Here is a 71,725-nt window from a genome sequence, read left to right as displayed (position 1 = left end):
TTACTCAAAATAGCAATTCCCGGCTAAAATCAGTGATAGCTACCTTGCCAAGCAATTGGGAAGTAGTAGAGCTTTTAGAACACACGAGTAAGATTCCATAGGGAACTCAGGCTATGTTGGTTGAAGCAGTTTGACATCAACCTTAAAAGAAGGGCAGTCTCAGAGTCAAGCCTTTGCTGCTGCACTGGCACCACTAAAACTGCCTGAATCCCAGAGTGCTGGAAAGCCTCGTTCACCCAACAATTGCTTTTGATGTGGTCAATCTGGCCATATACACTGGGAGTGTCGAATTACGAATGTGTGGTGCCGTAACTGTCATCTCAACTCTCATTCCACTGAAGCCTGCAGACAGAAGACAAAAAACAGATAGACAAGCACAAGGGGACATGGCGCCAGGACACCAACTGTGGCCCAAGCCTCCCAAGCATTCCAGGTGGCCCCTCCCTACTCCCAGCCGGCGAACTCCAGCCAGCTACAAGACACAGCCTCGGCTTGGACTTGGCAGCCACAATAGACATTGTATTAAATGATACTAAGCTGGTAAATATCCCTACTGGAGTATGTGGACCCTTAATGTTAAATGGACAATCTTATGGAGCTTTGTTGTTAGGTAGATCCTCAACCACCTTACAGGGTTTGACTGTGGAACCTGGAGTTATCGATGCGGACTATACAGAGGAAATTATGGTCATGGCTCATACACGTTTTCCTCCTATCAATATTCCTGCAGGAAGCCGTATAGCTCAACTGGTCCCACAGCAGCAACTGGTCAAGGAGGCACAAGGATCTGTGCGAGGAGCTGGTGAATTTGGATCTACAGGAGGCTTGGTACTACTGACCCTCACAATGGAACAATGTCCGGTAGTGGAAATTATTTCACGGCATGGCTCTCAAGAAAAACAGCTTTGAGCCTTATTGGACACTGGTGCAGACATTACTATTATTGCCTGGCGTCAGTGACCATCTAACTGGCCTCTACAAAACCGCTTGGAGGCAGTTGAGGGGGTCGGTGGAGCAGGACGGGTCCAGAAGAGTTGTGAACAAGTATCCATTGCTATTGAACCAAATGCAGTATCAACTCCGTACTGGAGTACAGGCATTAATCGGGCGAGATGTGCTTGCTCAAATGGGACTGGTGCTACGCATGGACAATGGCCCTTTTTAACGGCAGCCACTACTTTGACTTCCCAACTGAGCAGTGGCCGCTAAAAAGGGAAAGTCTTGAGCAAGCCAACCTTTTAGTACAAAAACAACTACAGCAGCGATTGATGGCAACACCACACAAACCCCGGCTGAAGATAGCTCCACTACTGACACATCAAGAGAGAGAACACCTGAGGGACTATCTAGCAGTACAGCTGCTGGTTCTCCAACTCCAGAGCCTTCTAAGGAAAAGGATTGAGTGGACAATTCTTCTTGATTTAGAGACACTTGCTCATCAGGAACCCTGAAAGGATTGTGACCATAGTGGACTTGGGAGAAGATGGTCTTTAAGTTGTGTTAAGGGGTGTGGAAGTGGTGCTTGGGTGTTAATCTGTTGTGGGGGGTGTAAACAAAAACTTTGGGTACATCAATCACAGTTGTGGCAACCTGTATGCAGGCCATGTTTGTGGGTCCTCAATAGTAGTAGCTGGCAGTGAGACTCTCAAAACGAAACTGAGAATTGCTCACAAGGAGCTGCTGAACTTGTTTTTGATAATCGTGAAAACAGATATATCGACTGTTAGTACGTTGGTGTCTTCTGCACACTATCAAAGAGATTAAGTGCTACCTTGCTACAGTAGCACTCAGGGTCATCTGTTCTCGAGATATAGGCATTTTATGACACCGTACTGTAAGAGAGGAGGAGTGGGATGTTGCTGTTAAGAGGCTCCGACAACCTAATCTTGGGAGTAATAATTCTTAGCATCCTCCCAATACAGGCATGGGTACCAGTACAGGCCCCAACACAACCTAAAACTAATATCTGGGTTACTTTGGCAAACAAAACTGGGCAAGATGCCATCTGCCTGTCCTTAGCATCACCAGGCAATCCTTTTTCCTGTTTAGTTGGTATGCCTCTTGACACTTGGCCATGCCCCAGGGACATTCCAACCTGCAACACTACAGGTCCAAAAAATAATGTTGATTGTTGGAATCAATGGGTGCCTTACTTGGGGCATGCAGCATTAGAACCCCAAGAGTTGGAATTACTTGGGTCCGTTCGAGCTGATGCCTGTGTGATCTTTAATTACTCTGGTAACTCCTTACGACGACCAGGATTTAATTACACAGTGTTGGTAAATGCAACCTTCCCAGTATATCGGAATGCCTCACAATGGTGTAATTACACTTCTGCCAACATTTCAGCATCTGCAAATACACCTATTGACCTACCTCCAGGAATATTTTAAATTGTGGAGATAGAGCTTGACCAGGTATACCATCCAGATTGAGAGGGGGTCCATGTACATTAGGAAGGTTTACTTTGCTTGCACCCAACACATCAATGATCTTACAGGTCCATTGGAAACACCTTTGTACCAAAAGATTAGCTCATGCCTTTAAGCCTGATGTCAGTATGATGTACAATTCTGGTCCGCAGGACCAATTTTTGCAGCATCTCTTTTTACTCCAGGCATAGTTAGTGCAGGAGCTTTAGGCCAGCCTAATAAGATTGGCTGCTGGCTGGCAGAACAGACCAATGCAACCTCTATAGCTCTTTCCCAGCTATTAACTGATGTTGATTCTGTTCGACATGCTACCTTACAAAACCGAGCAGCAATAGATTTTTTTACTTTTAGCACAGGGCCATGGATGTGAGGACTTTGAAAGGATGTGCTGTATGAACCTTTCTGACCATTCTGTCTCTATTCATGCACAGCTGAGCAGGCTGCAAGAGCTTACCAATCATTTGCAGAAAAACACTGGGTTAGGATTGACTGATTGGTTGAAGTCTTTACATTTGGGGCCATGGTTAACTTAATTGCTTCAGCAATTTATTATAGTGGCAATAATTTTGGTGGTAGCCTTTTTATTTATTCTTTGCATTTTACAATGTTTGCAGCGTAGTATGGAACGCGTAGCAGAATCAGTGATGAACCGAGCTTTTATCGCACAAAATGAAAGTGTAGGAATTGTTGATGCTTGGTAAGCAAGTAACGGACATGGCTCAGCTGAGGCCTTGTTAGCAGGCCATGAAAATGGCTCGTCTGAGGATTCATGGCAAAAATCTAGCTGCTAATCTGCACATATTAGCAAGGTCAGGCTATAGCAGCCTATTAATAAAATTGATACTACTGCAGCTAGAGGATGTGAGAGAAGGAAGAAATGGTTAGTTTGTTGCTATATAGAGGATAGATGCAGAAGGTTTGCTGCTAAAAACCACGTATACAGATGTAGCTGAAAAAGTAAAAGGGGTAGTCATCTCCTGCTTGCAAGAGCCAATAGTAGGAGAGGCGTATGTTCCTGAAACAAATGAAATTATGCTAAATATGCTTAAGTCATTGTATTTTGGATTATAAATGTAGATGGTGCCTTCAATAAATCAAACTATGCTTTATCAATCACACTGATTGGTTGCATATTTCCCTCGCTGCAGTTCCTCCACATTATAACAGTTCAAACAAAAGCTATCTTCATCTTTGTAAACAGAGGTCTTTCTTCTTCTCTTTGCTGGGGGGCAGCAGGAATCTTCATCTCTCCTCTTTATTCAAACTTATGGGATCACAACTCTTTACACATTTGCTCATTTCAGAACAAATGCCTCTGCTCATACCTACAATTAAACCTGTAATCTCTATGTGCTATAGGGAAATGAGTCTCTTCTCCATACCTTAAAAAAAAGAAATTTCAGTCCATGACTCTCCTCTTTCCCTCATCTGGGGCCTGACTATTCCTTTTGTCGGACATTGGTGTTTTCATACTATTTCTGTGCATATCTTCATCTTAGTCCTTTTCTTTCACTCAGGACAGAGAACAAAGTGTCTGCAAGTCTCATTCTGGGCAATGAAAGAGTTAATATCTCACTCAGGCAGTGGCTGGAGAAATTGGGATGGAGCATTTCAGACCAGCTGGGACTGGGATGGGATCGTAAGGGTCCAGCCAGAGAGCGGTGGTGGTTGTTCTGGCTGCATGGCTGTTTTCTGGTGTTTGCTGCATTCAATTCTAGCCGCAGGCAGATGGGTTTCCCTTCCCCTGCCCAGCAGTGAAGGGTGAGTCCCTTGCCAGGACGGGCCCAGCTGTGTCTGCCCCAGGCTGCGCTGCCCAGGAGGGCCCGGCCGCCCGGAGCCGCTCTCCCGGTGGGAAAAAGGCCCCACGGACCAGGGCAGGGCAGGGTTTGAATGTCTGCTGGATGTTCTGCTGAGCCATGGGCTCCCTGGCTGTGCCAGGGGGGAATCCAAGATCTTGACAGCTGCGTGGGCCTCCCCTCCCCGTTTCTATTGGGGACCCTGCTGAAAACGGGGCCCAGGCCTGTGGGCTGCATGGAGGGACCTGGGCTGGTGTTACCTGTACTGAGGCCAGAAGCAAAAGAGAACTTTCTCAGCGTTTTTTTACCTTTACATGTGTGTTTCACAAATAACCGTTCTCATTGTGGGAATCCTTACAATCAGAAGGTTGTGGGAAAGCTGCAAAAAAACAGGCCTCAGAGACAACAGAACTGCAATTAGAGCTAAGCAGAAAGCATAGGGCATGTCAGCAGAAAAGTTATATAACATGTATAAAGCAAGGACAAATAGAGCAATGGTCTGTGTATTAATGCTTGGCTAGAATAATTCTCTAAGCTGCAGAAAAGTATATCTAGCAAGATATTAGGAAGGTCTTAGCTTAATAATGGAGCTCTGTGCATTGTATTTTAAGGCTTACAAGTAGGTATTCTATTCAAAATAAGCAAGCATTGTTTTAACCAAAGGTACATGCACTTATAGTGGTTGGATGAAACTATTGTCATCATGCTTTTGCTTTTTGTGATTGGTCAAAAAACTTTCAAAGTGCATTGTAATATCACTATTCTTTGGCTGTTGCTGAGAGCATGAGCTGCTGGCATCTTCCTGCTGTTCCAACCTTGTAATGACACTGATGCTTGGGAGGAAAGAAAAAATAATAAAGCAGCTTGAGAGACATTCCACAGCAATCTTGTCCTGTTCGTGATTCTGTGCATAAACCCTTGGCCTGCGTTAGTGTAACAGTGTTTCAACATTAAAAATCAGAGACCAATTGGTCCTTGTCAGGTCCATGGGAGGCTGCCCAGGTCCTGGTGGAGAAAATTTTCAGGGAATCTTCACAAACCATCACAGCAGCCTAGAAGTAACAGGTTCCCTGGGTGAGAGATGGTCTGATGAATTTGAATACATAGAAAGGATCCCAGCCAATGCATTGAACCCTAAGGGCAGATGCATCATTGGCCAGGGAAATGGGTGTGTTAAGACCCCAACCAATCACATGTGTTTATCTGGGACATTCAAACCCTCGATTAAGAAGGGTCCCAAACAATAAAGAAAGTTTTTGTCATATGGATCACTGAGGGTTCGTGTGATCTCTGTCTCCTACCACAACCTGAATTGATGTAATAGGTGTGGTCAGTTGGAGTGTTCAGTTAGGTGGTCAGTGGGATGTGGTCAGTGGGGGTGGTCAGTGGGGATGTGGTCATTGGTTTGGTCACTGGGGTGTAGTCCGTGGGTTTGGTCAGTGAGTGGGGTCAGTGGGCCATGGTCATTGCAGTGGTCAGTGAGGTGTGGTTGGTGGGTGCTGCCAGTAAGTGTGGTCATTAAGGAAGAGAGTGAAGTGTGGTCAGTGGTTGTGCTCATTGGAGTGGGAAGTGAGTATGGCCAATAGGTGTGGTCAGTTGAGTTGCCGTTGGGGTGTGATCAGAGGATGGGCTGAGTGGATGTGTTCATTGGGTGTGCTAAGTGGAGGTATGGTCAGTTGGGTGGTAAGTGGGATGTAATCAGTGGGTGTGGTTAGTGGGATGTGAACATTTTGGCAATGGGTGCAGCCAGTCTGTGTGGTCAGTGGCTGTGGTCAGTGATGGTGAGGTCAGTTGGGTTCTCAGTGGGTGTGGTCAGTGGGTGTGACCAGGGGTGTTGTCATTGTGTGTGGGCAGTGGGATGTGATCAGTAGCTATGGTCAGTGGATGTGGTCAGTTGGGAGGTCAGTGGGGCTTGGTAACTGGGTGTGGTCAGTTGGATAGTCAGTTGGTGTGGCCATGAGTAGTGGTCAATGGGTGCAGTCAGTGGCAGTGATCAGTGGGGTGTGGTCAAAGGGTGTGGTCATTAAGGGGTAGCCTGCAGGGTAGTCAGTGGTTGTGGTCAGTGGTAGAGTGGTCAGAGGATGTGGTCAGTGGGGGTGGTCAGTGGGAGGTGGACAGTGGTGTGTGGGACAAGGGTATGGTCAGTGGGAGGTGGTCAGTGGGTGTGGTCATTTCTCAGGACCATATGGTTGGGTCAGTTGGGTGGTCATTGTGTTTGGTCAGTGGGTACCATCAGCGGGAGTGGGCAGTGGGGTGTGAGCATTGGTAGCCTGGAAGTAGGTGTAGTCAATGAGGGTGGTCAGTGGACATGGTCAGTGTGTGTGGGCATTGAGGTGGTCAGTGGATATGGTCAGTTGGTGTGGTCAGTGGATGTGACCAGTTTTTGCAGTTACTGGGGGTGGTCAGTGTTGTGTGGTCAGTGAATACAGTCAGTGGGAATGGTCATTGGGGTGGTCAGTGGATGTGATCAATGGGTGTGGTCAGTCATGGTGTGGTTAGTTGGGTGGCCAATGGATTGTGGTCAGTAGGAGTGGACTGTGGATGTGGTCAGTGGGAGAATTCATTGGGGTGTGGCCAGTGGGTGTGGTCAGTGGGCTGTGGGCATTGATGTCTTGCAATGGGTGTGTTCACTGGGTGTGGTCAGTAGTTGTGATCAGTGGGGGTGGTCAGTGGTGTGGTCAGTGGCATGGTCAGTGGGCTTGATCAGTAGGAGGTGGTCAGTATTTGTTGTCAGTGGCAGAATGGTCAGTGGCAGTGTGGTCAGTTGCTATTCGGTGAATGTGGTCAGTGGGGTGTAGGCATTGGTGTCTTCATAGTGGGTGTGGTCAGAGGGTTGTGGTCACTGGTTATGGCTAGTTAGGGTGAAGGGTGGGTGCATTCAGTGGGTGTGGTCACTGGGGTGTGGTCTCTGGTTTTTGGGAAAGGGTGTGGACAGTGGTGTGTAGGCAGTGGGTGTGCTCAGTGGGTTGCAGTTATTGGGGTGTGGTTAGAGGAGATGGTTTGTGAGTGTGGTCAGTGGGTGTGGTCACTAGCTGTGGTCAGTGGGTGTGGTCAGTGAATGGGTCAATTGGGTAATGAGTGAGGATTGTCAGTTGGGTGATCAGGGGATTTGGTCATTGGTGTGGTCAGTGGGTGTGAGCAGTGGGTGTGGTTGGTGGGTTTGGTCAGTGAGGGATGGTCACTTGGTGTGGTCTTTGTGGGCAGTGGGGGTGATCAGTGGGGTGTGGTCAGTGGGTGAGGTCAGTGGGGGTGTGGTCACTTGGGTGGTCATTGCATTGTGGTCAGTGGGGTGACCATTGGGTCTGGTCAGTGGGGTGGTCAGTAGGTGTGATCAGTGGTTAGGGCCAGTGGGCAGTGGTCCTTGTGGTGGTCAGCGGGGTGTGATTAGTAGGTGTGGTCAGTGGGGTGTGGGCCTTGGTGTCTGGGCAGTGGGTGTGGTCAGTGGATATGTTCAGTGATGGGGGTGGCAAGTTGGTATGGCCAGCAGCATGTGGTCAGTCAGGGTATGGTCAGTTGGGTGGTCAGCTTGGTCAGTTGGGTGGTCAGTGGCTTGTGGTCAGTGGGTATGGACAGTGAGAGTGGTCAGTGGGGGTGGTCAGTGGGTCCTGGTCAGTGGGTGTAGCCATTTGGGGTGGTCAGTGCTGGAAGTGTGGGAAGTGTGATGTGGTCAGTGGCTGTGGTAGTCCGTAGTAGTGTGGTCAGTTGGGTTGTCACTGGGGGTGGCGAGTGCAGGTGGTCAAAGGGAGTGTGGTAAGCATTTCTAGCCAGAGGATTTGATCAGATAGGTTGCCATTGGAGAGTGGCCAGTGGGTATGGTCAGTGGCTGTGGTCAGTGAATGTGGTCAATTCGGTAGTTGGGTGGGGGTGGTCAGTTGGGTGGTCAGGGATGTGGTTGTTGGTGCGGTCAGTGAAGGTATGGTCAGTTTGTCAGTGGAGTGTGGTCAGTGGGTGTGGTCAGTGGGGTGTGGGCATTGGTTTATTGGATATGGGTGTGCTCAGTGGTTATGTTCAGTTGGGGTATGGTCAGTTTGGGGGTCATTGTGGTGTGGTCCATTGGTGTGTTCAGTGAGATGTGCTCAGTGGAGGTATGGTCATTAGGGCAGTGAGTAGCGTGTGGCCAGTGAGTGTGGTCAGTGGGTGCAGTCAGTTGTTGTGGTCAATAGGTGTGGTCACTGGCTGTGGTCAATAGGTGTAGTCACTGGTTGTGGTCAGTGGGTATGGTCAGTGGGCTACGGTCATTGAGGCATGGTATGCAGAGGTGGTCTGTGAGTGTGTTTACTGGGCGTGGTCAGTGGTTGTGGTCAGTATGGAAGCTCAGTGAGGTCTGATCAGTGGGTGTTGCCATATGGGATAGTCAGTGGCATGGTCAGTGGGAGTGGTAAGTAGGAGTTGGTCAGTGGTTTTGGTCAGTGGCAGTGTGGTCAGTTGGGTGGTCAGTGGATGTGGTCTGTGGGGTGTGGGCATTGGTGTCTTTGCAGTGGGTGTAGTTAGAGGGTTGTGGTCAGTAGGATGTGGTCATTTGGTTGTGGTCACTGGGTACACTGAGTGTGGTCAGTGGGTGTGTCCCTTTGGGTGATGAATGAGAATGTGCTTGGCCAAGGCAAAAGGAGGCTCCCTGTGTGCCCTGCTCCCCTCCCCCTGAGCTCCTGAGAGCTCTGCAGCCCCTGCTGCCATCCCATCTGCCCAGGCCAGCACAACAGCCCCGGCCTTGGGGCCCTGCAGAGCTGCTCCTGCTCCAGAGCTGGGGCAGCCACAAAGCTGTGCCCATTTCTGTTCATTCCTGATCTGATGAGGATGGATCCTCAGCCACTTGGAGGCTGTTGATGAATTTTACTTTTCCAGAGGCCTCTTCTTTCTTGAGCTCCTCAGTTCAGGAATTCAGTGACAAGGTTCATAAACATCTCTTGAAAACACCAGAACAAAAAAGCCCTTGGGAATTATTTCATTTCTCCATTCTTCTGTGGTTAATTAGAAAGATTTCAGAAGTGTATTCCAAGTAAATATACTATATTGAAAAAAATACAGAGAGAACAGTTTTGTCCTGTTGTCTTTTCCTGTTTATAGATTGATATCAGCCATGTCCAATTGATATTGACCCCCAGCACCTTCTAATGCAGGCTGAACGGATATGAAAATCAAGACCCTTCATGACTGACATGACAATTGGTCAGATTTTGTCCCCACACCCTCCCCACCATTTCCCTCGTCCCAGCCCTAGAACTTTTATGGATCAGGGACAGAGTTGCCACCAGAAGCAGGGCAGTGATTCTTCCCCTGTGCTCAGCACTGGTTGGGCAGCACCTCAAGTGCTGTGTGCAGTTTTTGCCTACCAATTTAGGAGGGACCTGGAGGGGCTGGAGCGTGTCCAGAGAAGGGTAACAAGGCTGGTGAGGGGTCTGGCACACAATTCCTGTGAGGAGTGGCTGAGAGAGCTGCGGTTGTTTATCCTGCAGGAGAGGAGGCTCAGGGGAGACCTCATCACTCTCTACAACTCACTGACTGGAGAGTGCAGCCAGATGGGACTCAGGCTCTTTTCACAAGGAATAGAAACAAGACAGGAGGACACAGCCTTAGGCTGCACCAGGAGAGGTTTAGGCTGGACATTAGGAAATATTCTTTACTAAGAGGGTGATTGGGCACTGCATTGGACTGCCCAGAGAGGTGAGTGTGTCCCTGTACCTGGAGGTGTTTCAGGATAGGTCCAGCTCTTGGTCTTGTTAAACCTCATCTTGTTGGATTTGGACCCTGGATCCAGCATAAGTCTCAAGGGAGGTTTGATTCCCAGCTAACTTGGTGTCACCTGGGTAGCATGAGGCCCTAGAGTGTCACAATGGTCTCCATTATTCCATAAGGCCTTCCAGTGTCACAATATCCCTTTGGTTCCTTGGGAGACTTAGCATCACAAAGTCCCTCAGATCCTTGGGTTCCACAGTGTCAGCACAGTGATTCCTTGGTTCCATGAGGTCCCACAGTCCAGCAATGCTCTCCTTGGTTCCACAGGGCCACAATGGCCTCTTAGTCACCATGGTGTCAGACATGTTTCCTTCATTCCCTGAGTCCCTGAGGAGCAACACTGGCCCCTTGGTTCCACAGGTCCCTGCAGTGTCACAATGGTCCCATCCTTACAAAGGGTCCTGCTCTGTCACAATGCTCTGCATGGTCCCACAAGGCCCTGCAGTGTCACACTGGCCTCTTGGTTCCATGAGGCCCCAAGTGCTGCCATGAATTCCTTGGTGCTACAGTGTCACAATGGAGACCTGGTTACACAAGATCCTGCAGTGTCACAGGGACACTTGGTTCCATGGGGTACCACAGTGTCACAATTGTTCCCTTAGTTCCAAGAGTCCTTGCAGTGGAGCAATGGCCCCTTGATTCCATTGGCCCCTTGATTCCATTGGCCCCAGGCTCTCACAAGGCTCTCCTTGGTTCGGCAGTGGCACAATAGCCCCTTGGTTCCACAAGGCCCTGCAGTGTCACAGTGGCCTCTGTGGTTCCACGAGGACCCAGGGTGCCACAATGGGCTCCTTGCTTCCATGCAGCCCCACAGTGTCACGGTGGTCCCTTGGCTCTGTGGTGCCATGTCTACACAGTGTCACTATTGTCCTCTCAGTTCCATGAGGCCCTGCAGTGTCACAATGGCCCCTTGCTTCCCCAGGGCCCTGCAGTGTCACAATCATCCAAGAATCACCCAGGCTGGAAAAGACCTTGGAGAGCATCAAGTCAAACCTGTAACCCAACACCACCTTGTCACCCAGACCATTGCACTCAGTGCCATGTCCAGTCTTTCCTTAAAGACTTCCAGGGATGGTGACTCACCAACTTCCCTGGGCAGCCCATTCCAATGCCCAATCACCCTTTCAGTGAAGAATATTACCAAATGTCCAGCCTAATTTTCCCCTGGTGTAGCTTAAGTCTGTGTCCTCTTTCCCTGTGACTTTTCCCTGAAAAAACAGCCCGACCTCCACCTGCCTGCACCCTCCTGTCAGGGAGTTGTAGAGAGTGATGAGGTCTCACCTGAGCTTCCTCTTCTCCAAGATAAACATCCCCAGCTCCCTCAGCTGATTCTCACAGGACTGGTATTCCAGACCCCTCACCAGCCTTGGTTCCCTTCTCTGGACACACTCCAGCCTCTCCATGTCTTCCCTAATTTGTGGTCCAGAACTTGACACAGCACTTGAGGTGCTGCCCAGCCAGCGCTGAACACAAGGGAAGAATCACTGTCCTGTTCCTGCTGGCCACACCATTCCTGATCCTTTGTAGTTCCAGTTGTCAGATGAGGGAATTAGAGGGAGGGGGTGGGGACAAAGTGTTATTTATTGTCATCCATGAAGGGTCTTGATTTTCATACCTATTCAGACTTCATTAGAAGATTCAGGGGTTCAATATCAATTGGACAGTGCTGGTATCAACCAATAAATACAAAAAAAAATCAGGACAAAATACTTCTCCCTGCATTGTTTTCAATATAGTATATAGCATATTCACTTTGAATACACTACTGAAATCTGTCTAATTAATCACAGAAGAATTGAAAACTTAAATTATTCCCGGGGGCTTTCCTTGTTTGGGTGTTTTGAACAAATACTTTTGAGTTTTTCTCACTGAATCCTTGAACTGAAAAGGTCAAGAAAGAAGAGTTCAATATTAAGTTTGCTGTGCATTTAACATTGGCCAGATTGCCAGTGCACCCACTGGAATTATTTACTCATTTTCTGCTGTGAGATGGGATAAGGAGAAAGGCAAAACTAGCTCAAACTTTAAAAGGTACAAAGATAAAACTTTATTACTAGAAACAGCAAGGAAAAAAAAATCTCAATAAATATTTCAGAACATTTCTCTTCCCCCTACAACTTCTTTTCTTTCACACTGATAACATACAGAAACAGATCAGTCAAATTACCATCTTTATTAATAGCCTTTCACCCATTTGCTTGGGTGAGGAGAACTTTTCATCAGTCTATGGAGATTTTACCACAAGAAAACAGTTTTCTCCCGGCCCTGTGACACAGCGAATCAGCCATTCAGGAGAATGTAAATCTGATCACTGTGTAAAAATCCCTTCCTCGACTTACAGTTTTCCCATAACTGTTTTTGAGGACCATATCAACTTATGAGGCAGCACTCACAGGCTGATGGCTTCCCTTCCCCTTGGCCCAGGGGTTTTTGGAAAAACTTATCAGGGGCAGCATTCCAGGTACGTCTGGCCACTCTAGGGGGAGGGGGAAGCAGGCAGGATCTCAGCAGCCGATGGCGCTGTCTAGGATTTCCCGTTTCCCCAAGTTACTCAAAATTTGGAAGAGGACAGAAACAGAAGAAATAGAAAACACAGAGAGAAAGACAAAAAAGAAACAGAGATGCACACTCTTGGATTCCAGTACTGTTCAGACAGAAATTCCAAGAGGAGGTAGCATCAAGATGTGCTCTTGCCTAGTGGTCTGCCTGAAATTCTCCTTGGTCTTCCTGGGTCCTTCTCCCAGGTAGGACTTTTGGTCATTTGGTCACTCAGGAGCTGGGCTGGGGCTCCAGGGGTGAGTGTGGAGCAATGCCTTTGGTGTGACACAGACCACAGGAGCAGGCAGGGACTTGGACTGAGAACGTGCTTCATGTTTTTTTAAGCCCCCGGGCCTTCATGGGCCTTCCTCCAGGTGGGACTTGTGATTGCTGGAGCAATCATTGCCTGGGTCAGCACCACCCCACTGTGTGACTGACTGACAGCTCATCCCAAGGTGTCTGGGACACTGATCTCATCCAGCCTCTGACAGCGACCATGGTGACACTGGGGAACCTCATGGAACCATGGGTCAGTTGTGACATGGACAGCAGAACCAAGGACACCGTGGAGACACTACAGAACCTCATGGAAACAAAGAGAACATTGGGACACTCTGGTGCCTCATGGAATCAGACGGACCATCGAGACTCCTGACCCCTATGGAACCAAGGGTCAAGGACGAAGCACTGGGGCTCATAGAACCAAGGAGCCATTGTGAAACTGAAAAAGGGAAAATTAAAATTAAAATTAATGAGTTAAGGGAACAAATACAGGAGGATGCTTTAACTAGAAGGGGACTGGCAATATTCTCTGAGTGCTTAACATTCACTGTCTTTGCAAGAACAGGACAGAGGAAGGCTTCAAGATAAGATAGAGGGCCAAGAATGTGCAAGCAGGATGGAAGAGTGAGGCCCATTCCAGATAACGGGGACTCCTTAGACCCTTGAGCCAGCAAAAACTGGTATCAAAGTCTGGAAAGGAACCTAAGGCTAAGATGCAAAGAAGGTGAGGTTAGAAGTTCAAACTGAGAGGAAGACTGCTTACTTCATCCCAGACAGCCACCAGGACAAACAACTAGGAGCAGTGTGCAGTCACAAAGTGCCGTGGAGCTAATTTTAATATGAAGCGGGGACAGGATGGATTAGGAAATTAATATGTATTAGATGCATTGTGCAATCCTAGTTTGTAGAGAAAAAAAGAGAGGTGCAGGTCACCGAAGGTGTGCTTGTTTTTGGAGGAGCTATCCCCCATGCATCTCAGTGCTCAATAAAATACATACCTATTATTTACTTTGTGGGTTATGAAGTTTTTCTGTGCATCAATTTGGGTGACCCCGCTGCTCCCCTGAGATTTCGGGGCACTCTCTTTTCCCACCTCTGAGCTGGAGCCGGTGCAGAATGCCACCTGCACCGACCACACAGACCAAAGCACCTGGGTGTACCTGCGCTGCATCATCTCCTGAGGTAACTCAGGGCTCCCTCCCACCTCTGGGTCCCTTGCCTGGAGTTTTGGGGTAACCCTGAGTGTTGGGGTGCCCCCTGACAGCCCCCCCACCACGGAGGGTCATCTGTGTCCATGTTGACTGAAAGGATGCAACAGTGGCCATTATCTTTTCCCAGCCCATCCAGGAGAGTCGGGACACTTGGGTGCTCCAAACATCACCTAGACATCCCCAAAAATCACCTGGATACACCTGGGTAGCCCCCAGTATATCCTGGATCATGGCAAAAATCACCTGGATACTGCTGGGTACCTTTTGGATCACTGGATCATGCAAAACCCCGAGGGCCCCCCAAAACTGGTTTCCCAAAAATCCTCATTCCTTTGACTGGGTGGACCTGGTGTCCGTAAATTCCCATTGACTTCAATGGCTAAACCCAGTGCCTCAAAAATTTTGTTGCTAAAAATCTCGATTTTGGCTTCAGAATTCCCAGAATTGGGACTGAAAATGGAGATTTTTGGGCTTACCTGGAGGCACAGCTCCAACACAGGTCACAGGTGAGGGATCAGGGATTCAGAACTGGCTTCCAGGAATTCATCCAGGACTTCCACAGAATCAGCATCATGATCCTGGAAGGGAAATTCCTGGAATTGTGCCCAACATGTCTCCCACATTTTTACCAAATTGCCCCATTTTACACCAAAATTCCACAAAAGTCCTGTTGAATTCAATGTATAGGCTGGGTGTCCCTAAATCCACCGAGACTTAAACATGGTAGACCTGCTGTCTCTAAATCCCTATTGATTTCTTTTGGGTAGACCTGGTATCTTTGAATCCCTATTCATTTCAATTGGCAGGCTTGATATCCAAAATCTGCCTGTCAGAAGATCATTATAACAAAAGATGAGCAACTCAGAGACATTGTAAAAGACAGTTTATTGCTTTATTGCACCAGTCTCATAGAAGGGTGAGACATTAAAGGTGTTACACCGAATGCCATAATATCTGAAGCCATCTCATTCTTAGTTACAATGCCTTACATTCGTTTTTAGCCAATCACATTATTTCTATGAACTTTGCTAACATCTTTTATCACCAATCATAAATTGCTTTGCTTCCCACAGCTTTGCTGCCATGTGCATTTTTCAACCAATCATATAACACTTCACAAACTTGTAATGATATATCTTAAACTTCTATCTAACTAACCAACTAACACCACCCTGTCACCCAGGCCATGGCACTCAGTGCCACATCCAGTCTATACTGAAACTCTTCCTGGGACAGTGACTCATCCATGTCCCTGGGATGGCCATTCAAATGCCCAATCACTTTCTTTCTGAAGAATATTTATTATGTCCAGCCTAAACCTTCTTTGGGGCAGCTTTAAGGCTGTGTCCTGTCACTGTACCCTGGGGAAAAAGCCCAACTCCACCTGGCTGCACCCTCCTGTCAGGGAGTTGTAGAGGGTGATGAGATCTCCTCTGAGTCTCCTCCAGGATAAACATCCCCAACTCCCTCAGCTACTCCTCACAGAACTTGTGTTCCAGATCCCTCACCAGCCTTGTAGCCCTTCTCTGGACACTCTCCAGCTCCTCCATGTCCTTCCTAAATTGGGCCCCAGAAGTGGACACAGTGCTTGAGGTGCTGCCCAGCCACTGCTGAGCACAGGGGAAGAATCACTGCTCTGGGCCTGCTGGTTGCACTGTTCCTGGTCCACAGGGGTCTGAGGGGTTGGATGAGGGAAATGGTGAGGGGGACAAAGTGTGATTGATTGACCATCATGAATCTATTCAGACTGCATTAGAAGGTGCTGGGGATCAATATAAGTTGGACAGTTCTGATATCCATCTATAAACAGGAAAAGAACCAGAAGAAATCACTTCTTTCAGCATTGTCACCAATATAGTATATTCACTTGGAATACACTTTTGAAATCTATCCAATTAACCACCAAAGATTTGAAAACTTAAGTTATCCCCAGGAGCTTTTCTTATGGGTATTTTTAACAAATGTTTATGAGCCTTTGTCACTGAATTCTGGAACTGAAGATGTCAAGAAAGAAGAGGCCTCTGGAGTAGTAAAATTCATCAGCATCCTCCTAGTGGCTGAAGATCCATCCTCATCAGAGCAGGAATGATGGAACAGAAATAGGAACAGATAATGCACTGATCACCCACTGACTGATCACACCTGCTGACCTTACCCACTGACCACATCCCACTCACCACCCAAATGACCATACCTCCAATGATCACACCCACTGACCATAACCACTACACACACTCACTGACCACACCAACATCCTACTAACCAGTGCCAACACCCCACTGACCACACCCACTGACCACCCCAATGACAAATCCCATTGACCACACCCCGCTGACCAACCCAACGACAACCTCTCCGAAAATACTGAGCACACGCAGTCCTTATTCTTTCTGCTCACTCCTCTAAGTTATTTGAAATTCCCGTTCTCCAATAGCTCAAACAGCTGGCTGCTTCCTTCTCCTATTTGACCAGGCAGAAATTCCATAAATACACCCTTGTATCTCAAATACAAAAAGTTAAACTACATGGGGAGTCTTATAATTCATTTTTACCAAGCTGGCACCATTCCCAGTCTTTTTCAAAAATATCCAAATTCTCCGGCTTTAAACCTTACCCACAGACTGGCCTCACTATCTCAAACTGATCATGTGCTACATTCCAATTATAGGATCTCAGGAGTTCCAGGGCACACCTGGGGCACATAGGTCTCCTTTTATTAGATATACAATACCATCTCTTGTTGCACCCTCTACAGAGGAGAAGGACCCAACTTGGTTGTCACACTGGTCCATAATGAAAAATCGTCAGCCCACACAAAAAGCAAGGAGTTACCCTTACTAGTCCCCACTGTTGTGTGTTTCTGAAATTATACTCAGCTGGTGGTAATTCCCAGGCAAAAGGCAAATAATTACTTGTTCGAAGATAAGCCTTTCAGAAACTGTCCAGGAAACACCCAAGCGATGAGAACCCGTCAATTATTGATGATTAAGATAACCAGAGCCATCAGGAAAGCTACATCTGAATGCCAGCTTCCCATAAACCGAGATCTGCATTCACCAAATTCATCATTTCCCAGACATGATTTTGTCCAGTCCAGTGCCGAGAAAGACTGTATGAATATGTGCAACAACAAAAAGAAAGACCTCTGCTCCAGGCTATGAAAAACTGTATAAAAACTGGACTGACCTAGGTGGCTTTGTGAGCACTGGGGGATCCGATGCCATAGAGGTTGGATCAGAGTGTGCTCACCCGGCGCCGATCCCGGGCTCAGCGCTGTCCCTTTTTGATTGTGGGTAAGGAGGACCGCATTTCAGTCGCAAAATAAATTACCGTTTATTCTAATTATATTTAATTCCACTTAATCTCATTTATAACACCCTCATCTACAGCCTGAGGAATAAGGAACTTGAGGATGCTCTGAGGAATATGACCACTCTGTGTTTCCAGAAACAATCAAGTGCCTGTTTGTTTCTGCATAGCATTCAGAATGGAACTCATTACAGGCTGCCCAGACTGCTTAGTTCCATGTGTTTCTATTTGGTGTGTTCTACTTTTCCTTGGTTTTTTTTGGTTTTTTTTTTTTAACTTTTTCATAGTATTTTCCATAAAGGGATGCCTTTAGTCACAGTATTGCTACATCAGTATCTACTGTGCTTGTGTTCAGCATAGACAGTAAGGAGCCATGATCATTGTGCATTGAGGAAAAATAAAGTGTCCTGCTGTGCCGTGTGTGACCCAGGTGCTTCCCCAGCCCTTCTCTGTCTCTGCAAGGGCAGTGCCTGTGAGCAGAGGTGGAGGGACTCCCAGCACAGCAGCACAGCCAGGGAAAATGGCCCTGGCTCTTCCCACATCTGCTCTTCCCAACTCCACCCTCTCCTTGCCAGCCCTTCTGTGGTTGTAAGGCTGAAGTGCTCTGGCAGCTTGGTCACTGTCCTGCTGCGTGTCCCTGCTGTGAGCACAGGCAGGGACAGGCCATGGGCACTGCTGGGACACAGCTGGGCTCCAGCACAGCAGCTCCATCAGCAAAGGGATCTCCTGAGGGCAGGGCAGGAAGGCTTTGCTCTCCTCCAGAGTCAATCTCAGGAACAGGCCCAAAGAACAGACTCTGAAGAGGCTTCTTGTGTTCCCTGTTCTCCCAGGGCTCAGTGGGATGAGATCAGGGTCCCAGTGTGGCCATCAAGGGACTCAGGTCTGGGTCAGGTTTGGCTTGTTCGTGGCCAGTGCCCATCAGATGGTGAATGGTCTGTGCTGAACCTTGCTGGGGCTCTGCAGCTTGTCCCAGGGCTGATGGCAGGGCAATGTTTGTCTGCAGGGCCTTGGGAGCTGCCAGGAGAGCACAGGGGACCTGCAGGCACAGGGTGTGCCAGGGAGCAGCAGGGAGTGGAGCTCATTGGGCACAGGCCTGCCCATGGTGGGGTCACCCTGAGATCAAGGACTGAATGTCTGCTGTGACCAGGAGAGCTCTGAGCCCCAGGGACACAGCAGGCACAGGGAAAAGAGTCTGGGCACTGAGTGCTCTGAGCCCCAGGGACACAGCAGGCACAGGGAAAAGAGTCTGGCACTGAGTGCTCTGAGCCTCAGGCACCTTTCCCAGGAGGATGCAGGGCAGCCCCAAGGCCATCTGGCAGCCCTGGAACAAGGCAGGCTCCTCTGAGCCCCTCCACAGCCCCAGCAGAGCCTGTGTGGGAGGGGGTCAGTGCAGGGAGCACCATCAGCTGCCTCTGTGTCCCAGGCTGAGCAGCAGAGCCCAGCAGAGGCAGCCCAGGGCCCCGGGCAGCACAGCCCCCGTGCTCTGCAGAGCAGCAGCCCCAGCTCGGGCTCTGGGAGCAGGGCAGGGGCTGCAGCAGTGGCTGCTCAGGCCAGCACAGACGTGTTCCCCTGGCACAGGCTCTGTGGGCAGCTGGCATGTGCCAGAAGCAGAGCAGGAGCCCCTGGGATGCAGAGAAGCCCTGGAAAGAGGCTGCCCTGTCCCTGGGGCAGCAGCAGCTGCCTGAGGAACCCTGGGGCCAACTCTGCTGCTGTGCTGGGCAGCGGGGCTGGCCCAGAGGCTGCAGGAAATGCCCAAGCTGAGCATCTGCTGAGCATTCCAGACACAGAGTGGCTGTCCCTGACCTGCAGTGCCTCCAGTTCAGCCTGCAGGAGGTCATTGTGTATTTTAGAGTAAGATTTGTATCTTGTGACAAAGTTACAATTGCAGCAAACTGGTAGTTTTTCTCTGTGTTTTCTGTGTTGTTATTCCGGCTGGTCACTCTGCCTCAGCATCCACTCACAGTTTACTCATAGAAGTCCAATGCTGTTCATGCCCAGAAGGGTCCCCCCTTCCCCTGGGTTCCTCCAGTCCATTTGGGCCACAGCTTCCACCAAGGATGTTCCACAAATCAACCCCAGAGCTTGACACAGGGACAAGGGGCTGGGGCTATGTGACTAGGACATCAAGGACATGGATTATCCAGGTCACTGGGGCCTGGTTTGGGTTTCCCAGGGCAGGAAAGGTGTCTGGAAGATGGAGCAGGGTGAGGGAAGGGCCTCCAAGGTGGGGCTGGGGCCCTTTGGCTGTGAGGAGATGCTGAGGGAGCTGGGCTTGTCCAGCTTGGAGCAGGGAAGGCTGAGGGGCTCCTCATCCCAGCAAGGACAGGAAGAGTTTAAATGAGTCTGGCTGGTTTCAGCATTTCCTCTACACCAAAAGCAGCATGACTTACCTTTCTTCATCCACCACTGAAAGCTTTGCAAACAGGGCATTTTTCAAGCCATTTTCACCACACTCCAAGCAGATCATCCTGATACAACACCTTGATTGTGTTTGTATCTATCATAACATCATCTTTCTGATGCAAAAATTAAAGGGTTAAGAGCTTAGCTGAGGAATAGAAGCTATACATACAATGATCAGAGTAGAAACAATGTAGAAAGTTAATAATCAGTGGCTGAGCCAGTAGAGATATGAAAATAAATCACTTGCTTGGCTTTGTTGTGTCAAGTTGAGCAGTTGGAATATTGTTGAAGTGAAGAAACCATAACTGCACCTGGGCCCTGCAACCAGCCAGAACCAGGTTGGGAACTTGAACTACGGTCAAAGGGCCCGAGAACCTCGGAACAATACCGAGGTGAAAAGCTGAAGGCAAGGAAGGCTCCCTGACTTCATCATTAGGAGACCTCTGACCCATTTCAAACACCCCCTGACCCATTTGAAGGAAAGAATTGCGCAAGGACTGTGCAAAAGAACTTTGAGCTAATTTTAATACAAAGTGAGGGTATGGGGTGTTAGGTAATTAATATCTATAGGCATATTGGGTAGCTAAATGAATATGTAAGATTTTGATGGAAAAAATAAGGCAAAGCCCTGGGTATTTTGCACATCCTTGTGGACGATTTCTCCTGGGCTTGCCCAGCATTGTAATAAATATACTACTTTCTAACTTAAACTGGCTGGAGAGTCCTTTTTTCTCAATCAATTGGCGAGTTTGCCATGAGAAACTCTGTTTGGCTGCAAGAGCAACCTGGGCTATGGATGTCTCTGGGACCTTCCTGGAGGGATCTCCGGTCCTCAGCTGCTCATCATGGGGACAGACAAGACATGTTGCTGGACTGCAGACAAAATTGTACCTTTAAAATGATGTGTATGCCTGTCAGGCCTGCACATGGCTAAAAGGAAGCTGACAAGATGCAGAAGACGTTCTGTGCTCAGCTCAAGCCTGGGCAGTTTTGCTTGCAAGCATCAGGAGGGTGCAGTGGCCACAGAAAGGGTTTGTTCTGTTGGGGAGATCCACCAGCAGTTCTTTGGGTGAACTGGGCAAATCCTTGTTTATTGCTGCTATTTTAATCATTATTTTGATTGGGTCCTGCCTCTGTGAATGACTGTTTGTGTGACTGGTGAGATTTACTTAGGAAGAAGTGAGCGGGAGCTTGGATCTGTGTTTTCATTTTGGGAAACTGAAACAGCTGGAGAAGAACAAAGTGATTGGGAGTTCGCTAAAATTGCTGTATACTGTGTGCTGTGTTGACAAGAGGTGGATGCTTTCTCCCTTAATAAAGAGATACCCTTCCCTGCAGTGATTTTGACTTTTGGATTCGGGCTGTGTGTGGGTAATTCCGGTTTAAGGGGGACGGCATTCCCTGTAACACTCGGTGTTTGGGCTTAACCGGTTCCCTGCCCCACTGGTCATTGTGTATTTTAGAGTAATATTGCCACCTTGTGACAAAAGTTACAATTGCAGCAAACTGGTAATTTTTCCCTCTGTTTTCTGTATTGTTAACTGGATGGAATATATCGAACTTCAGCAGGGAGTTTGGTAGCTTTGGACTGGGAAGAGTCTGCACAAGAGGGTCTGGACATTCAAGTGAGAAGAGGAATAGCTTGATTTTGTGGGTGTTATGAGGCTTTTGGGGCTTCTAGAAGTTGGCATTCTGCATGGTTACTGTTACAGTGCAAGATTTGTGAAAAACGTTGTTATTGTTCCTCTGAGAGACAGCAAGGTCTATGCCCTCAGTGTAAATCGAGACATCCTAACCAAGCTGATTTTGAACCTAAGATCGTAAAGTTTGTGTGTGGCAAATCACATTCAATACCTGCAACTCAGGCATCAGTGTGGGAGAAAGATGGGCAAAGGACTGTGAGGCTGTGTGGAGAGAGATTTGGGTGGAAACAGGATAAGACAAGAAGGAGGAGATAATGAGTACTAGACAAAGCAAGGAGATTTCAAAGGTTAGTCTTTTAGCCTGTATTTTGACACACTGGAAAGAGTTAGTAGGGTATGGGGGCACTAAAAATAGCAAAGTTTGATCAACTTGAAAAGACATATCCCTCAGCAGAATCCATTAAAACTTCAGGAAAATTTGGTGTTTCAATTTAACTTTGAACTCTTGAGAAGTTTCTTTAACACACTGAGGGATTTAATCAGATGTAAACAGCACCAAATCCCTGTGAGGGTCATTAAAATCCTTGTTCTGTGTCTCTGCTGCTGAGCTGGGCTGGTCTCCTGGCACAGAGGCTGCTCCCAGGCTAAACCAGGAAAAGCTTCAAAAAGAGATTTCTGCTGAGGAGCAGCTTCTCTCCCAGCCCAGCAGGGCTGAGGGCACTGCCTGCAGGCACAGAGGGGACAGGAGCCAGGCACAGACAGGCTGAAGGCAATCAGGACTGGGAAGACATTGAGCTGAGACTTCACTTGGAGAAACACCTTCACAGCCCTGGACATGGTGAGTCTGTGGGTGCAGGGCAATGTCCCCTGTGCTCCTGGAGGGATCTCCTGGAGCCAGCACACCCCACAGCCTGGGGGATGCATCAGGAGGACTCTCCCAGTTTCTCTGAGGCACAGGAGGAGGAGGAGGAGGAGGAGGAGGAGGAGGAGGAGGAGGAGGAGGAGGAGGAGGAGGATGTGCTGCAGAGCAGGGCTGCCCTTGGCACTGTCAGAGGGACAGGGCAGGATGGCTCCTGCTGCCAGGGATGGCTGCAGGGGCTGAAGCTGGGGCTGCAGCCAGGGCTGCCCAGGGCTGTCCTGCAGAGCAGCTCCTGCAGCCCTCAGGGCTCTTGGCCAGCCCAGAGGATGGGCCACTTGCCAGGGGCAGCTCTCAGCCTGCCTGGCAGCTCCCTATGGACTGTGGGGAGAAGTTGGAGGTGGAAGGAGCCACCCCCATCAGGACAGATTCCTCCTGCTATGCAGATGGTGCTGCATGGCCAGGGCTGCTCTCAGCTTTCTCCTCAAGGCAAGGGAAAGGGGCTGTCAGGTGTGTCTGTGTCACTGAGACTCTTGCACTGTCCCACTAGGCATCAGCACATCTGCCTCAGATCTCCCTCACAAAGTGCCTCCTCACCCTCCTGTGCCTACAGACAGCAGCAGCAGCAAATTGGCTTGCAGCGTTTCAGTGCCGGGTTCCCTCCCTCTTCTGGTGCCCAGGAAAGAGAGAAGGGTTCAAAGAAACTGACTTTGAAACTGGACCATTCAAAGAGTCCTACTTATTTTTCCAGCACATTTTTAGTGCAGTCACACTGAAATAGAGACAGGTTTATTGACCAAGTGCCAGCTGTGTGGGACCAGCAGGTGTGACTGCACTGGGGCACAAGGAGCCTTGTATTCCCTCTGGGCTCCCCATTGTTCAGGCTGAGTTCAATGCTGAAAGAGGATTTCTGCCCCTTCAATTAAAGGGACAATATGTTAACAGTAAAACACCCAACTAAAAAAAATTAAAAAAAAAAAAGAAGTGACGTTTCTTCAAAGAAAGAGAAGCATTTTTGAGTATATTAGTAAGAAAAAAACATAGCATTGACACAAGAAATTCTATCCCAGTGTATCAATGTTTTCTTTCAACAGTCCACAATGCCCAGAGTGAAGAAATGTCCAACAGCAGCTCCATCAGCCACTTCCTCCTGCTGCCATTGGCACACACGTGGCAGCTGCAGCTCCTGCACTTCTGCCTCTTCCTGGGCATCTCCCTGGCTGCCCTCCTGGCCAACGGCCTCATCATCAGCGCCGTAGCCTGCGGCCACCACCTGCACACCCCCATGTTCTTCTTCCTGCTCAACCTGGCCCTCACTGACCTGGGCTGCATCTGCACCACTGTGCCCAAAGCCATGCACAATTCCCTCTGGGACACCAGGAACATCTCCTATGAAGGATGTGCTGCTCAGGTGTTTTTCTTTGCCTTTTTCATTGGAACAGAGTATTTCCTCCTGACCATCATGTGCTACGACCGCTACGTGTCCATCTGCAAACCCCTGCACTATGGGACCCTCCTGGGCAGCAGAGCTTGTGCCCACATGGCAGCAGCTGCCTGGGCCAGTGCCTTTATCTATTCACTGCTGCACACAGCCAATACATTTTCCCTGCCCCTGTGTCACGGCAATGCCCTGGGCCAGTTCTTCTGTGAAATCCCACACATCCTCAAACTCTCCTGCGCACACTCCTACTTCAGAGAACTTGGGCTTCTTTCTGTTTCTGGCTGTTTGGTATTTGGTTGTTTTGTGTTCAATGTTTTCTCCTATGTGCAGATCTTCAGGGCTGTGCTGAGGATCCCTTCTGAGCAAGGACGGCACAAAGCCTTTTCCACCTGCCTCCCTCACCTGGCTGTGGTCTCCCTGTTCCTCAGCACTGCTGCATTTGCCAACCTGAAGCCCCCCTCAGTCTCTTCCCCATCCATGGATCTGGCCCTGTCAGTTCTGTATTCGGTGGTGCCACCAGCCCTGAACCCCCTTATCTACAGCCTGAGAAACCAGGAACTCAAGGTTGGCCTGAGAAAAATCATCATGAATGCTTTTCACAAGTTATAAATTTTCATTCTACTGTATAACTATTATGATATTACTCAGTAATGCCTACTCTGTGTCCTGTGTTTTTTCTGCTGGCTTAGGTATCACACTTCTTAAAATTTGTTCACAGGAAAATCTTTGTCATTACCCCTTTTAATTCAGTATTTGAATTCCTAGTGTGAACCACAGGCTATATAATCCAAGGGCTGTACTACATCTGTGCTTACACAAAATGAAAAACTCTGTATTCCATAGTTGACTGGCATGTTTGGTTTCTCTGGAGCTGCAGGGTTGGTGCCTCTGTGCAGAGCTGGTGTGAAAAAAGAATCGCAGTGCTCCTCACTGCCAGGCACCCACAGGGCTTCTGCTCCATAAACTGCCCTTCCTTCACTTCCACACTCCCCTTTAGAGCCCCTGTGTCAGTTTAAGGTCTCACGTCTCTCTCAGTTCGGTCCCAGTCCCTGCTGTATGACTGTGCAGGCACTGCAGTCAGGGACAGGCCATGGGCATTGCTGGAACAGAGCTGGGCTCTGCAACAGCATTTCCATCATGCAAGGGCATTTCTCCAGTGCAGGGCCTGAAAGCTTCAATCTCCTTCCCTGTTTGCTCTCAAGGATGTGCCCAACACAGTGCCCCAGAGAAGAGAACAGCAGTGACAGCCAAAGTGTGGCAGTGTTCAGGGTGGGGCTGTCCCAGCAGTGTCCCTGCAAAGCCAGAGCTGCTTCCAGCAGTGCCCTCTCACCCAGGGCACAGAGGTTATTCTTCCCTCTGTGGAGAGACATCAAGTGATTGGGTCAGGAGTCTGTGTTTGCAGTGCAGGAACATTCCACAGCCCTGAACATCCTGTGTGTGTTTGAAGGGACATAAACCCAGTGAGCACAAACACCTTCAGCTGTTCCTGGAGTTTCCAGAATCTAACATCCCCTGGGACATCCTGGATGCAGGGCTGGGATGAGCTCCTGTGCCCAGAGCTCCCTGTGTCCACCCCTCTGGCCATGGGGCACCTCGGGCAGGGGCAGGGCAGGGTGACACCTGCAGGACTGAGGTCCCTGCCAGGCTCTGGCAGTGCCAGCAGAGCCCAGGGAGCCTCTGCTGTGCTGCTATGAACTGTCTGTGTGTGTGCCAGGGAAAGACTCGTGTCCCTGGATACCCCTGGGGCTGTGAACAGGGCATGAGCTCAGGGGTGGGCACCTGACAGAGCCCTGACATTTCTGGGGGAGCCCATAAAACCAGAGTTGGGCAAGGTGGCTGTGGTTAAACCTCTCTGGGCATCCAGTGACAACAGAGTGTCTCTGTCACGGTCCCTCCTTACACAGAAAACAGGAGAAAATAAGGTGAACAGTTGTGGGTCACTATAAAGAGAGATTAATGTCAGGGGGAGTACAAAGCAAGGGCCAAATGCAGAAGCAAGGAAAACCATGGAGAGACAAGAATTCAGCACAAGAATTCAACACATGTCATAGTTGCTTTAGAAGACAAGTGTATTAATACAGAAAATCCAGAGGCCTTCTTATCCCCCTCGTCCCTCCTGATCAGGACATCCCATGAAATGGAAGATCCCTTGGGTCAGTACAGCCCAGCTGTCCCATCCCTCTGTCCCCAAGAACACTTGCCCCGCTCCAGCCCATTAGTTTAGGGGTTGCAGAGATGCCTCATGTGGGGCCAGTCCTGCTCAGGAACAGCCAAAACCTTGGGCTGGGACCAAACCCACTCCAGCCACAGGAGCCAAGCACAGCAGGACAAGGGCTGCCCTGGGCGAAAGGAACTCCATGCCAGCCACACCCAGGCCAAGGGGGCTCAGGGGACTCTTCCCACCTCTGTTATTCCACAGTTCAATTAATCTATTCCTTGGAGAGCTCTTTGAAGACAGAATTGAGAGACAGGCAGAAGCAGAGCTATAAAATGAACCAGTACAAACACAGCAGCTCCTATGAGCAATGAACCCTCCCAGGCCAGTGCTGTGGCAGGAGAAGCACCCAGGAAGAGGAGGATGAGTACGTGTGTGTGTCCCAAGGCACAGAGGATGAGCGTTGGCAGAGGTCAGGGCAGGGCTGGCAGTGGCAGGGCAGATCCAGGGGCAGTGAGATGGGAGAGTGCAGCCTGCAGGGACACAGCAGCAGCTGAGGGACAGCACAGGACAAGCTGTGCTGGAAATGGCCAAGGGCCCTGGCAGGGCTGGCAGTGCCCAGGAGAAGCCAAGTCTTGGTGCCCTGGGGCACATCAGGATCTGTGCCAACAAGGGCTCTGAGGAGACACCTTGTCCTGAGCAAGACAGGGCACTGTTACCCCTTGTGCTGCCTTCAGCATCTCCCCACATCCCAGTGGCCTCAGGGATCTGCTGGGACCAGTCCCTGGGGAGCCTTGGTCAGGAATGGCCCTGGGAGGCTCCTTCATGATCCCAGGGACTGCAGGTTTTTCAGAGAACTTTGGGCTTTGCTTTTGCTCTGAGAACTTTGTGCAACCAGGCCCACCAATTATCTCCTCCAAGGAGTTCAGGAAGAACTTCTGTTGGTGATGAACCTCAGTGGGACTGACACTGAAACTGTATGAAAAACAGAAACTCCCCAACATCTACTCAGTGCTGGAGAATTTAGGCATTACTTTATTCTGGCCAGGATGTTATTGTGGCCAGCATATGCAATAGAAATCATTCCGCCCACATGTGCCTGTTTTGTGCAGTGAAAATCATTCCATCACACATGTTTTTTTACTAGGCTTTTCACATATTTATGCAGACAAAACCCAAAGAAATTCATGTTACATTGAAGAAATTAATTGATCTAAATTCTTAGTATTTGATCTACTGTCGGTTATTGATCCCTTTTCCTTTGATGTGAATTAGGCCCTCATTCTTTGATTGTCTTACCAATCTTTTCCCAGACCTGGTGTCTTCAACCACACTGCAAGTGATGTTTGTCAATGCTCGTTTACCTCCTGTGTATCTTCTGATTACTCCCAGTCTGTAGATGTTGAACCCATCAGGCCTCACCCAACCTTGGTGAACAGAGTCTTTTGAAGAGAAACTTCAACTGCCCACCTCCTGGGCAAAGGCAAACAAACCCCTGACTGATGTCACATTTAAAAAACCCTAATAGTTGTATCATTTGCAACAATTCCATTAGGTTCAGTGTCATAATGCTCTCCTTGGATCCATGAGGCCCCACAGTATCACAACTGTCCCTTCATTCCAAGAAGCCCTGAAGTGTCACAAAGGTCTCTACAATTCCATGAGTCCCCACGGTGTGACAATGCCCCCTTGGTTCCATGTGTCCCACACTGTTACATGACTCCTTAGTACCATGGAGTCCTGTAGTGTCACAATGGTCTCCTTGGTTCCATGGTGCCACAATTGTCACAATTTCCATGGTACCACAAATGCCCCTTGTTCCCACAAGGCCCCACAGTGTCACAATGGCCCCTTGCTGCCATGACACTGTGTAATATCACATTTGTCTCCATGATTCCATACTGCCCTGCAGTGTCACAATGCACCATTGGTCAATGAGGCTCCAGTGTCACCATGGCCACTTGGTTCCATGGACCCCACAGTGTCACTGTGGTCCCCTTGGTCCACAAGGCTCTGAATTTCCACAATGGCTCTTTGGTTCCAAGAGGTTTGGTACAGTCACAATTCACTCCTTGGTTCCATGAGGCCCTGCTGATTCACAGTGCCCATGATCCCAGGAGTTTCCATGGAGCCACCATGGTGTCCTTGGATCTGCAATATCTCAATGATCTCCTTGGTACCATCCTGCCCCAATGTCTCAGTGGCTTTTTGGTTTCAAGATTTTCCACAGTGCCACAATGGTCTCCTTGGTGCCATGAGGATACAGAAATTCCACATAAACATTGAGCAATGCCTGACTAACACACCCATGAACATCTCTCTCCATTCAAATCAGGGGTTAAAGGTGAGAATGGCACCAGCAGCTTCCATCTGCAACACAGACCCAGGGAAAGGACAGGACAGAGACTTCAGCTGAAAGACTCTGGGAATTCACAGAATCACGAGGTTGGAAGAGAACTTCAAGACCAAGTCCAGCTCCTGCCTAACACCTCCATATGGCACCAATTGCCATAACTAATCTTTTTTAAACATATAGGGATGGTGTCTCCACCAACCCCTGGAGAGATCATTCCAGAATTTTATCACATTTCTTGTAAAAGACATTTTTCCTAATATTGAACCTATATTTATCTTGGCAAAGTTTAAGACTGTGATCTCTCATCCTGTCAGTTGCTGCCTGGTGAAAGAGACAAACCCTCACCTGGCTAACACCACAGTTCAGGAAGTTGTAGAGAGTGATAAGGTAACCTCTGAGTCTACTTTTCTGCAGGAGAAACAACCCCAGCTCCTTCAGCCACTGCTCACAGCACTTGTGTTCCAGACCCCTCACCACCGTTGTTGCCCCTCTCTGGACATGCTCCAGCCCCTCCTTGTCCTTCCTGAATTGGGAGGCCCAGAACTGGACACAGTGCTGTCCAACCAGTACCCAGCACAGGGGAAGAATCACTGCCCTGCCCCTGCTGGCCACACCATTCCTGATCCAGGCCAGGAGCCATTGGCCTTTTGGCCACCTGGGCACACTGCTGGCTCATGTCCAGCCTGCTGTCCATCAGTGCCTTCAGAACCCTTTCTGCCTGGCTGCTGTCCAGCCACTCTGTCCCCAGCTTGTAGAGCTGCAGAGGTTGTTGTGGCCAAAGTGCAGGACCCAGCTTTAGTTAAACCTCAAATTGATTGACTTAATCCCTGGATCCAGCTTGTCCAGGTCCCTCTTCAGAACTTCCTAACCTCCAGAACACTCACACCCAGCTTGGTGTCTTCTGCACATTTCCTGATGTTGCACTCAATGCCCTCATCCAGATCATCAATGCAGACACTGAAATCCATGCTGGCTGGCTCTGATTTCTCCGCCACCCTGTAGGTGCCCTGTGATGGCACTCAAGGTGATCTGTTCCATCACCTTGCTGGGCACCGAGGTCAGGCTGACAGCCCTGGAGTTCCCCAGATCCTCCTTCCAGCCCTTCTTGGGGATGGGCTCACATTGGCACCTGCAGTCCTCTGGGACCTCCCTGGTGAGCCAGGACTGATGGTAAATGATGGAGACCAGCTTGGGAACCTCATCCAGCAGCTCCCTCATTCCCCTAGGATGGATCCCATCTGGTCCCAGAGACACCTGTGAGCATCTGAGTGGCTCAGCAGGTCCCCAGCTGCTTCCTCCTGGATTTCAGGGATTCTGTTCTGCTTCCCTTCCCCATCGACCAGGTCAGGAGATCACTTGTCCTGAGGACAAAATGTCTTACACTTGAAAACTGAGGCAAAGAAGGGGTTAAGTTCCTCAGACTTTTCTTCATCTTTGGTAACCATATCTTTGCCCAATAAGGAATGGAGGTTCTCCTTGTCCCTGCTTTTCCTGCTAAAGTGTTTACAAAATAAGTTATTTTTATCCTTCACAGACACCGCCAGGCTATATCCTAATTTAAGTTTCACCTCTTATTTTTCTCGATGACCTAACCACATCTATAAACACTTCCTGAGTTGCCTGCCCTTCTGTCCAAAGGTGATGCAGCCTCTTTTGTCCCTGAGTTCCATGCCCAGCCAGACCAGTTATTTTCATTGTTAGCTGACTTTTGGCACATGGGACAGGCTGTTTCTGCTCCCTCAAGATTTTGTTCTTGAAGTGTCTCCATCCTTCCTGCAATAGTTTGCTTTTAAAGACTGTTTCCCTTAAAAAAATCAGCAGACCTCAGAGAGGCACCTGGGGGTCCAGGAGGGCACTTGGAAGTCACGGAGGAGAATCTGGGACCCTTCGGGGTCCAGGCGGGCACTGGGGGGCTCTGACAGGGCTCTCTGTGGCGCAGGGGATGATGGGAGTTGTAGGCACGGGTATAATGCAGTTTAAAGGAGCTGCGGAGCATCATGGGAGCTGTAGGCATTGCTGCAATGACTCCCTGCGAGGCGCGGAGCATGATGGGGGATGAAGTCTCAGCTGGAAAGGCGTTTTACCGGAACCGCGGAGCAGGATGGGTGCTGTAGTCCCGGAAGTAGATCTTGCGGATAGTGTGGGGTCCGGGAGGGCACTGCGGGGACACTTTTGCCTCTGAACGGCGACTTGAGGTCCTCAGAGCGGGACGTGTACGGTTCGAGAGAGGTTGGAGAGATCTTAGGGAGCTCTAACCGGGCTCTTGAGGGCACGGGGCATGGGAGGAATTTTATGCAACTGACTGGGTTATGAGGTGCTCTGAGCTCGCAGGGGATTGCAGGAGATGAATTCCCAGAAGTGCCTGTAACGGGTATCTGTGGGCTTGGGAGCATTCAGGGGATTCGGGGACTTTTTTGGGAGGTTCCCAAATGGGCACTGAGGGGACACTTAGGGGTCCTGGAGGTTCTGGAAGACATCTATTGGACATATGGGGGGGGGAGTACCAGGGTTCTGTGGATCGCGGGGCATGATGGGTATTGTAGTCCCGGCTCCATTGGGGCTCTGGGGGGCCGTGGGGCATGACGGGAGTTAGAGGCAGAAAGGAAAGATGGCGCTGGCTCCAGGCACCACCCCTGAGGCCCCGATCCCCAATGCTGAACCTCCTTGGGCTGGCACACACCTGAGGAGTGTGTCTGTTTTCCATAGGGAATATTAAGAGTTTTAGATTGCATCAAAAATAACAAAAAGGAAAAATTCCTGTTTCCCTGAGAGCAGCCAGCTATCCAATCAAAGCAGATCCCAGGTGAGTGAGGACAGACAGGATGGGGTTGGGAATGTGGATCAGGATTGTCCACACTGGGTCAGAGCTCAAGGCACAGCTTCTCTGAGCAGGCCAGACCACCTGGGGAGAGACCATGGATCAATATCAATCACAGAATGCTGCAATCACCTCTGCTTTAAAGGGAATAGTTATAAAATCCATCCTTTAAAATAGGAACAGATACTTTTAAGAAGCATTTCGAAGTATTTTTCCATAACTATTGTAGGAAACGTTTCTAATGAAGTGCACCAGACCAGAGGGAAATTAAGGCAGAGCCATTGTTTGTTGGAAAACCTCTCAAGAACTCCAAGTGAGAATCAAACTCCAAAGTTTCTTCAAGTTTTAATGGGTCCCAGGGAGGAACATGAGTGAGAAAGTGTCCCCAAGCCACAATCAGAGCAGAGAACTGGAGGCAGAGATGATAAGTGGGGACAAAGAGAAGCCAAGTCTTGGTGCCCTGGGGCACAGCAGGGTCTGTGCCACCAAGGGCTGTGAGGAGACACCTTGTCCTGAGCCACTGGGGCCTCCTGGCACAGCCCCAGCAAGGCTGGGCACTGTCACCCCTTGTCCTGCCCTCAGTGTCCCCCCACATCCCAGTGGCCTCAGGGATCTGCTGGGACCAGTCCCTGGGGAGCCTTGGTCAGGAATGGCCCTGGCGGCTCCTTCATGCTCCCAGGGACTGCAGGTTTTTCAAAGGACTTTGGGCTTTGCTTTTGCCTTGGTGTCCCTGAGAGCTTTGTGCAATCATGGCCTCTAATTATCTGCTTTAATTAGTCTCTTGAGAGCCTTTGTCAGCAACAACGTTCAGTGGGGCTCATTAATGCTTCAAGGTACTTCTGCTTTCTAAGGTACTTTTCTTTTTCCTTTCTTCTCTGAGTCTCTGAGAGGTTTTTGGCCAATCCTGGCCTCCAATTCTCTCCTCCAAGGAGTCCATGAGGAGCCTGTGTTGGGGATGGACCTCAGTGGGACCCATTAATGCTTTGAGACACTTTGGGTTTTTCTTCTGACACGGACTCCTGAAAAGGTTTGTGCAATCTCCTCTCAGGCCCTGAGGCTCAAGGACTCAGCACCAAATGCACCATGGGGCTCATTTTAAAAAAAGCAAACCATGACAAACATGACAAACCGTGGCTCTGCTTTGATTTCCCTCTGGTTGAGAACATATACAGCAATTTGTTAGATTAAGTACTTTGGCTGCTTTTGATCTTGACATTTTTATGACCATTTTCATGAATAATCCTTGGTAAAACTCTAGGGGTGTTTCTGCAAATAAAGATTCTGGCTGACTCTCAAGATACAATTTGTAGGCATCAGTAGTAGTTTAGTGACACAGTTTTTCATTCTTTTTACTCAATCTCATTTGGGTTAGGAACAATAATTCTGTTGTCCACAGAGCTGACACCTGTTTAATTCCAGAATAATGTCCCCCAGGTCCTTTGCTGTTCAGCTTTCCTGCACTGTCTGTGGGTGACAAGGCTTGGTGGGTCCTTTCCCCTCTGGCTGGAGAGGTGCCTCGTCCCAGTCCCTGAGGGCACCCAGGCTCCTGGTTGGAATTCCTGTGGAATCCCCTCAGTGTCACATCAGCCTTCTCATGGAGCCCCTGGATCAGAGCATTTTCCAAAGAGCTGTTGGGACAAACAGGGAGATTTGGTCTGGCAGGATCTGTAAAACAATATCCCATAACATCCACTTGTTCTGGCACAGAACACTTTATGGCTGCACAGACATATTCCCATCTTGCTCAGCAAGGGTTCAGGATTCAGGTTTTTTTTTCCCCAGAGCTGTTCCTTCAGCTCGCTCAGGAGGCCCATTTGGCCTCTTCATCCACACTCTGGCTCCATTATTAGGACTGGTGCATCCAAACCCTTTATCTCGATGAACAGCAGAGATTTGAGGTGGATGTTCTTTTTTCACAGTTGTTTTAAAATTGCAGTATCAACAATTATGCTACCCTGCCATGGGGTTGAATAATCCAATTGTTCACTATTGTTTAAGAGAATTACTTTAATTTCTCCTTGATAATCTGCACTGATTACTCCTCCCAAAACATGAACACTTCAAGGCCAAGCTCAAGTGAGCATTTATCAAACCAAAGTGTCCTGGAGGAATCTGAATTCATATTCTGGTATTGATCATTCTCATTTTCTTCTGATTTATGCTAATTCATTCTAATGCATAAAGGTCCAGCCCTGCAGCCTCTGGGGTGGCCCTGTCAGGGGCCATTACAACTGGAATAATTTCCCAGGCAGTCCAAGTGTCACTGTTCGTTGTTGTATTTGCACATTGGGTGCAGCCATGCACATCCAGGCAGTTTCCATTTCCCAGTATTCCTATTTTTAGGGGAATGGAGCACATCTGTGAGATGGGATTTTTATTATGACAAATTTCCATCCCCTACTTTTTTGACAACCTCTTCATCTGTTCAATCAATGCTGCAGCTTGTGGGTGGTCTGGTATATGAAAAACCCAGCAGTCTACCTTTATTCTTAACGGCAACAGAGAAAGTATTCCACATCCTAGTGTCAGCAAAAATCTGCCAATTTCATCCCTTCCTCTTTCATTTGTTGTATACAATCTCACAGAGTACACCAGTGATGTTTGGGTCCTGGCCAATCATTTTGTGTAGAGTATTAATTTTTACATCCCTGAGCAGGAAAATCTTAAAAATTAGTATTTGGTGCATTATTTTTGTTATGGGTTATGTTTTGACTAGCTCCTCTCCCTACCCCCCACCATGGAGCTGCCGGCTCCTCCCCCGGGCTGTTTTATCTAGCCGGGTGTTTTTCGGCTTTTGGGGCTTTTTGCCGCTGCTTCCGCTGCTCGCTGCTTTGGCTGCTGCTTGCTGCTGCTTCTGCTGCCCCCCCTGCCCCCCTCCCCTCAGCTGCTCAGCTGCTTTTCCCCCCCCCGGCTGCCTAAACTGCCTCTCCCCCCCCCCCACCCCCCATCCCTAAGATTTGCACCGGCTCCAGAGGAAACGGATCTGAACTTCGGAGACCACCTCTGGAAGTCTGCCAAAGAAGCTCTGCTGCCCTTCCCGGCGAAGATCTGCCGAGTTCATCTCAATTTGGGTCTGTGCTGGGAAGTGCAGCAGAGCTTCTTTGGCAGACTTCCAGAGGTGGTCTCCGAAGTTCAGATCCGTTTCCTCTGGAGCCGGTGCAAATCTTAGGGATGGGGGGTGGGGGGGGGGGAGAGGCAGTTTAGGCAGCCGGGGGGGGGAAAAGCAGCTGAGCAGCTGAGGGGAGGGGGGCAGGGGGGCAGCAGAAGCAGCGGCAAGCAGCAGCCAAAGCAGCGAGCAGCGGAAGCAGCGGCAAAAAGCCCCAAAAGCCGAAAAACACCCGGCTAGATAAAACAGCCCGGGGGAGGGGCCGGCAGCTCCATGGTGGGGGGTAGGGAGAGGAGCTAGTCAAAACATAACCCGTAACAATTTTACAATGTCATTTTATATATACGTGAAAGTATATAGATCACATTTTTATTATATTATAGATATGTATTTAATTATTTATTATATTATTACTCTTTCCTTTTCACAAATGAATCCAAGTTCAAGATTAAAAGCCTTTTCTGTCATTCCATGTTAGAGAATTTTGACAGCAATCATTCTCTATGATGGTGCTGTTTCTGAGATGCCATTATTAAAATTCATCGTCATCTTCCCAAACACACAAGTGATTTTCATTTTTCCATATGCAATTTTTGCATGCATTTTAATACATACAATGGCTCAGCTTCTTTCAGCTGACTTCCCCACTGTTCTCATGATGCCCTGAAATCAGTCTACTTCAGAGCCAGCAAACTCTAGGGAAGGTTTTCCCTCTACCTGGGAATTTCAGATAGGACTGATTTCTTACATTTACATACAAAAACCAACATTTTGTGGTGATCTAGCCAGACCACACCAACTGTGTTTTACCAGTGGGCAGGGTCAGCAGCAGAGACACAGACACCAAGTTCAGGAATCAGTGTTGTTTACTATAGCTCATTCTGGTTTCATTCTCCTCTTGGGTTCTTCCCAAAGCCTGGCCAGGGCTCAAGGAGGAACCAAGGGAGCTGACTTTGATCACAAACCCCCAACATGGCCAGATGTCAGATTTTATGGCCTTGTCCAGATTCTAAATACAGAAAGGTCAATATATGTTTTACTAATGAGTGGATACAGCTATCAGAGTGCTAATGACCATGCATATTTCGCTAACTAGTGGATACAAAGATAACCTTTGGTTGGAAGGTTCATCCAGAGGTTGTCTTTGGCTCAGGGCCTCTTGTCTAGGCCATGGTACTTCAGGGATTTGCTTTACTGCTGGGCTTGACAGTGCTGGGTGAATGACTGGACTCAATGTGCTCAGATGCCTTTTCCAACAGAAAGGATTCTAAAATTTCAGGATTCTGTCTGCTGGATTTTGTTAGGTTCTGGTTGGTAGCATTACTTTGGTCAAAAATTTTCCTCTTGCTCAGCTCTTGTGGCCTAAGGCTTCAGTTCCTTTAGCTTTTGGTGCTAAGCTGCTCATGCTGAACAAGACAATATGGGCAGAAGAATGCAGTCCATCCAATTCCTTCTGGGACACTGAGAGCGGAGGCTGTGGAACCAGGAGCATTGTTTGGTGTGTTCTCCTCTCTGCCCTTCACCCCTTTCAGCACTTTGAACCAGCCAAGAGCTTTCTCCAAGGGTGCAGTGAAGCAGCTGTTCCTGCTGTTCCCAGGTCTGGCTCTTCCCAGTCTCTGCCCTTGACTGGTTTTGTCCCTCTTGCTGTTCCCTCTGTTCCCCCTGTGCTCAGTGGCTGCTGCCCAGGGCTGTGGAACTGGCACAGATCAAGGGCTCCAGCCCCTCCTTTCTCTGTCCTTGGAGCTGCCTGGTCACAGCAGCCTTTTCCATCTGGAAGTCCCACATGAGAGGGAGTCCCCACCGCTGTTCTCTGCACTCCTCCAGGAGCCCAGGGCTGCCATCTTGAGTCCCTGCTGGCACTGGGGGCTCCTAGGTGCCCCAGGCTGCTGTGACCCCACTGCACACAGGAGGGAAGAGTGGCAGGGGCTGTGCTGAAAGTCAGCTCCATCTGCTGCTGCTGCTGCTGCTGTGGGGGTCATTTGTAAAGACCTGCCCCAGAGTCAGGGATCGGATCCAGGCACTGCTGCTGCTCCCTCGGGATCAGTGAGATGGGGAACATATATGGTTGTGAAAACTCAGGATTTTAGAAGCCTATAATATGCTTAAGCATGTGGACAGGAAATAGATCACATAGCAGAAAGAGTATGTAACAGACCACATAGGAGCTTAGTTGCCAGGAAAAAAAAAATAAGATATATTGAGCAAAGCAGCACCTAGGTGTTATACAAGCCTCACAAAGCAGAAATCTGAGGCTCCAAAAAAACAGCCAGAACCAGACAAGTGTTTTCAGGGGAATAGGTTAACCTGAGGAAGAGCCAGACCTGCATTTTGCCTACCCAGAAGCAGAGGTCAAACAGCAATCACCAAGGAAGACATACGGCCTTCATCCCCAGGACCACCGAACATGACAGCAGGAGGTGTGACAGCTAATTATAATTCAAAGTGGGAGAAGGCAGAGATGGGTGGGCAGGGAGATGTGGGCTTCTGGGATCAATGTGTATTTACACCTGGAACCTGTCTGACCAGATACACATGGTTTGGAGGAGATATCTGCCTATGTGTCCCAGCTGGCAATAAAACATACACTCTGACAATTTCGGTGTCAGTTCCTGATTCCCAAAATCAGTGTGACACTCCAGATGCTCATGGAACCAAGGGCCAGTGTGACACAGCAGGGCCTTATGGAAACAAGAGGCCATTGTGAGCCTGAGGGGCTGTAACACCCCAGAACACTGAAATGCTGGGAGTGACCAAAGGTTCCTTTACTCAGGTTTGGTGCACAAGAGAAACCCCAGCCAGATATTCTCAAGAGGTCAAAAGGCCACAAAAAACTTTACTAGCAAAGTATAGAAAAACAAGGAACTCTTGAAAAGGATTTAATACATCCAATTCAACACAAAACATTCATCATAGCAGGATCATTAACTTAGCCCATTTTACATGGAAACCTTTAAACACTTCAGTTGTTCAAGTACCCAAAACTGTTCCATATAAAGAGTATTAGAAGGAGAGGGAAAAGAGAGAGACAGAAAGACAGAAGCTCAATAGAAAGACACACACATGGCTACCAACTCCTAGGATTCCAGTGTGGGTGAGACACAGACCCCAGCAGATGGCAGGGTACAGACCATGGGCTCAGCACCTTCTCTGTGTTTTGAACCCCTGGACCTTCATGGGTCTCCCCCCAGGTGAGATTTGTGATTGCTCGGGCAATCAGAGCCTGGGTCAGCACCAGCCCACTGTGTGACTGACTGAACGCTCATCCTGAGGTGTCTGGGACATTGATCTCATCCAGCCTCTGACAGTGACCATGGTGACACTGTGGAACCTCATGGAACCATGGGTGAGTCGTGACAAGGACAGCAGCAGATCTAAAGACACCATGGAGACACTATGGGGACCTCATGGAATCAAAGATACCATTGTGACACTCTAGTGCTTCATGGAATCCCGGGGACCATTTTGAAACTCTAGACCCCTATGGAACCCCTATGAAACAAGGATAGAGCTGTAGGACACATAGAACCAAGAAGTCATTGTGACACTGAAACAGGGGGAATTGAATTAAAATTAATGAGTTAAGGGAAAAAGTACAGGTGGATGCTTTAACTAGAAGCTAGCTGACAAGATTCTATGAGTGCTTAGCATTCACCATCTTTGGAAGAACAGGAGGACAGAGCAAGGCTACAAGAGAAGATAAGATAGTGTGCCAAAAATACTCAAACAGGGTGGAAGAGGGAGGCCCCTTCCAGATAGGAAGGCTGTTTACTTCATCCCAGGGACCCCCAGACATCCACCAGAGCCACCAACGAGGAGCAGTGCACAATCGCAAAGAGGCATAGAACTAATTTTAATATGAAGCAGGGACAGGTGGGTTTGGAATTGAACATGTATTAGGCATATTGTGCAATCCTAGTTTGTAGAGAATAGAAAGAGAGGTGCAGGTCGTCAAAGGCATGCATGTTTTTGGAGGAACTATCCCCCATTGAACTCAGTGCTGAATAAAATACATACCTATAACTGACTTTGTGGGTTATAAAATTTTTTGGCACATTAATTTGGGTGACCCTGCTGCCCTCCCTGAGATTTTGGGGTGCCCCCTTTGCCACCCTAGAGCTGGAGCTGATTCATAATGCTGTCTTCATCAATCCCACAGACCAAACTGTCGGGGTATACCTGTGCTGCATCCTCTCCTGAAGTCATTAGGGGCTCACTCCCACCCCTAAGGCTCTCAGCTAGAGTTTTGGGGTACCATCTTAATGTTAGAGTACCCCCTGACAGCCCCCCCTACTGCTGAGGGTTATCTGGGTCCACGTCAACTGGGTTGATGCAATGGTAGCCGTCATCTTCTCCTGGCCTGTCAAGGTGAGTCAGGACACTTGGGTGTCCCAATAATCACCTGGATATCATCAAAAACCATCTGGGAACACATGGCTGCCACCAAAAATCAGCTAGGTGCCCCAAAAATCATCTGGGTACACCTGTATACCCCTTGGACACCTGGATCACCAAAAAATCCAGAGGGCTCCTGTAACTGGTGTTCCAAAAATCCTCGTTGTTTGACTGGGTAGACCCGGTGTCCCTAAATTCCTTTTGATTTAAATGAGGTCCTGTTTATCCCCATTTATCTTCACTAGTCCCTTGCAGTGGTCCCTTCAGCCCCTCCCAGTGCACCCAGTTTAACAAGTACTGTTCCTGATCAAACCCTATTAACGGTTAGACCTGGTGTCCCTTAATTCCCATTTATTTTGTGGGTAGACCAGATGGCCCAAAAATTTTAATACTTAAAATACTAGTCTTGTGCTTGGAATTCCCACATTTTGAGCTGAAAAGAGAGATTTTTGGGCTTACCTGGAGGCACAGCTTCATCATGGGCCACAGTTGTGGGATCAGGGATTTGGGATTAGATTCCAGGAATTCATCCTGGACTTCCAGAAGATCTTCACCACAATCCTGGAGCAGAAATTCCTGGAATCCAGCACAATATTTCCCCCAAATTTACCCAAATTTCCCTATTTTAGTGACAAAATTCTACAAAGTTCTCATTGACTTTAATGGGCAAACCCAGTTTCCCAAAATCCCTGTTGACTTCAATGGGGTAGATCTGATGTCCCTAAACCCCTTTTTTTTTTTTTTTTTTTTTTTTTTTTGGCTAAACCTGGTGTCCCTACAACCTTTTTGACTTCAAAAGGTCGATCTGGTGTCCAAAAAATTTCCTGTCAGGAGATACATATTATAAAATGTGGAGCCAATTTGTTAAAGATGGTTCATTGCTTTATTGTATCAATCTCACAGAAGAGTGAGACATTAAAGGTGCTACATCCAATGCCATGACATCAGAAGCCACCTCATTCTTAGTTACAATGCCTGATGCTAGATTTTTAGCCAATCAAATAATTCTAAAAATTTCACTAGCATCTTTTTACATCAACCATTAATTGCTTTGATTCTCATGGCTTTGCTGCAATGTGTGATTTCTCAATCAATCATATAACACTTCATAAACCCACATTGATACATCTTAAACTTCTAACTTTATAAGAGGCTTTCTTGCTAAACTTTAAAGTATCTTACTAACTTAACATACTGCTTTGCTTACATAGTAAATATTTCTGTTTGCTTAAAACACATTTCTACTTAAACCACAAACTTATATTCTTCTTTTATGTCTATTTTACTTTCAATACTGTAATTATCCAATTCTTCTCTGAGGTCTTAGGTCACACCTTGTATGCATCTCTACCTCTGAGCCTGTATTCGCACCCCCTGAGAGCTCTCCATGCCTGCATTTCCTACACCACCTATCACCTCTGCCTCTAATTTCCTGCTCTAACTGGAACCTGGGGACACTTTCTCAGTTGTTTCCCACAGTGGGAACCATGAGGTAAGGTATCAAAAAATTTGGAGTTGGATTATGACTGAATTCTTGAGAGGTTTCCTAGCAAATCATGATTCTGTCTTGATTTCCCTCTGGTCAAGTGTAGTTCATTCTGAAGGTTTTCAACTCCAGTTACAGAGAAATATGTCAAAGAACTTCTTAGAAATTTGCATTCCTATTTCAAAGAGTGTATTTTACTTCTGCTGTCTTTAGAACAGAGGTGATTGCAGCATTCTGCAGAGGTGATTGATATTTGTGAGAAATGCATTGGAAAGGACTCTCAAAGCCTGACTGAAAACTCACACAATCTTGTACACGTGTATGCAAACTCTGAGATAAGGTGTGCTGACTTAGAAAGAATGGAATAGAGAAGACACTGTTGAGAGGGAGATTGAACTAGAAAAAATTTCAAATAATGGCCTTGCAAAAATACCAGATATTTTTGAGAATTGGAACTGTGAAAGATGCATTGTGGCAAGACAATGTGGGGTAAAATAATAGGTGATTAATGTTACAGGTATTAGCAGCATTGTGGGGAAAAAGTTCATAGGCTGAAAAATATTTATAAGGTATTGTAACTAGGAAATAACTTGGCTTCTGATATAATGGTATTGAGTTTTACATCTCTTATGTTTCTCCCTTCAACAAGATTGATAATGCAATGAAATCTTTTAAATGTCTCTGTTACCCCATCTCTATATAGCAAAAATTTCCCAATACTGATGAGTCCCTGGACATCAGTTTCTGAGAGGGAGCTGAAGGAAAACTTTTCAAGAAATCAAAGTCATATTCAAACTCCAAAGTTTCTTGAAGTTTTCATGGCTCCCACTGAGAGACAGGACTCAGAAAGTGTCCCCAGGTTCCAGTCAGAGCAGAACAATGGAGGCCCTCATGACAAGTGGGAGAAAACAAGGGAAAGGAGTCTTTGATGCTAGGCAAACTTGGATGTATTTCAGGAATGCAAAGGGCCAAGGTTGAGCTCCAGCTCCTGGCAGGGCAGATCCTGTCCCTACCTCATTGCTCAGGGCTCTTCCCAGGGCACTGGGCTCTGGGGATGTGCAATGCCAAGGGTAGGACCGTGGGGCGGCCCCTGCCAGGCTGCTGAGCAGGGACAAGGAGGCAATGAGGCCCCAGCACAGCAAGGCTCACTTGTCCCCTGCTGGCCTCAGGCCCAGGGCCAGCAGCCATGGCCCAAGTGCTGCAGCAGTTGGCTCTGGCAGGGCCTTTCAGCTGCTGCCCATCCCTGTGCCCTCTGCAGCCCAGGCTGTCCTACGGTGTCCATGCCCTGCCCTCTGTCCCTGCAGGCTGTCGTCATCCCCCGGCTGCCCCACCTCACTGCCCCTTCCTTTGCTGTCATCTCTGCGTCCTGCCTGCCTCTGCCTGGCCACACAAAAACTCGGATGACTTTGTTTCTCTTGCTGTTTTCTAGTACTTCAAAAGGATCCATCATCTCTAAAACCAGCCTGCAATCCCCCCAGGGCTCTTCTCTGCTGTCCTCAGTCTCCATTCCACTGAGCCCAGAGCTCCTTTGTCCCTGTACAGTATTCATGTGCTTGAGTTCTCCAAACACCACATTGGGATATCTCTGGGCCCTCTCCAATATGTTGGCAAATGAAAACATTCAGCTTGTACTCTAAGAAAATCTCCAGAGGAACAAGACCAACCACACCTCTCTGTTCTGACTACTTTTGTCTGTGAGCAATCCTTGACTAGATAGAATTTGGGTGGCTAAATCCAAATTTTGGCCCTGGTCCCCAGATGAGAAGGGCAGATCTTTTCCACATGATCGAAGCAAGGAACAGAGCTCCATTGTGTGGGGGTAGAAGAGACACAGCCTGGAGGAGGCCAAGGCCAGGCATAGCTGTCTGTCCTGGCAGATTTTGGTGGGCACAACCCTTATATATACGAAAATTTTTACTGGGAATATCAATACCAGCTACCAGATACCTGGAAAGAGGAATGGTTCTCTTCTGAAGGAGGGAAAGCACAGGGCGCCAGTGCTCCAAGGGCTGATGAGAAAAAACCCTCAACTCGCCAGGATCAGTCAAACTTTCCAGGTGGTCCCAAGAGGACCAGAGCAGCCAGAGCTGTTCCATGTTCCCTTGGTTCCATGGGGCCCCGCAGTCTCACAATGTTCTCCTTGCTACTGCAATATTACAATGACCCCTTGGTTCCATGAGGCCCTGCAGGGGTCACAATGGCCCTTTGGTTCTGTGGGCCCTCCTCACAGTGTCACAATGGCCTCCATGATTCCGTGGGGCCCAGCAATGCCACAATGTTCTCCATGGATCCATGGTGCCCTGCAGGATCACAACGACCCTTTGGCTGCACGAGGCCCTGTAATGCAGCAATGGCCTCTTGGTTCCACAAAGCCCTGCTGTTTCACACCAGCCCTTTGGAACCATATAGCCCAGCAGTGGCACAGTGATGTCCTTGGTGTCACTTGGTGCCACCCCTTAATTTCAGAAGACCCCACAGTGCCACAATGGTCTCCATGGTTCCATGAGGCCCCTCAGTTTCACCATGGTCTCTACAGGAGAGCAATGGAGCCTCTGTGTTTCAGGGACTGATGAGCTGTAGCCACCAGAGGCCAAAGTCAGAAATACCTGTCTGTCCAGGAAGGTTTGTCTGGGAGTAGCTTTTGGATATTTGAAGTTTTTGGATGTTGAATCCAAATTTTTCCATAGAAATGAAATCACTGAGCCTGCTGTTTGGAAGGCAGGTGAGAGCCAGCCCTCAGGAGGCCAAGGCCAGCCAGACCTGTCTGTAATGGCAGCTTTTGTGTAGGAGAAATCTTTGGATATAGGATTTTGGAGGTGGAATCCTAATTTTGGCCATAAGCACCTGGAGAAGAAGGATGGTTCTTTTCCATAGGAAGAGAAACATGGAACCCCAGTGTTTTAAGGCAGAATACAGATGGCCACAAGAGGCAAAGACCATCCAAAGCAGGCTGTCCATGTAGCTTTTGCCTGGGAGAAACTCTTGTGTATAAGGAATTTTGGGAGGAAATGGTCCATATTTGGCCATGGGTGCCTGTGAAAGAGGGACAGCTAATTTCTATAGTAAAAAAAGCAGCGAACCCTAGTGTTTGAAGGCAGGTGAGAGCCAGTCCTCAGGAACACAAGGGCTGCCAGACCTCTTGGAAATGGCAGCTTTTTTTCTGGGAGGAATCCCTGAATATTTGCAATTTTGGAGGGGGAATCCCATTTTGACAATGTATGCTTGAATGGGAAGAATGGTTCTTTTCCATTTGAAGGAAAGCCCAGAGCCTCAGAGTTTCAGGAGAACATGACAAGAGCATGACAATGGGCATGCTGAGGGCAGTTACACCAGTCAGGCCAAGCCAACCAGACCTGTCACCTGTTCCCTTGGATCCATGGGACCCTGCAGGGTCACAATGGTTCTGTCATATTGGATCCTTGGTTCCATGAGGCCCGGCTGTGTAATGTTGGCCTCTTGTTTCTGTGGGGCTCCACAGTGTCACAATGGTCCCTTGCTCTTACGAGGCCTTGCAGTGTCCCAGGGGTCTCTTTGGTGCCACAGTATCACAATGGACCCTTGGTTCCATGAGGGTCACAATGGCAGAAGAACCTCCTTGGTTCCAAGAGGCCCTGCAGATTCAACGAGGCATCAAAGCGTCATCATGGTTTCCAGGATTCCAAGAGACCCCACAATGTCACAATGGACCTTTGGTTCCATGGGACCATGCACTGCTACATGAATCCTTAGTTCCATGGGGCCCTGCAGTGTCACAATGGACTCCTTGGTTCCATGAAGCTGCAAAGTGTCATAGTGGCCCCTTGGTTCAGTGAGGACTGTGAGGCCTTAAGATTTTAGTCTTTATATTTTTCAAATCCTGTACTGAATTAATGAATAACTTGAAACTCCATATAAAGTCTTAGTTACCTGCCTTCACATTTTGGTCAGACAAAACAATTCCTCTGAAACTCAAGGTTGCCCTACAGCCTCGGGCTCTGAAAAGTAGAAACAAGTTAATTGGGAGGGAGCAAACTGGGAGAATAGGACTTCATTATCTGAAGCTGTAATTGGAGGATTAACCCTGATATGCCAATGGACCAAACTTATATGTTTCTGAAAAACTTGTCACCACCATCCATCTTTAATGCAGCCTCTGGGAGGCTTCTGACTGCCTAAGGTGTATGTACTGAAGGCCTTTAACAAATACCCACTTTATTCTCTTCTCCTTGTCTAGCCTCTGTTCTAGGTAGCCATTCCAATGCATTGCCTGTAGTGTTGCAATTGTCTCCATGATTCCATAAGCCCTGTGTTGCCATGAGAAAGATACAGAGTGGCGAAAAAACAGCAGCAAGACACTCTCTTGCTTGGTGCAGAAAAGAGCAAGAAAGAGCAATTTATTGAAAGAAACCATTGCCTTATATAAGGCAATTCGTGCAAAACAAAATACAAACAAATCATTGGTCAGGGAAGGAGATACCTCTTCTCCCTGGCTTTCTCATGGACCTTGCAGGTGTTTATCTCTGTTATGATTCTTTCTTTTGTGTTTACAGTAAAGAAGAAACCTCTAGCTTGGGAAAAATCCTAGCTGAGGGTGAGAAAGTTTCATAGCCTGAGAAAAAGGTCTAGCTAAAATGTGCCTAGGCCTTCAGCAGTGTCCACAATTTCCCCTTTTAGTTTTTAAAAAAGAAAAGAAAGAGAAGTGTTTGTGATCCTCCACAGGGCCCTTCACAAAGGAGAACAACCATCACTCCTCAGGAGATTTGTGCCTACCTGAAGTGCCTAGGGAACTCTTCATACCTGATGCTTTTAACAACCTTAATTCTAAAACTTAATTATAATTGCAATAACAAAACCCATCAGCATTCACCGAACTTATCAAACAGTGAAAAATCCACCATTAAGTAATTATTGTAACACAACAATGAAAACTTTATCAACAGTTCCAACATGAACAGATGAATGTCCATTCTCTTCTTGGAGAGGGATCATCTGGTCAGTGTTTTCATCTAGTCGGTGTTGGTGAGCTGGTCAGCATGTGAAAGCTGAGCTGTGATCACACTCTGCCCCTGGTGCAGGTCAGGGCAGACACCTTGATGGCCAGTAGCAAAGACCCAGGCATGTCTCATCTGAAGCCTGAAATGAGGCAAAGATGATTCACAATAACTGGATTGGTTAGATCTTTATTTATTCTCTTTTTCCAATCTCGCTGTCCTACAATAGGGACAGCATCAGGCACAGGCACAGGAAAAGCCTGAGCCTCTCTCATTTGGATATCATCATTACAAGTTTTCAGCTCTTCCCTTAGAACAAGGGAATAGAGATCAGAAACATCTGCCCCAGCGCTCCCTCCTCCCATGCCCACTGCAGAAATGAAACCAGCCCCCGCTGCTCCCCCTTTGAAGTGAGGACAAAGCCATCGTTGCTGTCAGCACAGGGTGGGAGCGGCGAAGCAGCTGGAAATGCCGATGGGAGGGGTCCGTTCGTGGGGTCCAGCGCTGGGCTCAGCACCGCTCCCGGGTGAACGAATGGAGAAACTGAGGGAAGAAGAGAAGGCAGCCCCACCTCTGCTGAGGCAGAGAAGGGCAGCCCAGACCCTGCTCGGGCGGGCAGATCGGTCTCCAGCACCGGAGAGGAGGGAGACGCCGGCAGCAGCTCCTTCTCTGGGGTGGCTGGTGCCGACGGCTCCTCTCAGCAGGCGGGTCACGGTCAGACGGCACCGGGGACGGACAGGCCAGCACCATCTCCACCGGCGGGGCTTTGGGTTGGGGGGGGGGGGGGGCGAGTCTGGCTGCCGGGGGTTCCCGGGATAGCAGTCAGATTTGTCCTCGCCGGAAGAGCAGTCAAACTCATCCTCGTTTTGTTCTGAACCTGCCTCGCTCCCCTCAGAGCCTACCTTGCCCTCCTTCAATTTTTCATTAATGATCCCCAAGTGTAAAATCGAGGGAGAATTGAAGCATTGCCTTCCCATATGACTTCATACAATCGGTCTCCTAGATCTCTCCAAGCTTACTCAGAGAAGGCCACTCCTCCATCCTCAGAAAACCCGTTTTCTCTTGCCCAAGCTAACAAGTCAACCAAGTCCTTGTCTGGAATTGGGGTGTCCAAGCTTTCAAGGACATCCCTACACAGTGAGAGCATAGTTTGCTCTTGCTTAGACAGACGATTCCCCATTGTTTCAGAATTTCCCACCTAGCGGCTATGCTGGGAGGGAGGGGGAAACACAGTACCTCTCTCGACGGGGAGAAAACAGTCGAGACGCAGCTCGCAGCTCTCGCTGTTTGGGCTCCCGGCACTCGGCTCTGCATGACTCCGCGTGCTGCAGGAGCTCCACACCGCGGGACTCCGGACCACTCCGTGCTGCAGGGGCTCCGGGCCACTGCCGCTCCGAACCGAGCCAAGGGGCTCCTGAGCTACAAGCTCATATTACCTCTCTCGGTGGAGAGGAGAAAAGCCAACAATTTCTGCGGGTTTCCCGTCCTGCCGTAGTCAGGCAGGTCTCCACGATGTCCCAGATGGCTCTTGACTCCGGCCACGATCCCAGCTCTTTTCCTGGCCCCAGGTTCGCAGCCCTGGTTTTCTGGGTTTCAGTCTGCTCGGTGCAGCTCTAGCTACAAACCCCAGCATGGGCTGCACCCCAGTTAGGACAGGCCTCCAGGATCCATCCCAGTTGTCAGCTCCGAGTTTTCCCGGTGCTGTTGGTCAGTCAGAGATCGCTTAGGGTGATCCCGATCCACTCGAGTAATGATCTCTCAGTGGAACCTCCATATGTTGCTGTGGAGAAAGATACGGAGCGACGAAAAAACAGCAACAAGACACTCTCTTGCTTGATGCAGGAAAGAGCAAGAAAGCAATTTATTCAAAGAAACCATTGCCTTAAATAAGGCAATTTGTGCAAAACCAAATATAGACAAATCATTGGTCAGAGAAAGAGACATCTCCCTGGCTTTCTCAGGGAGTTTGCAGGTGTTTATCTCTGTTATGATTCTTTCTCTTGTGTTTACAATAAAGAAGAAACCTCTAGCTTGGGAAAAATTCTAGCTGAGGGTGAGAAATTTTCATAGCCTGAGAAAAAGTTCTAGCTAAAATGTGCCTAGACCTTCAGCAGTGTCCACAGAGGAGCCCTACCCCCACCTCACTGCATCCTCCTGTCAGGGAGTTTCAAAGAGTGATGAGGTCTCCCCTGAGCTTCCTCTTCTCCAGGATAAACATCCCCAGCTCCCTCAGCTGCTGCTCAAAGGACCTGTGTTCCAGACCCCTCACCAGCCTTTTTTGCCGTTGTCTGCTCCAGCCCCTCCATGTCCTTCCTACATTGGAGGGGCTCAGAACTGGACACAGCACTCAAAGCATGACCTCACCAGTGCAGAGCACAGGGGAAGAATCACTGCCGTGCTCCTGCTGGCCGCACCACTCCTGAACCATAGCAGTCCCAGGGATAGGATGAGGGAAATGCTAGGAAGGGGGTGGGGACAAAGTGTAATTGATTGTCACTCATGAATGGCCTTGATTTTCATATGTATTCTGACTGCATTAGAAGATGCTGGATGTCAATATCAGTTGGACATTGCTGACATTCATCTAGAAACAGGAAAAAAAACGTAACAGGATAAATTAGTTTTATCTGCTTTGTTTTCACTATAGTATATTCACTTGGAATACACTTCTGAAATCTGTGTAATTAGCCACAAAAGAATTGAAAACTGAAATTATTCCCAGGGGCTTTTCTTGTTTGGATGTTTTGAACAAATGTTTATGAGCCTTTCTCCCTGAATTCTTGAATTGAATAGCACAAGAAAGAAGAGGCCTCTGGAACAGTAAAATTCATCAGCAAGCTCCAAGTGGCTGAGTATCTATCCTCATCAGAGCAGGAATGAACAGAAATGGGCACAGCTTTGTGGCTGCACCAGCTCTGGGATGGGCCCTGGACCTGGAGCAGGAGCAGCTCTGGAGGGCCCCAAGGCTGTTGTGCTGGCCTGGGCAGATGGGATGGCAGCAGGGGCTGCAGAGCTCTCAGGAGCTCAGGGAGAGGGGAGCAGGACACACAGGGACCCTCCCTTTGCCTTGGTCAAGCACCTTGCCCATGGCTGGGGCTGAGTCTTGTCTGAGCTGCAGCTGCTGCTGTGCCCTTGCCAGGGGCTGAGGCCGTGGGGTTTTCCAATACTAAAGAAAAGTGCAAAGCCCAGATGTTTTGGAAGGAGCGCCAGTGTTTCAAAGGCAGATGAGATCCAGTCCTCAGGAAGCCAAGGCAAGCCAGACTTGTCAGTCATGGCAGCTTTTGTCTGGGAGCTGTCCTTGCATAAAGGGAATTCTGGAGGTGGATTCCCAATTTTGGCCATTGGTGGCTTGTTGAGATGGGAGGAAAAAGCGTAAGAAAAGTATATGATCCCAGTGTTTCAAAAGAAAATGAGAGATGGCCCCCAGGTAGCTAAGGCAGCCAGATCTGGCTGTCCTGGCAGATTTAATCTTGGAACAATCTTTGCATATAAGGAAATCTGGAGAAGGAATCCTAATTTTGGCCATGGGCTCCTGGAGGAGAAGGACAGGTCTCTCCCATAGGAAGGAGAACACAGAGCCTCAGTGCTTCAGGGGCAGATGAGCAGCGACCCTCGACGTGCCAAGATCAGCCTCACAGTATCAAAATGTTCTCTTTGATTCCATGGAGCCTTGTAATGTCACTAAATTCTCCTTGTAACAATATTCTCCTTGGTTCTGTAGTGCCACAATGGCCCCTTGCTTCCATAAGGTCCTGGAGTGTCACCATGGCCCCTGGGCTCCACGTGGCCCCGCTGTGTCACAATGGCTCCTTGGTTCTACAGGCCCACAGCTTCATCACTGACCCTTGGTTCCATAGGGGTCCTGAGTTTCACAATGATCCCCTTAATTCCATGAGGCACCAGAGTGTCACAATGATTCCAAGAGGTTCCATGGTGTCTCCATGGTGGTTTTGGATCTGCTGCTGTCCTTGTCACAACAGACCCATGGTTCCATGAGGTTCCGCAGTATGACCATGGTCACTGTCAGAGGCTGGATGAGATCAATGTCCCAGACACCTTGGGATGAGCTGTCAGTCCATCACACAGTGGGCTGGTGCTGACCCAGGCTCTGATTGCCCGAGCAATCACAAATCCCACCTGGGGGGAGGCCCACGAAGGCCCAGGGGCTCAAAACATGGAGGAGGTGCTCAGCCCATGATCCATACCCTGCCTTCTGCTGGGGTCTGTGTCTCACCCACACTGGAACCCGAGGAGTTGGTAGCCATGTGTGTGTCTTTCTATAGAGCTTCTGTCTCTCTCTCTCTCTCCTGTCCCTCTAATGCTCTTTACATGGAACAGTTTTGGGTACCTCAAAACTTAAGTGTTTAAAGGATTCTAGGTTAAATGAGCTAAGTTAATGAAGTTCCTGCTATGACAAGTGTTTTATGTTGAATTGAATGTTGTATTAAATCCTTTTCAAGCATTCCTTGATTTTCTATACTTTGCCAGTACAATTTTATGTCATTTTGACATATTGAGAATATCTGCTTGGTGTCTCCTGTGAATCAAACTTTAGTAAAGGAACCTTTGGTCACTCCCAGCATTTCAGTGTTCTGGGGTGTTACAGCCCTTCAGGCTCACAATGGCCTTTTGTTTCCATGAGGCCCTGCAGTGTCACACTGGCCCTTGGTTCCATGAGCATCTGGAGTGTCACACAGGTTGATGCCATTTGTCCTTGCTGCCCCTCCCATCCCACTGCCCCAGGAACAGCCCCAAGCCACCCATGAGGGACAGGCCCTGCTGGGCCAGGCCTGGGCTCAGCCCTTGGCCTTTCTGCTGCCTCCAACCAGTCCAGGCCTTGCTCAGCATTGCAGTTCCTGCTCACAGCCTTTGGCTCCTACAATCCTGTACTCAAGGATCTGCTCTCACCAGTCCCTGGGGAGCCTTTGGCAGTCCCTGCCCTCACTGGGGCCAGTGATACTCCAAGGGACTTGAAGTTTTGCTTCTGACTCCTTGAGCAGCTTCTTCAAACTTCTCTCACTGCCTTGGGGTCCTTACTCAGCCCCAAATCCACTGTGGATCTCATTGAAATAGAGAAAGCCCTCTGGAGCTCCTTGTCTTCCTTCAATTGTCTTCAAGTCTTCAGGGCTTGTGCAGCTGCTTGCAGAAAGTTCGGAATTTTGTTAAGAAAGGAGATTTCAAAGTGCACCTCATGATTCTTTTTATCAGCCAAGAGAATATTTTGGTTTTTTTTTTAGTTAAGAGAAGAGGTGATTGAAGCATTCCCCAAGAGATTACTATGTTGAATGCCTCCTTAGGAGGTCTGGGCACACAGAAGAATGAGCCATTGCAGTCTTGATTTACCAAATTATGAATATTGGTCTTATATCAATACTCAACTGGGCAGCAGTGTGAGGTAATCCTCTAATACACACTGCAAAATTACAGGTGATCACAAAGTCTATTTATTAGCAAAGGAATCAAACAAATACGTATTCATAATAACAGCCCCTCCCATTCCCCGCTTCCTATGGTAATTAGCTTGCATGTGTGATTGACTTCTTAAATTAAATCTGGGGTCATTTTTGTGGGGAGGGATCTTAAAAGGAGGAAGTAAGGTGAGTCTTCTTCACCCTAAACTCTTGACCTTGTCTATCATTGACAAAACAAAGGATTTCTGGGGATAGTCCAATTGTCCAAAGAATGGATTTCTGCTTGCATTGTCTATGTTCCTTTGGATCTGCTCGCTAGTTTCGTCCTTTCCCATTGTAAACGCAGCTGAGCAAACATGAACTGACAGACAATTAATTATTTAAGTTTCAGATAACTACTCCCTTCTAATTTTTTAATTGTTTTCAGCAAGGTCACTAAAATCCTAATTTTCTAAGATTAGTGTTTCAAGGGAGGGACAGGATCTGCCCCGCCAGGGGCTGGGGCTCAGGCCTTGGCCCTTTGCATTCCTGAAACACATGTGGTTTCCTCAATCTCAGAGACCTTTCCCTGGTTTGTCCTCACCTATCATTAGTGCCACCAGTGTTCTGCTTTAACTGGAACCTGGGGACACCTTCTCAGTTGTGTCTCCCAGTGAAATCCCTTAAAGCTTCAACAAAGCTCAAAGTTTCAATTTGACTTTGAGTTCTGGAAAAGTTTTTAAAACACTCTCTCAGGAGCTAAAACCACTGTAAACAACACCAAAGCCATGAGAGAGTTATTAAAGTCTATGTGCTGTGTTTGTGCTGGTGAGCTGGGCTGGGCTTCTGGCACAGAAGGAGCCCATGGCAACCAAGAGGAGCTTCAAAAACACATTTCTCTGTATGAGCAGTTTTTTTTCCCAGACAAGCAGGGCTGAAGCACTGCCTGCAGCCATCCTGGCACAGCACAGAGGAACTGAGAGCTTCAATCAGTCAGGGCTGGGAAGATGCTCAGAAGTGACTGGGGCAGAATCACTCCCAGCCCTTGACACAGGAAGCCTCTGCTTGCAGGACAAGGCAGCAGCAGCTCCTGGAGTGATCTCCCAAAGCTGCAACATTCCAATGCCTACAGACTCTGTGAGTGCATTCTCTGATTCTCTTTTGTCTAGAGCAGCCAGGGGTGCCCAGGGCTGTTCTGCAGAGCAGAGTCCTGCAGCCCAGGGCACTGTGCTGGGGCAGGGACTCTGCTGCCTGCCAGGGACAGCTCTCAGCCAGCCCTGGGAGCTGCCCCAGCACTGGGACAGGGTCTGGGTGAAAGGAGATAGCTGGGAAGGCTTGGGAGTGTTCTCCTTGCATGGTGAGGATGCTGCATTGTTCAGGACTGCTCCCAGCATGACATTTAAATCCAGAAGATTTCCAATGAGATTTTACAGGGAGCACTGCCAGGAAGCAGCTGTGTAAAAGGGAAAATCCTTCTATTTTAATCTACTGCTCTGGGTTGCCTGGATGGGAAATTTCACACTGATAATGCTCTCTCACTTCAGGATGATAACAAACTAAGAAAATTCCTCAGATCTCAAAAAATAGACAGTGACAAAAATCAGCACAGGACCCCTTAAATGCAGCATCTGCATTGCTTTTCCAGCATCCCTTGGGGATGCTCTGACATTGCCATCAAAATTCTGCAGAGGCTCAGCTGGCCCTGGGCAGTGACCTGTGCTGGGAGGGGTCTGCAGGGCAGAGCTGAGCCCCCAGGGTTGGGCTGGGCTCTGGCAGCACTGGCAGAGTTCAGCCCTGGGCACAGGGAAGGAGCTGCTGGCAGGGACAGCTCCAGGCAGCAGAGCCCTCGGCAGGTAGTGGGGGGAAAGTGCCACCAAGATGGGCTGGGATACTGAAAGTCTCTCCAAACTGAACTATTCCATGATTAACTTTTTTTACAGATCCCCATGCCAAGACACTGCAAATGTCCAACAGCAGCTCCATCAGCCACTTCCTCCTGCTGCCATTGGCAGCCACGTGGCAGCTGCAGCTCCTGCACTTCTGCCTCTTCCTGGGCATCTCCCTGGCTGCCCTCCTGGCCAACGGCCTCATCATCAGCGCCGTAGCCTGCGGCCACCACCTGCACACCCCCATGTTCTTCTTCCTGCTCAACCTGGCCCTCACTGACCTGGGCTGCATCTGCACCACTGTGCCCAAAGCCATGCACAATTCCCTCTGGGACACCAGGAACATCTCCTACCCAGGATGTGTTGCACAAGCGTTTTTCTTTCTGTTCTTCATTGGAGCAGAGTATTATCTCCTGACCATCATGTGCTACGACCGCTACGTGTCCATCTGCAAACCCCTGCACTACGGGACCCTCCTGGGCAGCAGAGCTTGTGCCCACATGGCAGCAGCTGCCTGGGCCAGTGGCATTCTCACTGCTCTGCTGCACACAGCCAATACATTTTCCATGCCCCTGTGCCACGGCCATGTCCTGGGCCAGTTCTTCTGTGAAATCCCACACATCCTGAAGCTCTCTTGTTCACAGTCCAACCTCAGAAAATTTGGGGCTTCTGCTTTTACTACTTCCTTAGCACTTGGCTGTTTTGTATTCATTGTTTTCTCCTATGTGCAGATCTTCAGGGCTGTGCTGAGGATCTCCTCTGAGCAGGGACAGCACAAAGCCTTTTCCACTTGCCTCCCTCACCTGGCTGTGGTCTCCCTGTTTATCAGCACTGCTGCATTTGCTTACCTGAAATCCTCCTCCATCTCCTCTCCATCCCTGGATCTTGCACTGTCAGTTCTGTACTCAGTAGTGCCTCCAGCCCTGAACCCCCTCATCTACAGCCTGAGGAATCAAGAGCTCAAGGCTTCAGTGTGGACACTGATGACTGGCTGCTTTCAGGAACATTAAACTGCTAGCCAATTTCTGAAAGCCACTTGTAATAAGCCATCTTTCATACTGCTTTTTATTTTGGTTGTGGGGTTATTTTTCATTTGTTTTCATTTTACCATACTGTCCATAAAAAAAGCCACTCTGTGTTCCATTGCTGATTAGGGATCTCCACCTTCCCTGTGGCCACAAAATGTGTCAATAAAGGGTTGCAGTCTTCGTGGCTTTAAACACACTGAAGGATTTCTCTCCCAGTCAAGTTTTCTCCAGAGATGCCCCTTCTGTTCCCTTCTCTGGAGCTGCAGCAGCAATGTCTGTGTGCAGAGCTGGGGCAGATCAGTGCTGGTACAGCAGCTGTGCACAGCTGCAGCAGCACTTGGTGTTGCCAGTGCTGCTCCCGTGTCACTGCCCCACTGCCCTCCTGCCCCTCGTGTTGCTGCAGGGCCTGAGTGCTCTCGGGGTCAGGAACAGCCCTGAGGGTGGCAGTGCCAGGGCTGCAGCAGGGACAGGCCATGGGCAGTGCTGGGGCAGTGCTGATGCCTCAGGGCAGGGCCTGGGGGCTCCAGGCTCCTTGGCCAGGCTCTCTCCAGAACACTTGGCCAGGCCAATGCTGAGTAGAGAAAGGCCCCGTGAGCAGCCCCAGGCTGGCCATGGGCAGGCTGGGGGCAAACAGCATGGCTGGTTCTCTGCAAGGTCCCTGCAAGAAGACCCTGGCAAGGAGCAGCAGAGCAGGGGCTGATCCATCCCCACTGCACTGGACAGCCCAGGGCAGCGTCCCAGAGCGTCCTCATGCACCTGCCAACAACATCCCCCCTCTGCAGCCCTGGCCTCTCCCCCAGCTCACACAGGTGCCGCATCCTTGCAGGCACAGACACGGCAGCACTGGCTCAGGAGCCCCTGTTTGCACTGCACAGAGCAGTGTCAGCACCCCCATGGTGCTGCTGTGGGGAGATGGAACTGAGTGAGCACGAATGCCATCAGCCCCTGGGGCCAGCAAGGGCTGGGGGATAGGAGAGAAACCACTCAGGTTTGTCATGGACTCTGCAGTCAGCCAGAAAGTTTGTTCCCATGAGCTGTGAGTTTCCAGTCCCACTGCAAATGTTGTTGCTCAGAGCTAGGGATGCCAGGCAGTCACCCCCAAACTGCCCTGAGCATTTCCTTTACTTCAGCTTTGCTTTCTTTCCTCTTTTGTGATCCAGATTTCCTCGTGTTGCCCACCTCTGCTCCCTCTCATGCAAACAGCCCATCCCTCTTTGCCCTTTCCTCTCTTGCCCCACTCCCCATTACATTTCCTGAGCTGCCACCATGGGAACATCCCTTGGGGTGCAGGATCATCCTACAAGTGCTTCAGGAATTGTCTGCAGGGTCCTGCAGTTCCTCGTGCTGCTCCCTTGCCACAGGCACCACAGGCCAGGGGGGCACATCTGGGCTGGTGTGTCTGAGTGTGGGGCTCCCTGTTCTGGGCAGTGAGGAGGGGTTGGAGAGGCTCTGCAGGACTGACAGGATGGGCTTTGGGGGCTGTGTGGAGAAGCTGAGGGACCTGGGCTGCTGGACCTTCTGAAGAGGAGGCCCAGGGCCCATACTGCAATTGCTCCAAGGGTGGTTTTAGAGGATCACAGCATCAGCCAGGCTGGAAAAGGCCTTGGAGATCATCAAGTCCAACCTGTGCCCTGACACCACCTTGTCCCCCTGAGCATCCTCTTCTCCAGGATAAACAATCCCTGCTGCCTCATCTGCTCTTCACAGGACTTGTGTTCCAGACCCCTCACCAGCCTTGTTGCCCTTCTCTGGACACATTCTAGCCCCTCCATGTCCTTCTTAAACTGGGGGCCCAGAACAGGACACAGCACTCGAGGTGCTGCCACACCAGTGCTGAGCACAGGGGAAGAATCACTGCCCTGGTCCTGCTGGCCACACCATTCCTGATCCAGGCCAGGAGTCATTGGCCTTCTTGGCCCCCTGGGCACACTGCTGGCCCATGTCCAGTCTGCTGTCCATCAGTGCCCCCAACTCCCTTTCTGCCTGGCTGCTCTCCAGCCACTCTGTCCCCAGCCTGTAACACTCCAGGGGTTCTTGTGGCCAAAGTGCAGGACCTGGCATTTTGTCTTATTAAACCTCACCTTGTTGGGATTCTTCCCCTGGATACAATCTGTTTTCAGAGATTGAAATATTGTAATTTATGGCTTAAAAAATCTTGACAAAGGATTTTTGCCCATTTTAGCAAAACTGTATAACAAAAGTTTCGGAGAAAACCATCACACCCTGAATAGGCCTTCTGATTCAGGCCCTGAACTGCTCACTCGTGGATGTAAGTGACTCTGGAGAGAATACATTCACTGGGGATTAAGCTGAGCACTTTCAGGGTTGAGAACACGGCCCCAGGTTATCAGCTGCCAGGCTCATGCAGACCCTCACTCCAAAGGATGGGGGTAGAGAGGCTTTGAGTGTGTAGTGAAAAAGCCTCTGGTGCCAGGAAGTGACCATCCACCCTCTGCTGTGCAGAGGAGCCCAAACTGCAGGGGCCCCTTCACCCTGGAAAAAACTTATGCACAGCAGAGGGGCTGTCATGGCCCACCCAAGGGTCCCCCAAAAGGGGACCCTGCACTAGAGCATTACAGAATTATCCACACTGCTGCAAGAAACAGTCTCAAACTGGCTCCCTGTAGGACAGGCACCAGGGTGTTTCCACCTGCCCAAGGGTACATTAATCCATGGGATTCTGTGCTTTTCAGTGTAGTGGTGGGGGATCCTCAGTACCAAGAATTCAAGATAGAGGGGAGCAATAAGCTGTGATTGGGACCCCCAAAAGAATGATATACTTCTACCTAACCCCTGTCACTCTCTCCTCCCAGGCCCCATAGCACATCTCTTTTTCTAATTATTTCTTTAGTCTCTCTTCCTTTCTCTTTGACTCTTTTAATATTAAATAAAAGATACCAATTTTTGGCACCGACATCTAACCTCGTTTGGTTTCATTCAGACTTTTGGGGTATATTTCAAATCTTTCTCAGTCTGATTGGTTTTCTTCACAGATGTTTCATTTCTTTTGATTTTCTGTGGTTAAACCAATTCATAACATCTCTCCAGGTCCCTCTGCAGAGCCCTCCTACCCTCCAGCAGATCCACACTCGCACCCAACTTGGTGTCACCACAGCTCCATGATGCCCTGAAGTGTCTCAATGGTCTCCATGATTCCAGGAGGCTCCATAGTTTCACAACAGCCTCCTGGTTCCCCAACACTCTTGAGTCACAATGGCCCTTTCATTCCATGGGGCCCTTCGGTGCCACAACGGCCTTTGGTTCCCCAAGGCCGTGCAGTGTCCCAATGGTCTCCCAGTGCAGCAATGCTCTCCTTGGTTCTGCAGTGTCACAATGGCCTCTTGGTCCCATGGGGCACCACAGTGCCAAAATCATTTATTTCATTCCATGAGTCCCTGCAGTGGCATCATGGTCCCTTGGTCATATGAGGTCCTGCATTGTCACAGTGGTCTCTGTGGTTTCATGAGGCCTACAGTGCCACAATCATCACAGAATTGCAGAATCAACCAGGTTGGAAAAGACCTTTGAGATCATCAAATCTGACCTGAGACCCAACACAACCTTCTTCCCCAGATCATGGCACTCAGGGCTGTGGGACCACAGGGTTTCTGGACGGTTGCAGGACAGACTTAGGAACTTATTATTTGCTGGTTTTTAGGACACATCCAGTCTTTCCTTAAACACCTCCAGGGACAGTGACTCACCAACCTCCCTGGGAAGCCCATTAGAATACCAAACCACCCTTTCTATGAATAATGTTTCCTAACGTGCATCCAAAATCTCCCCTGGTGCAGCTTGTCCGGTCGCTGTATTCTGGGAGAAGAGCTGAGCCCTCACCTGGTGTCAGGAAGTTATAGAGAGTGATGAGGTCTCCCTGAGCCTCCTCTTCTCCAGGATAAACAACCTCAGCTTCCTCAGCCCCTCCTCAAAGGACTTCTCTTCTAGGTCCCCTCACCAGCCTTGTTGCCCTTCTCTGGACACACTCCAGTCCCTCCATGTCCTTCCTAAATTGGGGGCCCAGAGCTGGACACACCACTCGATGTGCTGCCCAACCAGTGCTGAGTACAGGGGAAGAATCACTGCACTGATCCTGCTGGCCACAACATTCCTGATCCAGGTCAGGGGACTTTGGCCTTCTTGGCCATCTGGGCACTCTGCTGGCCCATGTCCAGCCTGCTGTCCATCAGTGGCCCCAGCTCCCTTTCTGCCTGGCTGCTTCCAGCCACTCTGCCCCAGCACCACAGGGGTTGTTGTGGTCAAAGTGCAGGACCCAGCACTTGGTATTGTTAAAACTTACCTTGCTGAATTTGGGCCCTGGATCCAGCCTGTCCAGGCTCCCCTGCAGAGCCCTCCTACCCTCCAGCAGATCCACACTAACACCCAGCTTGGTGCCATCTGCACATTTGCTGATTGTGCACTCAATGCCCTCATACAGGTCATCAATGCAGATATGGAAATCCACACTGGCTGGCTCTGATCCCTCAGCCATCCTGTAGGTGCCCTGTGATGGCACTCAGGGTGATCTGTTCCATCACCTTACTGGGCACTGAGCTCAGACTGACAGGTCTGGCAGATCCTCAATCCAGCCCTTCTTGGGGATGGGCTCACATTGGCACCTCCAGTCCTCTGGGACCTCCCTGGTGAGCCAGGACTGATGATATATGATGGAGAGCAGTTTGGGAAGCTCATCCAGCAGTTCCCTCATCCCCCTAGGATGGATCCCATCTGGTCCCAGAAACACCTGTGAGCATCTGAGTGGCTCAGCAGGTCCCTAGCTGCTTCCTTCTGGATTTCAGGGAGTCTGTTCTGCTTCCCTTCCCCATCTACCAGCTCAGGAGATCACTTGTCCTGAGGACAAAATGTCTTACACTTGAAAACTGAGGCAAAGAAGGGGTTAAGTTCCTCAGTCTTTTCTTCATCTTGGGCAATCATATCTTCCCCCAATAAGGAAATCAAGGCTCTCCTTGTCCCTGCATTTCCTGCTAATGTGTTTATAAAATAAGTTTTTTTGTCCTTCACAAGACATGGCCAGGCTATATCCTAATTGAGGTTTCACCTCTTATTTTCCTGGATGACCTAACCACATTAATAAACACTTCCTGAGTTGCCTGCCCCTCTGTCCAAAGGTGATGCAGCTTCTTTTCTCCCTGAGTCCCTGGAAAAAGCTCTATGCCCAGCCAGACCAGTTGTTTTCATTGCTACCTGACTTTTGGCACATGGGACAGGCTCTTTCTGCTCCCTCAAGATTTCTTTCCTGAAGTGTCTCCATCCTTCCTGCAATAGTTTGTTTTTAAAGACTGTTTCCCTTAAAAAAATCAGCAGACCTCAGAGAGGCACCTGGGGGTCCAGGAGGGCACTTGGAAGTCATGGAGGAGAATCTGGGACCCTTCGGGGTCCAGGCGGGCACTGGGGGGCTCTGACGGGGCTCTCTGGGGCGCAGGGGATGATGGGAGTTGTAGGCGCAGGTATAATACAGTTTAAAGGGGCTGTGGAGCATCATGGGAGCTGTAGGCACTGCTGCAATGACTCCCTGTGAGGCGCGGAGCATGATGGGGGATGAAGTCTCAGCTGGAATGGCGTTTTACCAGAACCGCGGAGCATGATGGGTGCTGTAGTCCCAGAAGTAGATCTGGTAAAGAGTATGGGATCGGGGAGGGCACTACGGGGACACTTTTGCCTCTGAACCGCGACTTGAGGTCCTCAGAGGAGAATGGGTACGGTTCGGGAGAGGTTGGAGGGATCTTGGGGAGCTCTAACCGGGCTCTTCAGTGCGCGGGGCACGACAGGAATTTTAGGCGACTGACTGGGTTATGAGGTGCTCTGAGCTCAGGGGGATGGCAGGAGATGAATTCCCAGAAGTGGCTTTAACAGACATCTCTGGGGTTGGGAGCGTTCAGGTTATTCTGGGACATTTTTGGGAGGTTCCCAAATGGACGCTGGGGGGACACTTAGGGATCCTGGAGGTTCTGGAGGACATCTATTGGACATATGGGGGGGGAAAAACCAGGGATAAGTGGAGCGCAGGGCATGATGGGTATTGTAGTCCCGGCTCCAATGGGGCTCTATTTTGCCGCGGGGCATGACGGGAGTTTGAGGCAGAAAGGTAAGATGGCGCCGGCTCAGGGCACCACCGCTGAGGCCCCGATCCCCGGCGCTGAACCTCCTTGCTGGCACCTTGGGCTGGCACACACCTGAGGAGTGTGTCTGTTTTCCATAGAGAAAATCAGGAGTTTTAGATTGATTCAAAAATAACAAAAAGGAAAAATTCCTCTTTCCCTGAGAGCAGCCACCTCTCCAATCAAAGCAGGTCCCAGGTGAGTGAGGACAGAGAGGATGGGATTTGGAATGTGGAGCAAGGTTGTTCATACTGGGTCAGACCACAAGGCACAGCTTGTCTTAGCAGGCCAGACATCCTGAGGAGACACCCTGGATCAATATCAATCACAGAATGCTGCAATCACCTCTGCTTTAAAGAGAATTGTTACAAAATCCATCCTTTAAAATAGGAATGGATATTTTGAAGAAGCACTTCGAAGTATTTTTCCATAACTATTGTAGGAAACTTTTCTAATGAAGTGCACAAGGCCAGAGGGAAATTAAAGCAGAACCATGGTTTGTTAGGAAACCTCTCAAGAACTCCAAGTGAGAATTGAACTCCAAAGTTTCTTGGAAGTTTTAATGGTTCCCATCGAGGAACACAGGTGAGAAAGTGTCCCCAAGCCACAATCAGAGCAGAGAACTGGAGACAGAGATGACAGGTGGGGACAAAGAGAAGCCAAGTCTTGGTGCCCTGGGGCACAGCAGGGTCTGTGCCACCAAGGGCTGTGAGGAGACACCTTGTCCTGAGGCACTGGGGCCTCCTGGCACAGCCCCAGCAAGGCTGGGCACTGTCACCCCTTGTGCTGCCCTCAGCATCCCCCCCATGTCCCAGTGGCCTCAGGGATCTGCTGGTACCAGTCCCTGGAGAGCCTTGGTCAGGAATGGCCCTGGGGGTTACTTCATGCTCCCAGGGACTGCAGGTTTTTACAAGGACTTTGGGTTTTGCTTTTGCCTTGGAGAATCTGAGAGCTTTGTGCAATCATGGCCTCCAATTATCTGCTTTAATTAGTCACTTGAGAGCCTTTGTCAGTAACAACACTCAGTGGGGCTCAATGGCCAATGGCTCAATGCCTCTAGGTGTTTCAGCCTTTTAAAGTTATTTACTTTTTCCTTTCTGCACTGAGTCTCAGAGAACTGGTGGCACCCAGGTAAAGTGGGAGTTTCTTTTTTTCTTTTTTTTTTAAGTAATCTAAAACTCCAAACTTTTGCCCCTGAAAACAGACACACTCCTCAGGTATGTGCCAGCCCAAGGTGCCACCAAGGAGGCTCCCCTTCCCCAAGGCAGAACCCTGCAAGGAATGTTTGAGACCTTTGCACTCCTTGGTTCCCTGAGGCCTTGCAGTGTCACAAAGGCCCCTTGGTTCCACGAGGTTCATTGGTGTCACCATGGTCTCCTTGGTTCCATGAGGCATCACAATGCCTTGGTTCCATGAGGTTCCTGCATCACGACTTCCCCTGTGACACAGCAGAGCTCATCTGTTCTGTCCATCAGCTGGGGCCATAACTCAGTACATCTTCCCCCTCTCAGGATTTGCTGAGATAACCAAGGCTGGACATCTGTCCTGTCCTGAGTTCTCTCTGGTGCCAGGGAGGTGGAATTCCTAGTTGACCATGATCATCTTGCCTTGAGAGCAGACTGAATGGAGATAAGCCTTGAATTCCTGAGTGACACACATTCATTTTACAAACTATAAATGTTGCACAAAACTCTCACAAAGCAGAAGTCTTCTGCATAGTCTCTGCAAACAGGTAAGGCTTATCCCCCAAGTCTGGGTGCATTTTTGTGGTTACTTTTCTGGAAGTTGAGTGAAAGAGCTCCATGTGTACTCCCTCAACATTTTGGTGGCAAGTGACATTGACTCCTGATCACTGCTATTTCTTCACTAAGTGTGATAGAGGTAACTTCATTGTGCACTGTGTTTTTATGTATCTGTACTTCTTTTATTTATCCTGTGCAGTAAGGAGTCCATTTAAGGTCTCTTGTCTGTTAAGATTAAGGCCATTCAGTAAATAATTTCTTTTATAATATACCTAATTTTCTATTCTTAAGAACTTAGGAGGAAAAGCAATTTGGGGTGCAGGTGGCCAGAAACAGCTACTGCCAGAAACGTGAGCATAACCATGCACAAGGAATTTCATTGCAGGAATAGTTTTAAACAAAGACATTAGAAAGGGTGATTCTGTGATAGATGTGAACACAATTAAGATGTTGACTGATGTGGAATGATTAGAGAAGAACTGGAAGAGGAAATCTGGGAAGAATGGGAAGGCCATAGAATCAGCTGGTCTAGTGAAGAGATGTCCTTAGACATGGCCATTTAAACAGGAGAGGTGGAAACACCCAAATGAAGAGGGACATGAAACAATAGACAGTATAATGGTAACACAGAGGAGAAGAGTATAATGGTAACAAATGGTAGAGGTGAAGGACAGTGTTTCTTCTCCTGCTTCCCTACACTTCCAGGAAGTTTCTGTTCTCTCCTGGTGGGAAACCTTTGACATTTCTTAAAGTACTCAAGTAACCCAGCTAATGAGTTGTGCTCATGCCCTTTGCAAGTGTCAGGTCCCCTACAGCCCCAGGGCTCCTGTCCTATAAACATCTGCTTCAGCCCATTCCAAAATTGGGAGTAGCAGAATCCTGGTATCATCAGGGAGCTGAGTCTGGAAGGGACATCAGCTATGTTTTAGTTTTGGTTCTTTGGGGGTCAGGAACTGGTGAGACTCAGAGACACAGAAAAGTTTCTCTTCATGGCCAACATAAAAAATTGTAAATATCATATAATTTTAAAAGCATCAAAACTCTTCTCTCAGCCATATGAGATGACCCAGCAGCATCTGATGTGCCCACTTATCCACAAGGGATATCCATACAGCAATATTTTTAGATATAGACAAAGGTAATTGTAAATGACATAAGTGCAATTAAGATGTTGACTAATGAGTTATTTAAAGTTCTGAAAGACTGGGCAACTCCCTGTAGCTCAAAGTGGGAAGATACTCAATTGAGAGGCATTGGAATGCCCAGAGTGGAGGTAGAGGAGGAAATCTGGGAGCAATGGAAAGGCCATAGATCCAGCTGGTCTAGTTAAGAGATGTTCATAGACATGGCCATTTAAATAGGAGAGGTGGAAACTCATGAATGAAGAAGGACATGAAAAACCTGAATATTGGTGACACAAACAGAGGGAATGATCAATATTTCTTCTTCTGGCACTGTACAATTGCAGGTAATTCCTGCTCTCTTGCAGTAGGAAAACTTTGACATTTCTTAAAAGTACTCAAATGATGGAGCTAATCATCCCACAAGCTGCAGGTCTTGTACAGCCCTGGAGGTCTCCTGTCCCAAAAATATGTGCTTTTATCTAAAACAGGGATCAGCATTGTCCCAGGATCATCAGAGAGCTGAGTTGGAAGAGACCTCAGCAATTCAGCAGCCCAATCTGTAAGAAACAGCCCCACACCAAGTGGTTCAAGGCTTGATTTGGTCTGAATTTGAAAATCCCAAAGGACAGGGATGGGGAAGCTCACTTCCAAAGAAAGGGGTGTACTGATACTTATTGGTCTTAATAGACACCTTCTCAGGATGGCCAGAAGCCTTTCCTACCAGAACTGCCAAAGCACCAGAGGTCACCAAAGTACTGTTACAAGAAATGATACCATGCTTTGGAGTTCCAGCCACACTATCCTCAGACAGAGGGCTAAATTTCATTTCATTTCAAAGCAAATTAGCCACCTGTTTGGTATAGATTGGGAACTTCACACCCCCTATAACCTTCGGTGAAGTGGCCAGGTAGAAAAAGCGAATCATTTTATTTGAATTTGAAACAGCAAATTCCAAAATTAGGACAAGAAGCTCAATTACCTTGGCCCCAGGCTCTTCCATTAGCATTGTCATGGATTCAGACTAAACTGAGGGCAAAAGAGAAACTGAGTCCTTTTGAGATTCTCTATGGAAGGCCATATGTGGTACAACAGGGAACACTGGTCCAAGTAGGGGAAGAAACCCTACACAGATATATGGTGGCCCTGAATAAACAACTCAGAGAAATTGAGAAGCATGTGGCTGGAGCTCGGAGCAGAGAACTAGATGGCCCAGTACACAACACACAACCTGGAGATTATGTGTATGTTAAGTCTTTTACAGAAAAGACTCTGGAGCCTCAGTGGGAAGGAGTGTTACAGGTGCTTCTCACCACTAATACTGCAATCAAGATTAAGGAACAGAAGGCTTGCATTCATCATATGCAAGTAAAGAAGGCTCCAGAAGCTCCTTGGAAAGCAACACTGGGTGATAATGAACTGAATTTGAAATTCACTTGAGAAAGATGAATAGATTTTGGATAGAAATGTTAGCCTGGAGAACTGTCTTTCTCATGATTATGGCCATAACTGTGACCAAAGTTAATGCAACACCACATATATATAGTACAACTGGGAGATTTTTTTGCCATGGAAAAGCTTATGACGCTTACTCCCGTAGGATGTTATCCCAAATGATGAAGGTTACCAATGCAACTCTTGGGGAAGGGAGAAATGTTTGGGGTTGTGAATAAGCATTTGTTCAGGTTGTATTTCATAATTATCACCAGAATCCTATGAACGACTTTGGATTGATTCAGGATGTTGTGAGACCTGTTTGTCTACCTGTCCTGAGTTTAGACTTAAAATTGAAGGTGTGCAGTTAAGGGGTATAGATTAGATTACAATATTACTCAGGATTGTGTTGAACCCCAAATAGATGAGACTGCAGAAAATCCACTGACCCAGAGACCAGAAGAAACCACAGTCACTCGAACCCAAACTACCTCAAGGAGAACAATGCAGCCAATAATTACCAAAATTGGACCTTGTGCTATTAAGAGAGTAGGGACCCAAAGATGATTACTGAATCCAGAGTGGTCCCTGAAGTGAGTAGAAATGGAAATACAAGTAAATGCTTCTGCTATACAATAAGAATGTACCCCAATCCTTACCACTTCCTTTATGGATCAGACCACTTGGTTACAGAAACATGCTCCTGATATGCTCAGACAGAAAAGAGATCTTACTGGGATACTAGGGACAGGATTGGGAATCTTGAACACTATGGATTCAGAAGGGTTAATGAATAAATTGGCTGCAACTGGTAGCAACACAATTAAATTACAACAACCTCTACAATCTTCTCTACTAGCCTTAGGTACTAGACAGTGGAAATTTTCCAAAATATTACCTGAGTGGGAAAGTATAGAAGAACAAGACCACGGACTAATAGTGAATGCAATGGGAGGGGCTAATGAAAACATGTCCTTAGCCCTTGGATGTGTACAAGCACAATTATGGATGCAATCCGTAGCTGCCTCAATTATTAGGGAAGATGGTAAAGGCACATTCCCTGCGGAGATTCGCAGAATAGTTTGGGATAATGCTTCTGATTTAGAAAAAGAGCTCCAGTCATGGTGAGTCCTAGTTAATTTCACTTATGATCCTGTAACAAGTATGGGAACTGCCTTTGTTCTAACTATACATAATGCAGCAGTGAATCTGACACATCCAATAATTACCTTAGGATTGAACCATGAAGGAACCATCCTATTCCCTTCCGAGCACAGGAAATGGGCACAGAAGGCCAAAGGGAAATGGCAGACTATTAATATAGAGTCCTGTACATTGAGGAAACAATTGGGGTTTATATGTGAAGGAAACATAAATAATGACCAAGATACCTGTCTGGATACAGAGAAAAGCATTTGCCACTTTTAAGTTCACTTGGCCAACTGGACAAACTTAGTTGTGCACAGAGGCCAGGATTGTGTGTGTCTCAGAACACCATGCTCCACAATTCGGGTAGACAAATTAGCTATAAATGAAACCCAGTCCAATCTGTGTATTTGCAACTTTGTAAGAATTGAAGGTTGTGACTTTTCTTATCAAGCACCTGTGATATTGCACCAATATATAAAAGCAAATCTGACTTCAGTACAGGAAATATCACCTGTACCTGTCAGGATGAATTTGATTTAGTCAAGCAGCTATGGAAGCATAAGGACTTAAAGGAGATTCTCAAAGAAATTAAGAACAAAAGGAGAAGGACTCTGATCACACTACACCACAACACAGAAACCATAGGAAGAGCTTTCAGAAGATTGGAAGTAGACACCTCTTACCGTTGGTGGGATGTGCTCTTCGGATGGTCACCTTAAGGAACTGGAATACTCAACACATTGGTTCATCCAATTATTGTACTATTAATTTTAGTTGGTGTTAGTATGATCATGTCTATTAAAATGTTCATTTGAAATTGGAGGATATTGCAACAAGTAGCAATTCTAACTTTATTGATGAGAGAATTCAGTGCAGCTTTAAGAGGCATTGTGCCTCAGTATGAGGATAAAGGACTTAGGTACTAGTAAAAGAACTTACTAATTTTATAGAAAAGGGAGGAATGAGCCATAATATTCATACTATTATTTTATGTTTTTGAGAATTGCATGTTTAGGGAATGAGTTATGGGGTAGATATCTTAAAAAACTTAGGAGCTAGAGGTTAGGAATGTAACCCTTAAACATATATATCCTAGCAGGGGGATTAGAAGTTGATAAAGTCTGGTCATACAATATGCAGAACCAGCAAAATATACATATGGAAACAATAAGTGAAACTGATATACATTAGAAAATGCTTAGAGTTAGCCAAAAGAAACCCATCAATTATAAATTTTGACACTGAAGGCAATAAATGAATAAAGGGACTAACAAGTCAGGTAGTCATGGTAACGAGACAGAGGTAAAGAGTTTAGAGCAAGGTAGATGATCCTTACTTCATCTCTTACAACCCTTCAACTCAAATTGAAGACCACCTCCCCAAAACCAAGGGAATACTACGCAGCCACAATGAGTATGCAGCTAATTTTAATACTAAGTGGGGAAAGGGCGGTGACAGGTAATAAATGTGTATAGATGTTTTTGAATATGCATGATTTCTGTGAATAAATGAATGACCAAAAACTGCCATGGGTGCACACACCTTTTGGAGACATCCCTCATGCTCACCCAGCACTGAAATAAACATATCCTTTTGACTAAATTGGGTGAAAGGCATTTTCCTTGCCTTTCATGCATCACAATGAATATCTCTGATCAGCACCCACAGGTGTTGTGCACTCTGATGATACAAGGCACCATACCACCTCAAGTTCAACTCGGAGGTTTGGCAGCCTGGGGAGTGCGAATTGAGGCAAATTTCTGATCGGGGTTATTGAGGTGAAGGGCAGGAATTATCCTATGATGCCTTTACAGTGGTTGACTGATACCCCTGTTTGTCAGAATCAGTTGTCCATACCAAAAATTAAGTTGATAGCCCTTCGTCAATTGGTTCAAATGCAGTGATGGAGAGCATGGGGGCATTGCAGCCTGGCATGCCTTTGCCCACCATCCTCCCTGCTGGATGGGACATTTTGGTCATTGACTTGAAGGATTGCTTTTTCACAATCCCTTTGTGTCCTGAAGATAGGCCAAAATTTGTTTTTACGGTGCCTGCAGTGAACAATTCTGAGCTAGGGCAGAGATATCAATGGAAAGTTTTGCCACAGGGTTGTCATTGTAGCCCGACACACTGCAGCAGGCTGCAGCAAGGTCTTTCTACTCATCAGGTATACCAAGTAGATCCTTCCATTGATATCACTGTGTTTATCACCAATCTGGATTTACATCCTACAGGTGTCACTGGCCAGCGGAATGACACATGGTCTGATCCTTTGCATGTTCTGGAGTGGGTTATTATGCCGCATCAGCTGCAAAAGACAACAAGGATGGTGTTGGAATTGTTTGCCCGACTGATAATCAAATTTTGTCTACGATGCGTGCACTTGGTAGCAGTGGACCCCGCAAGGATTGTATTTCCTGTGGAGCAGGATTTCTTTGAAGGAGGCTTTGTTAATAATGTTTCTTGCAAAGTGCACTGCAAGATTTTACAGGACAGATTGCTTGTCATCTGCCCAGCCATGAGCTACTGCAAGTAGCAAAGACAGCTGTCTTTGAGACCCAAAAGTAGTCGTGTGCCAGTGCAAAGAAGTACTGCTGCTTTCATTGACAGATCAGGAAAAATAGGGAAGGCCACTGTTACCTGGGAGGATGAATCTGATTGGCAAATGCTGGAAGGCCATGTGTTGGAGTCAGTGAGTTAGGGGTCTCTATGAATTCTTCAGAGAGAAGTCAGAGTGCAGGGACTCAATAAGTCTTAGAGTGAGTTCTGATGTCTTTAGTGAGTAAAAGGTCTGGATTCCACAGCAGTAGCTTCTGTTCTGCTAAAGGTTGCAAAAACACTGATATCTTCAGTAGAGGCTCTAAGCCCACAGTTGTTGACAGGACTTAGACATAATAGAGTTACAGCAAGACTATTGCTTGCATTTCTTAGATAGATTCTATGTGTAGTGTTATACATAACCTAGTGAGCTAAGAGACTAGAATTCTAATGGGTTAAAGAGTGGTGGTCTGAGTTTGCATCTTAGCTTGTTGGAAAAATGCTATATAACAGTATGTATTAGGAGAGGTGTTGCTTTTAGCCATTCTGGCTTCTAGCCATTTGCTTATTGCTACTGCTTTAGCCATTGCTTGCCATTATTTTTGGTATTGCCTTTTGAGACTGATGTGCTTTGTAATAAGATGTGCTTTGTAATAAATTATCTTTTTAACTATTAGCTGCTTTGCTTATTTAGAAGATTACCTGACAAGTAAGAGCCTAAGAACTCAGAGCAGGAGCCTATAGAGCTCTGGGAGTTAGGTGCCTGTAGAGCACCTGGGGGTCAGAAAGAACCTCCACATCTGGAATTCACATGTTTGGCATCAGTATGTTCAAGGGTGCCACTGCCTCCACTGGCCTTTTGGATGGTATGGGAATGGGTTTAGATCACTGTTCCATCCCTGCCCCTTAGGCAACTCACAGCAACTGCAAATCTCCAGCCACATCCCCACAAAGCCATTCTGTAGGATGTCAAAACCTGCTTTTCTCAAGCCCCTCATTCCTTCTGCTGCTGCCCTTCCCTCTTTCAGTTCCCCAGCAGCCTTCCAGCCCAGAAGCTGCTGAGCTCTCAGGATGCTCGGTGCTCTCCAGCTCCCACAGCTCCATCATCTCAGGCTCACTGGCATCCAGGAAGTTCAGCAGAGCTCCCTGCCCTGCTGCTCTCTGGAAGGTCTCTGCCAGCCCAGGTTTCTCCAGGGCCCCCATGCCATGGCCAGGAAGGGGAGTGGAGGCACTGGGGGCAGATGCACACCCATTCTTAGCATCCCATCATTTCTGGCACAGCTAAAGAGCAAAATCAGGACTTGTTCAAACTTCAGTGAAAGGATCAGATCCTGTCAGGGATACATTGGGCCCTTTCTCATCAAGGCTGACATCAAGTACATGAGCCTTTGATTGGACATTCTCTTTACCAAAGCTGTTGTTCACCTGCCTCCTCCTGCACTCCACAGCAAGCCCAAAACAACTGCAGGTGCTGGTCCTGCTGCAAAGGCAATCGTGTGGCTGGGCTCTGGGCTGCTCTCCCCATGGCCACCTCCCATCCCTTCTCTTTGGACAAAGCCATACCAGGGCACACAGCTGCCCAGAAGCTGATGAAGTCTAGAAACAGCATCAGAGACAACTGTGCAGAAGGCCATGGCTGTTCACCTCAGAAGCTGAGACAATCTGGAACTGACTGTGCAGGACTGCCGGCTCCAGTACACAGCTTTTTCTTTCCCAAGCACACAGAGTCGACAGAACACACCACCAATGCATAGACATGGTTCACAGATACCCGTAGGCTACTAAATGTAGGAGGATTGCTTGGCCAGATTGGACAACTTGAGCTGCTCTGACTGCTTGTTGGGGTGTTCTCAGCAATAAGGCAGAGCACGAGCCACGTCAGAGCCCAGAAACCATTCAAAGACCCCTCCTGCTCTTAATACACAATGAGGATGTCAAATCTGCTCTATAGCCCCATTGCAAAGACAGCCTGAAGTGCAGTGTCCATCTAAGCTCTTCCTTGGCTCAGTTGCTTCCATGGGCTCACACCAAAGGAAAAGATCTCTGAGCTCTGCCTACAGGGCATAAACTGAAAATCTACTGCACAGGACTTAGCTTGGTCTCCTTACCTTATGTCCTTTTCCCTCAGAATTGAGCTCCCTGATATTTCTTACGTGGTTATCACAGCCAGTGCCCTTCTTACCATTCTCCTGCTCTCTGCTGCACATCTGCTGCATATCTTGTATGGCTTAGTAGGAGGAGAGCTCTTCTGGATGAGGGGCAAGGCCTTGGAGGGAAGGAGCATAGAAGGATTTGCCAGGGAAAACCTCTTGGCAATAGGGTAGCCAGTCAGGCCTGCAAAGAGAAGACACAAAATATAACATAAAATAATGCAAACCCAAAGCATCTAAAGCTCCACGTTGCATGGGACACATTTCCTGGAAACCTCTAAATAGCTGCCTAGGGAAACATGCTCCTGCAAGCAGCCCCCGGGCAGGCCAGGGCCACACCCTGACCCTCTTGCACAGAGCTCCCAGGGCAGCAGCCTGGCCTCAGGGCTGCCCTGGGACAGCCGGGAGCCCAGAACCCTGTGATTTCCAGCAATGGCTCAGCTGCACATGCAGCCTCCTGATCCTCTCCCTGCCCCACAGCTGAGCAGCCCTACAGATCCACGGGGCACTGGGAGCAGCACAGCTCATGGCAGGGGGCACCTGCAGGGCAGAACTGTTCCCTGGCAATGTGCACAGGCTCTCCAGGCTGGAACAAGACCCTTCCTCCTGCCAGAGAGTGGCCCAGCTCCCACCTTGCATCTGTGTGAGGCTGAGCCATGCTCACAAGGGAACAAGTGAGTTAGATGACCTTCCTCCTTTATCATACCATATACGTGTCCAATGGTTGAAGATCTAGAGGGACTTTTGAATTATTGAGAAAAATGCTTTGGTTTTATATTTTTAGGGATCTAGACTGTGTTTAATTTCTCTGAACACTACTGAGTTATCATGTCTGAAGGGAAAGGTGGAAAGCTCCAATGATAAGAGGGGAGGAAAGATTTCTTCTTGATGGTGGCCTTTTGTAAATACCCAGGAAAGACCACACAGCTGTGACTTCTATTTCTGCAAACCTCAAAGAGCTCTCAGCAAGCAGGCAGCCCTTGCTGGTGGTTTTATAGCACCGTAATATCATCCTCAGTGTTGGACCCAATCACCAAGCAGAGGAAGAACAGGAAATTCATCTGTAGTGAGACAAAACATTGATGGCTAAGAAAGAAACAGGACTTGCATCTCCTGACCATGTTCAATTTGTGGCCATCTGTAGCCACAGTCTCTGTCCTGGCTGACAGTATGAGTGATTTGGCTACTGTCAAAAAGGAGAAAGCAGAGCACACTAATGATAGAATATTGTGATGCCATGGGCGTCCTTGTAGGATCACCTGTAGCTGTCAGCCATCAACTCTGACACAGGGCCAGCACTGACCACCATGGACCAATTTTCCCTGAACACTGCTGGGATTTTTCTACATTTCGGTCAGGCCTTCAGCTCCTTTCTATCCTCACCTTTTCCTTCTGTGGCCTTTCCTTTTCCAGTAGAATCCATGTTTGAACCCATGCTTGTGTCTCACAGAAGTATCTCCATTGAATTTGGGAACTCTCTGGGATAGACAGTGAAAGGAGCTGGTCCCCAGCCCTAGAATAAGGTGGGGTGACTCCAATGGCCAGCAGTGGGCACAGACAGCAGAGCCAGACGTGTCTCCTGCTGCGTCTCCAGCTGCTGTGTCCGTGTCACCCACAACCTTCCCAGCCCCAGCGCGGGGCTGCCCCTTTGTGACGCGCTCGCCCCTGGTTCTCTTGTTTCCAAGGCCACAGAACCCCCACCCCAGCTCCATCCCTTTGCCTTCCCTTCCCAAGGGCATCCAGCCCTGGGCCTGGCTGGGCCTGAGGGTTTGACACTGTCTAGAAAACTGATGCTTTCCAAAGCTACTTTTCAAGGCCTTCATTTCTGTCATTCCCACTCAGTTCTGGGCTGCAGCTTGTTGGCTGGGATTTTGTTTATTTCTCTTCGCAACAAATAAAGTGCTGGGACACAACCAGGTGTTGGAAGTAAAAGGAGCTTTGCACTCCCCAGTAGATGACCCCTGAATTCAGTTGGCCGATATCATTAGGGAACAAACTGACCATCCAAACATTACACCTTTGCTCTACTTCATTGCTTCAGGGGTTTATTCCCTGCTTTCTTTATTGCAGAGACACTGAAACACAACATAAACAGGATTTGCCTCAAAATATTTCTGATCTTGGTGCTTCCTGACAATTCAAAATTTTCTTAATGGAAATAGCATGGGCATGTTCTTCTGAAATACTCTTCAACAGAGTGGTTAAAACTCATCATGCTTGATTTGGCAGAACTGAGCATGAGCC

The 71,725-nt window shown here is 48.4% G+C and overlaps 1 protein-coding gene across 1 annotated transcript; it reads left to right on the top strand.

Moving 5' to 3' along the window:
* Positions 1–22,025: 22,025 nt before the first annotated feature.
* On the top strand, positions 22,026–53,213 carry LOC306816055 (olfactory receptor 14I1-like; the record flags this gene model as incomplete). The annotated part of the gene is made up of 3 exons (XM_079332551.1): positions 22,026–22,185; positions 23,298–24,208; positions 53,169–53,213. Exons 2-3 carry the CDS (start codon positions 23,321–23,323, stop codon positions 53,211–53,213), a joined length of 933 nt encoding a protein of 310 aa, XP_079188677.1. The 5' UTR covers positions 22,026–22,185; positions 23,298–23,320.
* Between the last annotated feature and the right edge of the window lie 18,512 nt (positions 53,214–71,725).

Source organism: Erithacus rubecula (genome assembly GCF_903797595.1).
Source record: "Erithacus rubecula genome assembly, contig: scaffold_354_arrow_ctg1, whole genome shotgun sequence".
NCBI classification, from domain to species: domain Eukaryota; kingdom Metazoa; phylum Chordata; class Aves; order Passeriformes; family Muscicapidae; genus Erithacus; species Erithacus rubecula.
This window is presented reverse-complemented; position numbering and strand designations above follow the sequence as displayed.